Source organism: Acomys russatus, chromosome 19 (assembly GCF_903995435.1).
Source record: "Acomys russatus chromosome 19, mAcoRus1.1, whole genome shotgun sequence".
Classification (NCBI taxonomy): domain Eukaryota; kingdom Metazoa; phylum Chordata; class Mammalia; order Rodentia; family Muridae; genus Acomys; species Acomys russatus.
The window spans coordinates 16,864,275-16,925,222 of record NC_067155.1 but is presented as its reverse complement, the minus strand read 5'-3'; the positions used below and the strand labels follow the sequence as shown (position 1 = coordinate 16,925,222).

Sequence of the window (60,948 nt, the reverse complement as noted above, 5' to 3'; positions counted from 1 at the left end):
GTGGCGCACCCCTTTAATCCCAGCACTCGGGAGGCAGAGGCAGGTGGATCTCTTTCTTCTTTTTTTTTGGTTTTTCAAGACAAGGTTTCTCTGTGATAGCTTTGGCTGTCCTAGACTCACTTTGTAGACCAGGCTGGCCTCGAACTCACAGTGATCCACCTGCCTCTGCCTCCCAAGTGCTGGGATTAAAGGCGTGCACCACCATGCCCGGCAAGCAGGTGGATCTCTTGAGTTTGAGGCCAAACTGGTCCACGGAGTGAGATCCAGGACAGCCAGAGTGACACAGAGAAACCCTGTCTCAAAAAAACCAAAACGAAATTTCCTCTAGGCTGAGTAGGGAGGAACATGCCGGAAGCAAAGATAGGTAGATCTGTGAGGTTGACATCAACCTCATCTACTACATAGAGAGTTCTAGTCATCCAGAGTACGTAGTGAGACCCTGTGTTTGCTTTTTGAGACAGTCTAACTATGTGACCCTGGCTGGCCTAGAACTAACTGTGTCCATCAGGCTGGTCCCAAACTCAGAGACCTGTCTACCACTACCTCAATGGTTCTATATATATAAATAATTTATTTTTTTTGTGCATTGGCGTTTAGCTTGCATGTGTGTGTCAGAGATTGGAGTTACAGAAGGTTGTGAGCGGCCATGAGGGTGCTGAAACCTGAACCCAGGTCTTCTGGAAGAGCAGTCAGTGCTCTCAAGTGCTGAACCCTCTCTCCAGCCCCCCTCAGTGCTTCTTTACCTTCCTGATGCTGTGACCTCCGACTATCAAATGATTTTCATTGCTACGTCATAACTATCATCTTGCTAATGTTATGAGTGGTGGATCCCTGTGAAAGGGTCATTTGATACCCCTAAAAGGGGTCACGACCCACAGGTTAAGAACTGCTGTTCTTCCTTCAGAGTGCTGCATTTAGAAGCAAGTGCCACCACCCCAAGGCAGAGATTATGCTTTAAAAAACAAAAATCTGCCTGGTGTGGTGGCACACGCCTTTAATCCCAGCACTTGGGAGGCAGAGGCAGGCGGATCGCTGTGATTTCGAGGCCAGCCTGGTCTACCAAGAGTCCAGGGCAGCCAAGGCTACACAGTTGAAACCCTGTCTCGAAAGACCAAAACCCAAACCAAACCAAACCAATCCTCCATAAAAACAAGTCTCCCTTAAGCAAATGAATGCTTGATCCTGGAAGAACCTGTTTAAACTTTGGACAGTGCTCAAGCTTTTGGCTCCAGAGATGGGGTGATCCTGTGAACACTTCCCAGGCAGGAGGTCAAGTGTCACACAAGGGGATGAAGTTGAGGCACTCCAATGGTGATGGAGACAAGTTCAATGACTCTGCTCCTGTGGTCTGAGCAACAGCGCCTGGCCACAGAGGCCAGCCTGTACCCCACCGGCAGGCACCACATACACCCGCCCATCAGCGGCCCTGGCAGGTGAGAAGTCTGTCAGCTGCAGGTTGCTGTCCCGGACTTGGTTGTAGTCCCACAGCTGGTAATGCCAACTCTTGCCCTGCTTGGAGAGAAGATAGATGGCACCTGGGGAGCTGTCCTCTGGGAAGGATGGTGGTTGGTGGGGTGCCCCAGGTACTGGGTGGAAGAGGCCTGGCAACTCAGAGTCTTCAATGTAGCCAGGGCTTGGCACACTCTGCACACCTATCAGGACCCCTGGGGGACAGGAAGAGGATGTGAGTTGCTTAGGCTACAGCCAGGGGCTGCCCTGCTATCAAAAGGTTAGCTGGGCTCTGTGGGTATTCAGCAGGGCCGCCGGCCCTCTGGTACCTTAAGTCCTGCCTCTTGCAGCACATTGAAGGTCAAGACAGCATTGGAGCTAAGAAAACCCCAACATCCCTGGCTGCCCCAGAGAGACCCACACAGAGAGCAGCACTCAAGGCCAGACGCCCATGCAGAGACCTGGCACGCAGAGCCTCTGTCTGGCCTGATGCACACAAATGCACCCTTCTTCCGGGCAGGGGGGATGACTGTGCTGCTGACAGAGATGTGAACGGCATGAACCATGGTCCAGGGGAGTCACGTGCTGACCAGGCAGCTCTAAAAGAAGGCAGAGTCGCCTCCATTCCTGCCTGCACGTGCAATGCCCACTGATGTTGAAACGCTGGGGGCTCTGGGCTGCAGGTGGGGGACCCTGCTAGAGGACGGGCATCACTGCGGTGGGGCTCAAGTGCAGGTGCAGGGTTATAGTCCAGTCTCCATTTCCGGGTGGAGCTCTCTGCTTCCTGGTCAACCAAGAACTAGTGAGCTGTACCTCAGGTTCCTGCTATCTTTGGCTAATGTGGTGCGAATTCTGGAATTTCTGTTTCTTCAGAAAAACAAAGAAATCTAAGAATATGTTTTTGTCTTAATCCCAGGTGTGGGGATGTGGGGCTGCTTTGGACCGGCCACAGCAGCTGTGATTGGCCTCCTGCTCTAGCAGCAGCGTGGTTTGCCAGCCGCAGATAGCTTCTGTGACTGTATGCCATTAGGAATGCTGGGAATTTTCCAGAGGGTATATAAATGCTCGGGCACCCAGAGAGTGGAGTGGGTAGTGGCTGGTCATTCAGAGGGTTGGCTGCAGGTTGTCAGTCGTGCTCAGAGAAGAAACTAGAAGAAAGACCTCAGATTCTGGCCGCTCTCTCTCCTTATTTCTGTTCTATCTAGTGATAGGGGTGAAACCGGGTGATCAAAGATGGGAAAGAAAAGAACCCACAAAGTAGCAAAGACGAGCTACAGGCAGAGCCACGGGCTGTCATGCCTTCCCTTTCGTCAGGTCTCCCTTGAGCCCCTTAACCTGTTTCTGTGAGCTACAGCTTCTGTGAGAGAAGCTAACACCCCTCCCCCACCTCTTCATTTTCCAGGTAGGCAAGAAGCCCAGAGAAAGAAATTTAGGCAGAACTACGGAGTCTGAAGAGGCAGAGGCTGGGCTGTGCCCGGAGCCCTTCACTCCCTGTGCTGTGAGCCTGTGTGAGGGAAATCATAACTGGCAGATACTTGAGGGACCTGACGCCTGCCGGGCATTGTATGGGAAAGAGGTGGCCGAGCTGTGGCTCACACTCTGTGCCTGGCCAGCACCATCGGTGACGATACAATATGAACAGTTAACAATGGATGGAGTGCTCTAGGGAGCAGCATGCAGGGGCAAAGGTCGGGGACCCACCTGCGCTCACTGCCCAGTGTGCCTTATGGCCTTTCCTCTGACACGGCTCGTGGTTGAAATCCTCATCATAGCTGGAGCTGGTGTTAAGGTCCAAGCTGTGGCGTGGCCCTGGGTCCCGCCCTTCACCACCCTTGCCCCACTCCCCCCCAGGCCCTGGGATACGGGATGAGCAGGGGATGTCCGGTGATGAGGTGTTGCAGCACCCGATCTCTGTTGGGACCACCCAGGCCACCAAAGAGGACCTCAGCCTGGCAGCCCAAAGTTTCCTGGGCCAGTTTGGCCATGTCAGCCACTGGAGAAGGAAGAGAAAGAGGAAGGGAGAGTGAAAATAAATAAATCAATAAATATATGGATGAGAATCTTTTTTTTTTTTTTTTTTTTTTTTGAGACAGGGTTTCTCTGTGTAGCCTTGGCTGTCCTGGACTCACTTTGTAGGCCAGGCTGGCCTCGAACTCACAGCGATCCGCCTGCCTCTGCCTCCCGAGTGCTGGGATTAAAGGCGTGCGCCACCACGCCCGGCTCGAGAATCCTTTTAAAAGGGCTTATCATTTATCCAAATCAGAAATTGAGGCACAAGCTGGGCCTGACGGCGTAGACCTGTAATCCCAGCTATTTCAGAGGTTGAATTAGGACTATCAGATGTTCAATGTCTGCCTGGGCTACCCAGTGAATTCAAGACCAGGCCACGTAATTTAGTGAGCCCATGTCTCAAAAGAAATAAAATAAAATAAAATAAAAACATAGCTGGAAATAGAGCACAGTGGGAGAGCCCCTGCCTAGAATCTCCCAGTGAGGGGCTGGGGTGTGGCTCAGTGGTTAGAGCCCCTGCCTAGCAAGCATTATGGCTGTGAGTTTAAATCCCAATACTTCAAAAGAAAAACAAACAACCCCCCAATTAAAAACAAAAACCCCAAACCAAACAACCAAAAATGTGAGGCATAGTGCTGGGAGTGGTGGCGCACGCTTTTAAACCCAGCATTGGGAGGCAGAGGCAGGCAGATCTCTCTGACTTCGAGGCCAGTCTGGTCTACAAAGTGAGTCCAGGACAGCCAAGGCTACACAGAGAAACCCTGTCTCAAAAAACAAAACAAACAAAAGAGGCATTAAGATAGACGATCAGTTGATTAAACACTTAGCCACAGAGATGGTGAGAGTTGGGCTTACAACTTAGGCTGCCTGGCTTGACTTCTCCTGACAGCCGTAGGCCAGGAGAAGGATGATGCCCCCTCATGCACCTCAGCTGGCCTCTTTTGACCCTCCTAGGGAAGAGCCAGTGGAACTCAGTCTTTCCCAGCCAACTCACCAGAGAACATCTCTCCCTGCGCTGTGTAGCCTCTTTCCATGGCCACCTGCACCAGTCTTTCCAGAGAGACACTGCCGGGGGTGGACAGGAGAGCTCCTGCCATCCACAAGGCCACCAGTCCACACCTGGGGGAGAGAGAGCGCGCCTGCTCTGTAGCACATGCCCGTGTCTTTACCGAACTTGCCTGCCCACAGAGGAGGGGGAGGTGTGCTGCGGGGGACTTGTCTTCCTGCTCACACCAGGTCAGGAAAACAGGCTGGAAGGTGGGGACAAACTTGGGCACTTGGGGAACAGAAACCAAAGTGGAGGGAAAGAGACAGACAACGCTCATCTGTCTGTGCACTCACTGGAATAGTCTTCATGCATTTGCTCTTCTGAATGGTCCTTCTGTGTCACACACACACACACACACACACACACACACACACACACAGACACAAACACACACGCCTTCCACACACACACACCCGCCCTCCACACACACACACATACCCGCCCTCCACACACACACACACACACATACCCGCCCTCCACACACACACACACACACACAAACACACATACCCGCCCTACACACACACACACACAAACACACACACACACACACAATGTAGAGCCTCCCTCCCCACGACGCCTGGGGGAAAGCACCTGTCCCACATTGCCAGCTTGGCCTTAGAACACCGCAGCACCCCCCCACCCCCCCATGGCGGGAGAAATGGGCCCTTACTGAGGGCCTTCTTGGATGAGTGATGGCAGGTCAGCACAGAAGAGGACCCATTGCAAGTCACTTCGAAACCTGAAGCAGAGAAACAAAGATAAGTCACGGGGAACAGCTCTGAGACGCCCTGGCAGCCTCCTGGGCAGGTAGCAGCTCCCGTCTTCTCCCTTGCTGAGGCAGCACCCCCACCCCACCAAGCCTGTTTCCACATCTGGTGGGGGGAAATAATTGTTTTTCCTGTTTCCTGCTGCTCCTTTCGGGTCTTGAAAGACAAAGAGCAGACGCAGAGCCTATGCAACCAGGAGGCATGAAGCTTTACCCGAAGATGTTTCTAGAAGGTGGTATGGTTTACACCCAAATGCTAAGGTTTGTTTTTGCTTTTTGTAGACATTAGCTCCAAATGTAGCCTAGGCTAGCCTCCTTCCAATGGCAACTTTTCTGCCTCAGTTTCCCCAGTGTTGGGATTAAAGGTGTGCTACTCTGACCAGGGCCTGATTATTCTCGCCATCAGACACTGGGGGTATAGCATAGCTCAGTGGATGACGGTGCCTGCTGCTAAGCCTGACAGCCTGAGTTCAATTCCCGGGACCCACATGGTGGAAGGGGACACACACACACACAACACACTACCCGGGACCCACATGGTGGAAGGGGACACACACACACACACACAACACACTACCCGGGACCCACATGGTGGAAGGGGACACGGGGACACACACACACACACACACTACTCGGGACCCACATGGTGGAAGGGGACACACACACACACACATACTACCCGGGACCCACATGGTGGAAGGGGACACACACACACACACCACACTACCCGGGACCCACATGGTGGAAGGGGACACACACACACACACACACACACCATAAAAACTTTAACACAGCCTTGAATAAAACAAAGTGGCAATGTGCTTGCGGCCCGAGAGACACCTAGCTGAATCTCGGCAGGCCTGTTCAGCTCTATCCTGAGGTAGCCACGTGGTTCCAGTGATCTGGGTCCCTGAGGCCGTATGCTTGTTTTTCCTATTCCAAGGCCAGTGAGAGGGCAAGGCCAGGGTGGTGATGGGGAGGCTCACATGTAACATTCCAGGTTCTCAGGGTGAGAGAGCTCCTGACTACAGCAGGGTAGATAGAATGGAGTCCCCTGGTTAGCTTCAGGCATCCCTAGGTCCCAACCCGCTGCAGGGCGTAGCTGGCATACCCTGCCCTCTACCCTGAACTACCTAGCTGGGGGGGGGGGGGTGCTCCCCCTTTTGCAGAGGCCCTTCACTCTATGATCCATTTTGGTTCCTGGCTCCCTCTCCTCTCTGTGTCCCTCTCCCTACACCCCATGGTGGCCCTGCATTTATGTATAGTAACTTAGCTCATTTCAATCACCCCCTATTTGAGTTCAAATGGAGACCTCTCCTTCCTTTGCACCGTGGCTGAGTGGGAGCTTCAGCTTTTTTTCGTGTGGTCCTCGGAGGAGGAGACGTGCTGGATCCTCTGGAGCTGGCGTGATGGCTGTAAGTCACAGCGTCTGGGTGCTGGGACCTGAACCAGCAGATGTTCTCAACCACTGAGCTCTTCTTCCTATGTCTCTTAAGACTCTGGTCTTTCTCAATAGGACAGTAACAGTTCTTATCCCATCAAGATGCTGAGAGCAACAGATATTTAAAGACTCAGCCAGCCGTGGTGACTCACGCCTGCAATATCAGCACTTCGGAAGCAAAGGCAGGACCGCCATGAGTTCAGGCCAGCCTGGGCTAGTGTGACACTGCATCAAAAGTAAAACAGCAGGCCAGTATGGTGGTACACGCCTTTACTTCCAGTACTTTGGAGGTAAAGACAGGTGGATGTCTGTGAGTTCAAGGCTAGCCTAGTCTCCAAAGTGAGTTCCAGGCTAGCCAGAGCTACACAGACAGACCCCGTCTCATACCACCTCCACCTATCAGCGGGGGTGGGAGTGCATACATATCTATAATCTCCTGAAGTGGAGGAACACAGTGTGGTTAGCTACATAGCAAGTTTGAGGTTAGCCTGAGCTACATGAGATCCTGTCTCAAAAACAAAACAAACAAATCCTCAAAACCCAAAGCCAGAAAATCCAACCAAGCCGGGCGGCGGTAGCCTTTAATCTTCGTGCTCAGGAGACAGAGGCAGGTGGATCTCTTTGAGTTCCAGGCCAGCCTGGTTTATAGAGTGAGTTCCAGGACAGTCAAGGTCACACAGAGAAACCTTATCTCGAAAAACCAAACACATGCTGGGAGTGGTGGCATACACCTTTAATCCCAATACTCAGGAGGCAGAGGCAGAGGCACTCAGATCTCAGTGAGTTCAAAGCCAGCCTGGTCTACTAGGTGAGTCCAGGACAACTAAGGTTACACAGAAAAACCCTGTCTTAAAACCGACCCCCCCAACACAAAATAAAACCATTGAGCTGGGCGTGGTGGCGCACGCCTTTAATCCCAGCACTCGGGAGGCAGAGGCAGGTAGATTGTTGTGAGTTCGAGGCCAGCCTGATCTACAAAGAGAGTCCAAGATAGCCAAGGCTAACACAGAGAAATCCTGTCTCAAAACAAAACGAACAAACAGACCAAAAACAACCCACTGAGAAACAAGCAAAGTAAACCCTTTAGGGTCTGGCAGGCACTACCTATGTGGTGTGATGGGTATCTGCATTCAGTTTGCGTAATAGTGGCTGCGGGGACTTGGCGTACCTTATAAACGTATTTGCAGAGTTTTAAGAATCCGGTTTCCTTGCTTCCAAGTCAGAGTCTCAACATGAAGCTCAGGCTGGACTGGAACTCGACCCCAGCTCAGCTTCCTGAGCTCTGGGGTTACTAGCATGCACCACTATGCCAGCACTAGGGGTTTCCTTATCAATCTGGACAAGGGCCTGTGGTCTCTTCTCTATCCTCTTCCCTCACTGCTGTGTCCCTGGATTCATCACTCTCTCCCTGGGACGCTGGACTCAAGATCTCCACTCCTTGCTGGGTGTGGTGGCCTTTCATCCCAGCACTCGGGAGGCAGAGGCAGGAGGATCGCTGTGAGTTCGAGGCCAGCCTGGTCTACAGAGCAAGTCCAGGACAGCCAGGGCTACACAGAGAGACCCTGTCTTGGAAACCCAAAAAGTAAAATAAAATAAAAAGATCTCCACTCCTCAAAGCAGCTTTCCTCTCTGAGCGAAGCCTTCCCCTGGCTCACCAGAGAGCTCAGGACAGCCCAACTCCCTTCACGCAGCCCACCATACTGCGTGGGCTGCTGCTGGCCTAGCTGGCCCAGCTCTTCCTTCCTAGTTCTTTGACACGAACGAACACTGTCCTTCCTGCAGACCTGTGCTTATGCTGTTGCTCTCATGCCATTGGGGCGGGGGGGGGGGGGGGGCTGGAGACCCCACCTACCGGTCTCGTTGCAGCTTCAGGAGCCTCTTCACATCTTCTTTGCCTTTGGGGACTGGGCCAGCCTTCTCCAAGGCCTCCTTCAGGAGCCGGCTGCTCTCCAGGCCGTAGACGCGAGGGAGACCAGCCTCCAGGGCAGAGGGGGGAGGGGGAGATGGCGGGGGAGGGGGAGAGGAAGGGGGTGGGGGAGGGGGTAGGGTTGGGACAGAAGCCTGGGGACCACAGGCAGGGGGTGACAAAGCTAAGTCCAGGGGACTTGGGGGTAAAGGAGGCAGAGCGCTGGGGTCTTGGGTCTCTTGAATTATTGGGGGGATTGTGGGTTTTAGGGGCAAAGAGCACGGAGAAGTCATTTTGGGGTCTTCGGGAAGATCTGAAGCGAGAATGAGAAAGATCTCCCCAAATCTCAAGGATAGAGATTTTCAGTTGCTTTCTTCCTTTCTTTTCGCGGACAGGGTTTCTCTGTGTAGCCTTGGCTGTCCTCGAACTCACAGAGATCGGCCTGCCTCTGCCTCCCCGAGTGCTGGGATTAGAGGCGTTGTATTAAAATAACTGGATGTGATAGTCAGGCCTGCACATTGAGACCTGTGTTTTAAAAAAAAAAAAAAAAAAAGTAAAATTAGAACTGAATTGTAGACTATGCTGCCTGCCCAGTTGGTCTAGGGGAACCTGGTTTAGTATTTGAAACAGTAGAAAGAGAAACTGGGCTAAATCGAATAATGAAGGATTCCAAAGGGCGGTTTGTGCTAGGGCTGTGTCGGGGGAAATTTTGTAGGCGTCGTATCATCTGCTGGAGCTAAGCTAGTTCTGGTCACTTCTGAAGTTCAGATGTGTTGTGAGGAAGAGACTTACCCACCTCACATCCCAGGCCAGAATCTGTGACGCCGTGGTTGACCTTAAGAACTAGAAGTCACTGGCTGGAGGGATGGCTCAGTGGTTACGAGCGCTGTCTGTTCCAGAGGTCCTGAGTTCAACTCCCAGCAACCACAGGGTGGCTCACGCCCATCTATAATGTGATCTGACGCCCTCTTCCGGCATGCGGTGTGCATGCAGATAGAGCACTCATATGCATAAAGTAAATAAATAAATCTTTAAAAATAAAATAAAAATAAAGGCTTAAAAAAAATAATAATAACTAGAGGTTAAAAATGGGGACCGTGGCTGAGAAAACAGCCTAGTGGTGGGTGGGCAGCGTAGTGGAATCAGCCGGGAAGCATTGAGAGTCGCAGCAATTCCGCGTTCAAGGGCCGACTGACTAACTTGCTATATACCGCTAGACTAGAGAACAGAAGCCAGGAACTTACACCATGCCGGCCGCCATCTGTCCTTCTTCCGCCCACGTGGGGGGGGGGGGGGCGCCTGGCGGCCAGGACGCCGCTACCGAGTGATCACGTGACTCGGGGCCGCCGACGGAAAGGGGAGAGGTGTGGCTTCGGAAAGGCCTTCTCTGATTGGTCCGTTCGCGCTGGGCCCAGGGGGCGGGGTCTCCCGCTAAAGGCGGGATCTGCGTCCGCGCGCGGTGGTTAGCTCGCGGGAGGGCGCTGTCGGCGGGAGAGGCGACTCAGGTGGTGGGTTCCCGCGGGTGTGGACGGCCCTCGGCCCCGGGGAGGCGGGCGGAGCACTTGGCGTCGGGCCTTCGGGAGCGTCATGTCGGGAGGCCTCTCTCTGAAAGACCAGGATGTCCCAAATCGGTCCCTACTTTTCTTAACTGGCTCCCACATCCGGGTCCTTTTTATTTTCACCTCCCGGGACGCCTTTCGCGCGCGTGGACTAATGGCAAGCGCCGCTCGGTATGCTCCGCCTGCCGGGACTCGTGGAGCATTCTGGGATTTGTAGTTAACCTCTCTAGACCTCCTTTAGCACGCGGGGCTGGAGAAGCGGAGTCCGACGCTGGCTTTGTTGCCAAGCTGTGCCATCCTTCCCCCGTTCCGGTCCTACCCTACTTCCTCTTGGAAGACAGATCCCTGCACAGACCCCCATCGGCGCTTTGGAACAAAGAATTTGGGGAAACGTTACGCTAAAGTCTCCCTTTTCCCTCCTCTTGAAGTGTACCTGAACATCGCACACCATGGCAGTTCCCGAGACTCGTCCCAACCACACTATTTATATCAACAATCTCAATGAGAAGATCAAGAAAGATGGTGAGTTCTCGGGGTAGCCTGGACTCTACGAGATCTCACGTTGCGCCGACCCCTTTTTACCTGTAGCACCCACTTTTCTTCCTCAGCCTTCCCCATTCACTCTGTCCAAAGTTAATGTTGGCCTTTGTACTGCTTCCTTGGTTTGCAGCACACCCTTACTTAACCGTTTTACACTCTGCCCTTTAATCTGTGCGTTGTTGACGGTCTGTGCGTTTTAGCCCACGGATCCCTTCTTTCTAGGAGGAAGCTTTTCAGGATCTTTCTATCAGTTGGTTATCTTGAGACTGACCGCTGGCCTCTCTGGGTGGTGGTGGCTGTGGCGCACGGGAGGTCCCAGCCACTTGGGAAGGCAGAGGCAGGCGCATCTCTGAGTTCGAGGCCAGCCTGGTCTACAAAGCGAGTCCAGGACAGCCAAGGCTAACACAGAGAAACCCGAAAAGAAAAAGAAATTTGAAGTTGGATGGCATAACATGCCTGAGATCAAATAGCAGGAAAAATGGGACACGAGTGTGGAATTTTGCTTAAGCAAATTCTTAGCCTGGTCTGATTGACAGAAGACTGTAGATCTGTTACTCAGGAAGAGTGGAAGTTTGAAGCCGGTTTGGGCAACGTGGTCAGGACAAGTAAAAAAGAAACCAAAGGCAACTCGTTTCTCTTAGGGTGTAGTGGTGTAGGCCTGTGATCCCAGCACTCAGGAGCTGGAGGCAGGAGGGTCTTGAGCTCCAGACCAGCCTAAGCCACATAGCAAGACCCTGTCTCCAAAAGGATTGAAGAATGTAGCTGCTGTTAGTCTTGCCTAGCGTGGGGGAAGGCTCTGGGGTTTAAGCCTCAGCAGCTAAGGAAATGAGCCTGGCCTGGCTAAAGAGCACTGCCTGGTCATCCAGAGCATCTGGGTTGCTTCCCAGTTGCAGGGCGCATGACACCCTCTTCTGGCTTTGACAGGAGAAGACGGGCAGGGTGAGGAGAGGGACACAAGGGACCGTGTGGGCAGTGCGGTTGGAGAGGGCCTCCTGGAGGCGACAGGTGGATGCTGAGACTTAAGTGTCTAGAAGAGGACAGTCGTGGAAATGTCAGGAAAATGACATCCCATGAGGAGAGTGTGAGTGCTGAAGTGTGTCAGAGTAGGAGAGCATGCTTGTGATTCAGAGGGTGAAAAAGGAGGGTTGCTCAGAGTTTTCGCGCTGTAGAATCAGACCCTCCCTCAAAATGAACATACATCGCATGTCAGGCGTAAGAAAGGCCTGGAAGGCTAGCTTAGCTGGAGACCTGTTGGTGAAAAGGAGTGTCTGCTCTTTGAATAGTACATGTACAGGTGTGTAGTGTCCATATCTTGTGGGGACCTGTAGATGTGTCCATTTGAGTGGCTTTTGGCTGTTTCTTTATTTGGGTTCTTGAGCTAGTATTCTGGGTATTCTGTCAGTTGGCTGGTGGCTGCTTACTTGGGCTGTCTGTACTCTAAGGCTCGTGCATGTGCCAGGACACAGTGCCCAAGCCTTGCGTCGCAGTGTGCCTTGCGTCGTCGCAGTGTGCCTTGCGTCGTCGCAGTGTGCCTTGCATCGTCGCAGTGTGCCTTGTCTCCCCCGGATGCAGAGCTCAAGAAGTCCCTGTACGCCATCTTCTCCCAGTTTGGTCAGATCCTGGATATCCTGGTGTCTCGGAGCCTGAAGATGAGGGGCCAGGCCTTCGTCATCTTCAAGGAGGTCAGCAGCGCCACCAACGCCCTGCGCTCCATGCAGGGCTTCCCCTTCTATGACAAGCCCATGGTGAGCGTCCTGAATGAGGAGCTTGTGTGTTTGTGTGTACATGGTGTAAGTTTATGTTTGTGTGTACATGTGCAAGTTTACACGTTTGTGTGCTGTGGGGGACTGGGTGGGTGTGGACCTGCTGTGGCCTGTAGTGTCCCTATATTGGAGCTGTGGGGACACAAAGTGATCAAGAAGCTGAGCATGATGGCTTATGCCTACATGTAGGAGGCTAGGGCAGGAGGATTGCCAAGAGTTCCAACCCAACCTAGACTACAGAGTGGGAGCCTGCCTAAAACTATGAAAATAGGCCCAAACCAAAGTGAACAAAGGATTCTCGAAACGCTGCCTTTCTTCCATCCCTGCAGAAGGTTCTGTCACTGCTGCCTTGTATCACCCAGCTCTGTGGTGAGCCTTGTCCTAACCACCATCCCTTGGCTCCACGTGCTCCTCCATCCACCCCAGGCTTGGCACCACACCACGGGTCTTTTGAGAGGTCTCATCACATATTATAACACTCAGCTTCCTAGAAAAGCACAAAGGGTCGCCTTTTGTCCTTGTGACCTTACCTTCTCCTCCAGTCCTCCTTGGTGTGGCTGGCAGAAGTGGAACCTAGTGTCATTGTGCCTTGTCTCTTTGAGCTAGCACCGCAGGCCGAGCTTTCTCTTCCCTTAGCTTCCTGGCTGGTCCTTGCTGGGAGTTCCAGGTGACCGTGGGGTTTGCTTCCCAGCCCTTTGTGGTTCTGCTGCCAATGTATCTGAAGAGTTCCCTTTGCAGCACTCCAGGCCATCTTCTGAGCACGGGACTTTAAAAAACAAAGTTACTGGCCAGGCTGTGGTGGCACAGGCCTTTAATCCCAGTACTGGGGAGACAGAGGCAGGTGGATCGCTATGAGTTTGAGGCCAGCGTGGTCTACAGAGTGAGTCCAGGACAGCCAAGGCTACACAGAGAGACCCTGTCTTGGGAAACCAAAAAAAAAAAAAAAAAAAAAAAAAAAAAAATCAAAACAAAATTACTTATTGTCAAGCAAATGGATCTTTGAGTTCTAGGACAGTCTGTTCCACATAGGGCACCCTAGGCTAACTAGACTATATTGTGAGATCCTGCCCCAAAGTTGTTTAAATATGGGTCTGAGCAGATGTTGTGGGCTCTTATGGGAGAGCTTGTAAGCTCATAACCCAGCTTACAGTTACCTGCTGCTTCTGGGTACTATGACAGTCCTGCCAAGTGGAAAATATCCCCATTTTACAGATGAGGAAGATGTCGCCAAGCAGTCCCTACAAGCTCCTTGGGAGGGTCATTTGGAACTCTAGCAATTCCCCTCTGATTGTCACACCCTTGGCCTCTCTGCTTTGATTGGCAGCGCATCCAATATGCCAAGACGGACTCAGACATCATAGCCAAGATGAAGGGCACCTTTGTGGAGAGGGACCGCAAGCGAGAGAAGAGGAAGCCCAAGAGCCAGGAGACGCCAGCTGCCAAGAAGGCTGTGCAGGGCGGGGCGGCTGCCCCTGTGGTGGGGGCCGTCCAGCCTGTGCCGGTAAGCCAGCGTGCAGAGGAGTGCCCCTCACTGCCAGGCTGTCCTCAGCCACGCAGCTTCCTGTGAGGGTAGAGTGAGGGCGGGTGTCCCGCTGGGCCGGGAGAGCCATGTGGATGGAGGGTCTCTTGAATGCCTGTCCCTGTGTGCGCGTGTGGGTTTGCAGGTCAGCCTTCTGGCTTCCTTCCTTGGTTTGGGTTTTGTTTTGTCTGTCTTGTCTTCAGTGTGTTGTGTGCGTGCTTCCGTGTCTTTGTAGAAAGTCAAAATTTACCAGCCTGATGTTTGAAATAATGGGCAAATTTAAAGTTAAAAAAAAAAATCATCTATTTAGGCCAGCTATGGTGGGCATGCCCGTAGCCCCTGTGAGTTTGAGGCCAGCCTGCTCTACAAAGTGAGTCAGGACAGCCAAGGCTACACAGAGAGACCCTGTCTCAAAAATCCCCCCTCCCCCCCAAATCTACTTGGCCAATGGGAGCCTACCTTCAATCCTCAGTCCTACAGACAGGAGGAGTAAAGAGCAACCACTTGTTTCTTTGTGTTAATAAGCAAATATGTCACACTGGAAAGTCACACATAGAAGTCAGTCCAAAGGTGAAACCACCATTGCTGGGTAGGAGGTTTCCTGTGGTGCCATTAGATAGATGTCTGCATGCTCACCTCAGGCCAACCAGCATGGGCACGCTGCTGCTGCTGCTGCTGGTGTTCGTGCTAGCCAAGCAAGCCCAGGGCTAGGAGGAGAGTTGTTCAGCACTGACGACGGCCTCTAGAGTTCCGGCCTTCAAGATGACCTGCCGTAGACCTGTGGCTAGAAAGGTAGCTAATGAGGCATGACAGAGTCTACAAACTGTCCGGTGTGGATCTCTGCAGCAGCCGTGGGAGGGTAAGGGGGGAGGATCAAGGGTTTGATGTCACTAACTCAAGCTGAATCATGGGCCTGAGTGTGACAGCTGACCCGATAAAGGGTCTAAAAAGAATCTAAATTGTCTTTGATGTTGGTGAGTACATGCGGAGTGGAATGTCACTCTGTGCAGGACACCAGAAGCTCTGGGCATCAATAGCAAAGATGGCGACCTGTGCCCCTCCCTTCGTCTCCGGCTTGTTGGCCTGGTCTCAGGGTCCCCTGGCTATGTCGAGGTTGGCAGCTGGTGGTGGCGTCTGTGCGTCTGTTTGTCCCGTTGCTCATTTCCTCCTTTCTCAGCCTCTGCATCTTTGATTTATTTTTTGTTTTTAAATGACATTTTTCTCACTGTGTGTTTCTGAGTGTTCACGCCATGGGACATGAGTGGAGGCCAGAGACAACTTCCAATGGCCAATTCTCTCCTGTGTGGATCCTGGAGAGTGAGCTCAGGTTGAGAGCCTGCTGGGCCATCTTGCTAGGGCTCCTCCCTCCCTCCCTTTCTTTCCTTCTTTTTTTTTTATTTTTATTTTTTATTTTATTTTATTATTATTATTATTTTTTTTTTTTTGGTTTTTCGAGACAGGGTTTCTCTGTGTAGCCTTGGCCATCCTGGACTCACTCTGTAGACCAGGCTGGCCTCAAACTCACAGTGATCCGCCTGCCTCTGCCTCCCGAGTGCTGCTGGGATTAAAGGCGTGCGCCACCACGCCCGGCTTATATACATACAATTTAATACATACAACACAAACGCACTTTTTTATTAAGCTGTTTCTGGTTTAGCATTTCTCCTTGAACTTAAGTTGTCATTTTTCTGCCTTTAGGGCTTATTGGGTATTGTTTTCCTCTTTTCAGTGTGAGGCTTTCTCTCTGCTCCTCTTGTGTTGTGGCGCTGTGGCCTTGGCTTCTGTGACCTGTAGCCCATCACTCCTACTCTTTGTCCTCAGGGAATGCCACCGATGACTCAGGCACCCCGGATCATGCACCACATGCCAGGCCAGCCTCCTTATATGCCACCACCTGGCATGATCCCACCACCGGGCCTTGCTCCTGGCCAGATCCCTCCTGGGGCCATGCCGCCACAGCAGCTCATGCCCGGCCAGATGCCGCCTGCCCAGCCTGTAAGTGACCCCACCCCACCCCAAGGTCTCAAGCATAATCTGCCAACAGAAGTGGAGCGTTACGTGGGGCTCTTAAGTCACTGGGGGTGGCACTGGACTTGAGCTCTGTGTGTGCCAAGCCATCCTGGGACAGAGAGAAGTTGGCTCGAATGCTGTTCTGGGCGAGCGGGATGAGGCTGAGCTAAGGTTGCATCGAGGTGTAGTGTGTGCACTAGGGTACTAGCCAGGTGTCCTGTCCTAGCCCCAGCCACAGAAGTGACAAAAGCTGAGAGGTCTTGGCCTGCAGCCTCTGGGGGCACTGGCTGCGGGGTGATAGGTGGCAGTGTGTGCATTAGGAGACATGTGAGAAAGACTGAATGGAGTGGTGAGCAGAGCGCAGTGCCAGGCCTTCTCTGAAGGTCCCTCTGCTTACCGGCGCCATCTCCCCTCACAGCTCTCCGAGAATCCGCCCAATCACATCCTGTTCCTCACCAACCTGCCTGAGGAGACCAATGAGCTCATGCTCTCCATGCTTTTCAACCAGTAAGTGGCCGGTGGGCGGGGCCAGCGGCGGAAGGTGTGGGCAGGGAGGGCTCCCATGCTGTGGGCACTGCTGTGTGAGTAGTTTAAATCCTGGGCTGCGTTGAGAGGTGCAGAACAAGGGGAAAGTAAAGAGCAGCAAAATGCTGAGCCTCCGAGGGCCGCTGGGCCGCTAGAACTCTGGCGCCTGCCAGTGGGATGGGCCGTGCACCTCAGTGGAGGGACTGGCGAGTGGAATAGGTCTGGGTTTCCCTAGTTGCCGTGTTTCCAAGCACACCTCTTACAGAAATGTCTATCAGGCCTGGGGTGGGGGTGGGGTGTGCATGTCATCTCACTATGGGGAAAGCTGAAGCAGGAGGGGGAGTTCAGGGGCCTGTGCTATGTGGGACCCTCGAGGGCTGGAGGGGGTGGTACCCAATATCCATCTCAAAGCTTTCAGAGATAGTCAGCCATGGAGCATGGAAGGCCCCCACCCCCAGATTAAAGGCGTGCCTCTCCATGCCCGGCTGGAAGGTTTTATTTGAAGTCCCTGCCCACCTTTTTTTTTTTTTTTTTTTTTTATTTTATTTTTTTGTTTTTAATATATTTTGTTAATTTATTCATTTTACATCTCAATTGAAAAATAAACAACGCTTCACGAATTTGCGTGTCATCCTTGCTCAGGGGCCATGCTAATCTTCTCTGTATTGTTCCAAATTTAGTATATGTGCTGCCGAAGCGAGCACCTTAATTTTATTTTTGATTGTGCATGTGTCTGTGCATGGATATGTGCTAGAAGTGTCGGTATTCCCGAGCTGGAGTTTTAGTCAGTTTTGAGCTGTCTGACATTGGTGCTGGGAACCAAACTTGGGTCCTGTTAGGTCAGTCCTGAAAGTAGCTGCTGAACCCATTCCAGGCCCTCCCTCTGCTTTATCAGAGACCGTTTCTTAGGAGAGCACAGGCCTGATCTTGATGTGTACCTCAGGCTAGCCAGGAGCTGGGGATCCTTCTGCCTCCACCTCCCAGGTGTGACCTGCCATACTTGGTTTGAGTTGCTCTTTTATTTGTTTTATTTTGTTGTGTTTTTGTTTTTTGTTTCCCCATTTTTTGAAACAGGGTCTCTCTGTGTAGCCTTGGCTGTCGTGGACTTTGTAGACCAGGCTGGCCTGGAACTCACAGCAATCCTCCTGCCTCTGCCTCCCGAGTGCTGGGAATATAAAGGTGTGTGCCACCACGCTCAGTTTGAGTCATTCTTCAGAATTATGCTGAAGGAAATTTTGAGAAACCAAATAAAGCTGGAACCAGTGCAGCTGGTGTGCTGTCTCCACCAAACAGTGCATATTAGTGAGAGTGGTGGCAACTGAACAGGAGGAAGTGAGGCGGGGAGTTCAGCAGGCGCATGGCATCTCAGGCTGAGGATCAGAAGGCCAGCCTGAGCTATTTAGAGTGACCCTGTCTCAACAAAGCGAAGACAAGAGCCTGAGAGCGGCGAGGGGTTTCTGGGAGTGGGGATGGACTTGGGAAGAAGGAAGGGGTGCCAGGGTTGTGTGTGCTCCACATTGTGGTTGTGTGACTGTTAAGACTTTAAAATGGATGAGGTTCTGCATTTTTTATTTTGTCCAGGTAATCTTTTGGTATGGGGTCTGTGCTGCGCATTATGGCAGCTTAGCCTCTCTCGCCTCTGTCAGTTTGGTGCCAAAATTTTAGGGCAATGCTGAGGTGTGTCTCTGAGGTCTGCTGTTCCCTCCTCTCAGGTTCCCTGGCTTCAAGGAGGTGCGTCTGGTCCCTGGGCGGCACGACATCGCCTTTGTGGAGTTTGACAACGAAGTACAGGCTGGGGCAGCACGCGATGCCCTGCAAGGCTTTAAGATCACACAAAACAATGCCATGAAGATCTCTTTTGCCAAGAAGTAGTACCTTTCCCCACAGGGTGCCCCAGTTCCCGCTCGGGGTCTGCCCCTTCCCCCCCCCCTTGGCACAGTCCCCGAAGGTAAGTCCCCCTTGAGGGCCTCCTCAGAGCCACGAGTGAGTGTGTGGTTGCCACACAGCATTGTACCCAGAGTCTGTCCCCAGACATTGCACCTGGCGCTGTTAGGTTGTGATTAAAGTGGCTTTTTTGAGGTTTGTTTTTCACCACTATTGTCTGTCTTGTTTTTTTGTTTGTTTGTTTGTTTTTGTTTTTGTTTTTTTCCTTCCTTGGTTCCCTTTACATCAAGAGTTTGGATCTTATGGCCTCTGAGTTCACAGTCTTGGAAAACACAGAAGTGTAACAATATTAACCACACTTAAGGTCCGTTGACAGCTTTGTCAATTTTCTCCTCTCATATCATTGAGGGCGGGAACCAAGACGACCGAGTACAGTTGGGCAGGTGTGTCCTGCAGGAGGAGACTGTGCTTCAGGAGCGTGTCATACACCTGCTGCTGCATGGAAGAGGAATGGCTCAAGGAAGACTTTGACCCTGTGGCATTTGGACAAGGAGGACAAAGCTGTCACTTGCATCATTAAGGGGCTCTGATGTTACTGCACAGAGGCAAGAGGAAGGCTCTCTCCACATTGGCCTAATGGCCCTGTCACATGGGTTCTGTGGTCAGCCCATCTAGTGTGCAGTTTGGGACATCCCTAGCTGCCACCCAATGGGCAGGTAATGTCCCCACTGTGAGCTTTGTTTTCCCCCTGTGTGAAAAGGGGTCTTCTGTTAATACCATGATAATGTTTGTTCCCAGTGTCCCACACATACGCCGGCACATAGCACCCAGCAGATTCAGGGCGTGCTTGGTGAGTACCCAGTAGATGCTGAGGAAAACTTGCAAGTGAAAATCAAAGATGCTAGCTAGGCCATTGGTCCTAGTACCTATAAGCCTGAGACAGGAAGCTTGCCGTGAGTTCGTGGCTGCCTGAGCTGCTGTTGTGGGAGCCCCAGGGCTGGGAACAGTTGGGGCGATGAAGGAAAAGCTCCTGAGGTGCCCTAGGGTTCAGCTCTTGGGCTCTCTTTGTTTCGGGCACTGGGCATGTAGAGTTGTTCAATTTCATCTTCATCCCTGACCAGAACCTGGCCAGCTCAGAGTTCAGGGTTCCCTGAGTCACCTGCTCTGACCTTGACAAGTGACGGAACAAGGCAGAAAAAGAAAAGGCTGAGCCAGTGGGGCCTGGACCAGGCACCTGGAGGCACGTCAGCTGTCAGCGCGTTTCTGGGTGCAGCGCAAAGATCTGCGCTGGATGCTTCTGTGGGATGCCTTAGTGTGGTGACAGGCTTAGTCCTCACTCTGAAAGTCATAGTTTTGTTTTCTTTTTCTCTCAGACTGGATTTGTCTGTAGCCTTGGCTGTCTGGAACTCACTTTGTAGACCAGGCTGGCCTCCAACTCAGAAATTCACTGCCTCTGCCTCCTAAGTGCTAGGATTAAAGGCACATGTTACCACCGCTGGCTTGTGCATGCTTTTTTTTTTTTCTTTTAAGATTTAATTAAGTATACAGTGTTTTGCTTGTATGTGCACCTGCCCACCAGAAGAGGGCACCTGAGCCATCATGTGGTTGCTGGAAATTGAACTCAGGGCCTCTTAACCTCTGAGCCATCTCTCCAGCCTTTGTTCATACTTTTTAAATCCCGTTGTGTGTTTGAACTGGTGTCCTGCTTCAGAAACCCCACCCCCAAGCAGAGCAAGTCTGACTGAATCCAGAGTTCAGAATCCCAACATCCGTTTTTTCCATCTTTTCCCTTTTTTTGAGATGGAGCTGGGGTGGGATCTAGGCCATCTACCTAGCCCCGCTTCCTACTGTAGCCCGTGACCTCTGTTGCCTGGAGACACTGATGAGTATCTCCCATCCCATCCCACCTCTTTCGTCTCAACTCAGCTAAGCCCTCATCACATCTAATGGCTGTAACTTTGGCACTTTGAGGTGTGGCAGTAAAGCTAGCAACTTTTTTTTTAATCTGTTATTTCTGTAGATCCTTTTTCCTCTTTTTTTTTTTTTTTTTTTTTTTTTTTTTTAGATTTTATTTATTTATTATTATGTATACAGAGCTCTGCCTGCATGTACCCCTGCAGGCCAGAGGAGGATATCAGATCACATTATAGATGGTTATGAGCCACCATGTGGTTGCTGGGAATTGAACTCATGACCTCTGGAAGAGCAATCCGTGCTCTTAACCACTGAGCCATCTCTCCAGCCCAGATCCTTTTTCCTCTTACTAAAACTTTTTTTTTACCTCATCCTGTGCAGAAAGCACTAAACTTGTTGGCTAAATGTGTTGTCCCGCCTCCACCCCCTCCTCCAGGGTGGTGATGGGGGAAAGATGACTCAGCAGTTACGGCCACTTGCTGCTCCTTCAGGGGCTCCAGGTTTGTTCCTAGCTTCCACTTCGTTCATAAGCATCAGTGACACCAGCCCAAGAGGGATCTGACCCTCTTCTCCACAGGCACCTGCACTCACATGCACACAGACCTACCCCTACATACACATAAATAATAAACTTACATGTTTTTTCTGGTGTGGTTGGTCTATGCGTTCCAGATTGACTTCAGATTCCGAGTCCTGCCCCAGACCCCCAGATGTTGAGACTAGAGGTAAACGTCAGCACACTAGGTTCTTGGGCATGCGTGCCTTGGGTCCACTGAGAAGTACGGTAGGGGTGACTCCAGCCGGGGTCTGCTTCCATGAATGATGGGCGGCTACATACACAGTGTGGGTGTCCCGGGCAAATGCCATGCACATCACCGGCAGGCTGACCTGGAACTGAGTGAGATTTCGTTTCAGTCTTCAAAATGGCGTGTCATTTATAATTACGAATTTACTTGCTGGGCGTGGTGGCGCATGCCTATAGTCTCAGCACTCGGGAGGCAGAGGCAGGCGGATCGCTGTGAGTTTGAGGCCAGCCTGGTCTACAAAGTGAGTCCAGGACAGTTAAGGCTACACAGAGAAACCCTGTCTCAAAAAACCAAAACAATAACAAGAAAAGAAACAAAGAATAAAGCCCCCCTTCCCAACAGTTAAGTCCAACCCTCACATGAAGTGCCAACATTTCTGACCCACAAGAAACCTAGTGGAAATTGATTGTTTTGTGCTGTATATCCTCACGCATATCCGGTAAGGATTTTGACACTGAGTACATTGGAAGCACTGAGTGGGCTCAGGTCTACTTATGCTACAGTGTTTGAATAAATTGGGCTTCGGGAAGTGGAGTCTTTTCTACAGTATGCCAATATGGTAAATGCTTTCTAAATACCTACCTGTTTATTTTGTCTGGGTCTTAATTCCCAGCTTTACATGTGCTTATGCACATGTTCTGCCACTGAGCTACATAATTTGTACCCGCAAATCACTTTTAATACTGAACGTACACTTCCTTATATTGGAAGGGTTTTTTTGTTTGTTTGTTTGTTTGGTTTTGGTTTTTTGAGACAGGGGTTCTCTGTGTAGCCTTGGCTGTCCTGGACTCACTTTGTAGACCAGGCTGGCCTCAAACTCACAGAGATCCACCTGCCTCTGCCTCCCGAGTGCTGGGATTAAAGGCGTGCACCACCATGTCCGGCTTGTTTTGCTTTTTAATTTTAGATTTATCTGTATGAGTGTTTTGCCTTCATGGATGGATAGGTACCACATGCAGGCCTGGCATTCATCGAGGTTGGAAATGTGCCAGATCCCCTAGAACTGGAGTTTTAGATGGTTGTGAGCCACCATGTTGCTGTTAGGAACTTTCTCTGGGTCCTGTACAAGAGCAGCAAGTGTTCTTAACCACTCAGCCATCTCTGCGGCCCCTGAATTTTTTGAGACACCTTGCGATTTTGAAGTCATTACGTGATGGAGGGTGACTCAGAACTTCTGCCCTCTTCTGTGTCACCGTTGCTGGGATTACAAGTGGTACACCACAGCCAGCTGGGAGGCATGGAGCTCTGAGTTCAAGGTCACCCTGGTCTGCAAAGTGAGTCCATGACAGCCAGGGCTGTCAGACAGAGAAACCCCGTCCTGACAAACAGACCAAGCTACTAAGATGTGAACCTAGTACAGTGTTTACAGTGCAGTATCTATTGCACAAATAAACCCTTTCACGTGCCTCCCCACCCCACAGGGTTTCTCTGTGTAGTCTTCGCTGTTCTGGAACCCTCAGAGATCCCCCTGCCTGTGCCTCCCCGAGTGCGGGGATTAAAGGTGTGTGCCACCAAAACCGGCTCACTTTTGCAAGTTTTAAATTGGGAAATTCAAACACGGAGACAACGTGTCATCTCATGTTCTCTGCTACCGGCTTCAACTACCAAATTGTGACCAAAACTTTTCAAGTAAGGGGCTGGAGAGATGGCTCAGGGGTTAAGAGCACTGGCTGCTCTTCCAGAGGTCCTGAGTTCAATTCCCAGCATCCGCATGGCAGCTCACAACTGTCTATAACTCTAGTTCCAGGGACCTAACACCCTCATCTAGACATATGCAGTCAAAACACCAGTGCATGTGAAATTAAAAAAAAGAGCCGGGCGTGGTGGCGCACGCCTTTAATCCCAGCACTCGGGAGGCAGAGGCAGGCGGATCGCTGTGAGTTCGAGGCCAGCCTGGTCTACAAAGCGAGTCCATGATGGCCAAGGCTACACAGAGAAACCCTGTCTCGAAAAAACCAAAAAAAAAAAAAAAAAAAAAAAAAAAAAAAAAAAAGAAATTAAAAAAAAAAAAAACTTTTCAAGTAAATCTTCACTTCCTAAGTTCTTCACACTGGTCAATGCTGGCCATTGAATCTAGGGCTTTGCATCCGAGGCTCCATCCAGGGCCCCTTCTATATTTAAGTTCTAAATTGTCATGTTACTTACTACTGGATTGGGGATTGAAGTCAACAGTAACAGGCATTCAGCCACCATCTTAGATGTTCTATTGCCTGAAGAGACACCACGACTAAAGCAATTTAAAAGGAAAGCATTTACTTGGGGTCTTTAAGTGGATGGGCCGTTATAGCAGAGAGCTTGGCAGTAGGCAGGCATGGCACTGGAGCAGTAGCTGCGAGCTTTAATCTGCAAGATGCGGAGGTGGGGTACTGGCAGGGTGTGTCTGGGCTTGGCTTTTGAAACCTCAGAGCTCATCCTCGGTGACACACCTCTTCCAACAAGGCCACACCTCCCTTCCTAAACCGTTCCACCAACTGGGAACCAAACACTCAAATATATTAGCCTATAATGATCATTCTCATGTAAACTGCCACAGCTGTTGAGCTATGGTTTCAGCCTGAGTCTGTTGATTGCATCCTTGTGAGGTCACGTGCTCCCTGGTCCTCTGCTCCCTGCATATCTGTTTATGGGGTGTTCCTTTTGAGAACTGTGTCAGGTCAGGTAAGAGTGATCCCCTGAAAACCGGGAGACACATCTTGTCCTCCCTTTCCTGTCTTAGTTACCTTAGACACATGATCCTTAGCTTTCTATGCATCAATTTCTTTGTTAACTGGGCTTGTTAGAGCCCCTCCTAAGGTAATCCTTACCCTGTAGGGTGGCACATGCCTTATCCAGCACTGGAAAGGCAGAGGTGGGTGGATCTCTTGTGAGTTTGGGGCCAGCCTGATCTATGTAGGGAGTTTTAGGCCGGCCAGGACTACATAGTGAAACCCTGTCTCAAAAAAGGAAAAAGAAGGGCTGGAGAGATGGCTCAGTACTTAAGTGCACTGACTGACTGCTCCTCCAGAGGTCCTGAGTTCAATTCCCAACAACCACATGGTGGCTCACACCCATCTGCAATGTGATCTGACACCCTCTTCTGGCCTGCAGGTGTACATGCAGTCAGAACTCTATACATAATAAATAAATAAAGGAAAAAGAGTGGGCTCAAATGATGGTCCAGCAGTTAAGAGCAGAACACTGGCTGCTCTTCCAGAAGACCCGGGTTTGATTCCTAACACCCACACAGTGTCTCCCAACTGTGTAGCTCTATTTCCCTGCAATAGATACTGCAATGACCTTTTCTGGCCTTCAGGTAGATAGACATACATGCAACAACACAATTATACACATTAAACAATGACGACAAAAGAAAAACAAAAACAAAAAACAACAAAAAAAAAAAAAAAACAACCAGAGCCGGGTGTGGTGGCGCACGCCTTTAATCCCAGCACTCGGGAGGCAGAGGCAGGTGGATCGCTGTAAGTTCGAGGCCAGCCTGGTCTACAAAGTGAGTCCAGGATGGCCAAGGCTACACAGAGAAACCCTGTCTCGAAAAAACCAAAAAAAAAAAGACAAACAAACAAACAAAAAAACAAAACAAAACAAACAAACCAAAAAAACAATCAACCAACCAAACCCACCAATAACAACACTTGCTGATCTTTGCTTGCTTTCATCGCTTTCTTTACAGATGAGGGAGTTGAAGCTCTGAGACTAGAATAGTTCAGCCTATGCCTTCCAGTGAGGATGCACAGCGGGACAGTGCCGCGCCGCGCCTGAGGCTGGACATTCAGTGTTTGTTCAGTACCTGGGAACTGTGCCTGTGGCTGCTAATCAAAGAACTGCCTTGTTCTCGGCGCCCTCGGCACAGGAAATTCCAAGGTGGTTTTCTATACCGCCTTCTCTAGTCGCTGGAGGGCCCGGGTACCTAAAATGGCTCGATGATGGAATCAGATAGTCCCAGCCTGCCTATCTGGGTCGCTGATGGGAGGGGGGGGGTGGGGGGGGGGCGGGGCAGGGGGTAGCTGCTACTTGGAGTGACCTGGATTGCTTTGGGATCAAGTAGGCATTTTCTTTGGCCCAGAGCCCTTACCCTGTCTGTGAAATGGTTCTGCCTGGGTAACAACCTTGGGGAGCAGGTGGGGGTGAAATCTGGTCTAGGGTGGAGACAGGATTGAGAACACAGGTTTCCTTGAGTCTCAGCACAGAGGGAGGGCAGGAGGAGCCTGGAGACCCCGTCCTTCTCTTGGCCATTCTCGGTCCATGATGGCGTGGTCCCCAGTGCTCCTTGGCATCCTGGTCTTGTCTGTTTTCCCGGGGCCTAGCGGAGCTGATCGTGCCATGCCCAAGCTGGCTGACCGGAAGCTGTGTGCGGATGAGGAATGCAGCCGTAAGCGTCGGGGTGGACAAGGGCAGGGGGCCCAGGGCTTACGCTGCTGGTCTGTTTTGAAGTTGCTGCCTTTCCCGTCTCCTTCCGCAGATCCTATCTCCATGGCTGTGGCCCTTCAGGATTACGTGGCCCCTGACTGCCGCTTCTTGACCGTATACAGGGGCCAAGTGGTGTATGTCTTCTCCAAGCTGAAGGGCCGTGGGCGGCTCTTCTGGGGAGGCAGTGTGAGTCTTCAGAGAGTGAGGGAGGGATGGAAAGATTTTGTTTTCCCTCAGAGGGGAAGGGGGAAAACAAGGCTGGCGGGGCGGGGTTGGGGGGGGAGGAGGAAGACATTTTATTTATTTATTTATTTTAATGTTTTTATTTTTGGAAGACATTTTATTACTACTGCGTTTTCACTTTAACAATTTCAGAGCAGCTTGGTGCCAAGCTCTTTTCCTGACCTCAGATACCACAGTGAATGATAATTCTAGGAGGCGTAGGCAGGCAACCAGCAAGCAAGCCATCAACACCTCAGCAAACATGGCGTTGTGAGGATTAGCTATGGTGGCTGCATTCTATCCACAAGCAAATGGCATTTAAGCTGAGGTTCAAGGCAGAGAGAAGACTGTGCCTTGGCATTCCGCAGGCATGAGAGCCATTTTTCCAGGTGGACTTTTAACTTCCTCAGGTCCAGGGAGAATACTATGGAGACGCGGCTGCCCGCCTGGGCTATTTCCCCAGTAGCATTGTTCGGGAGGACTTGACTCTGAAACCTGGCAAAATTGATATGAAGACAGATGTGAGTGTCTTGAAGTGGAGGTTGGAGCGGGAGGGTGATGGCTCCTTCTTTCTTTTTTCTCTTCTTCTTCCTCTTCCTCCTCCTCCTCTTTCTTTTTCTTCTTCTTTTGGGTTTTCAAGACAGGGTTTCTCTGTGTAGCCTTAGCTGTCCTGCACTCACTCTGTAGACCAGGCTGGCCTCGAACTCACAGCGATCCACCTGCCTCTGCTTTCCCAGTGCTGGGATTAAAGGGGTGCGCCACCACTGCCTGGCTCATTGTCTTACCTGTACATGAAGAGTAATTGTTTTTGTTGTTATTAGTAATATATATATATGTGTGTGTGTGTGTGTGTGTGTGTGTGTGTGTGTGTGTGTGTGTTCTTGAGACAGAGTATGTACCCAGGCTGGCTTCAAAATCATTAGCCTGCAGCTTGAGCCTCCTGAGGGCTTCTGAGTTTACAGGCATGTGCCACCAGGACCTGCTCAATGTCAAGTGATTTTTATTTTTTGGTTTTTCGAGACAGGGTTGGTCTGTGTAACAGAGCCCTGGCTGTCCTGGACTTGTTTTGTAGACCAGGCTGGCCTTGAACTCACAGAGATACGCCTGCCTCTGCCTCCCAGGATACTGGGATTGAAGGCGTGCACCACCATGCCGGGCTTCCAAGTGATTTCTAATTGGAAAACGGCAGAGGTTACAGGGCTTGAATCTAATTTGTTTATTTTTGGGTAGGCAAACCTGTTCTTTGGAGCTACAGCTTTTGCTAGAACCACTAGATGCATTGCAATGTGATCACCGGTTTCCTATTTTTCCCTTTTCTTTTTTTTTTTCAGAAATGGGATTTCTACTGCCAGTGAACTCAGCCTACGGCTATCCCTGCGGTTTACCCTTCAGGCTCTATGCAAAACGCAAATACAACAGCCAACTACAAAGTGTTTTGTGTCTGTTTTTTTGGGATTGGATGGAAATTTACATAGAAAACGTTTCTCAGGTCCCTGAATCTAGCCAGTTAATGCCCTGAACGTGGTAACGTCAGTGGTTGCTAGGTAGCTTCAATTTGCAAGTCCTTTGCTCCAAGGTAAGGTCTAGGCGCGCTCCAGACTCCAGCAATGAGCCAGTTGGATCTTGAGAAGGGCATAGATCACACAACAGACTTTTCTCTCCTCTTTAAAAATTCAAGACAAGGTCTCTGTGTGGCTCTAGTTGTCCTGGAACTCACTATGTAGACCAGGCTGGAGTGGAATTCATAAAAGAAAACGGCATCTGCCTCCGCTGGGGCTGAAGGCTTGCGCCACCATTTCCGCCCAGAGGAAGTTTTCTTGCAGATGGGGAGCAATGAGCTTTCTTCCTTCTGGCCCGTGGGGTTAGAAATTGCACCCAGCAGTCCGCTCCTCCAACTCTGTCCATCCTGCCCTTGCCCCTTCTTGGCACTCGTGTCCCCGCCCCCAGGCTTACGTCTAACCAATCCGGAGTCTCGTCTCTGCTCCGGGGGACTCCTGACCAAATCCGTTCCTCCACCGGGCGCAGCCTCTCTGCCTCCGCCCTTTCCCACTTGTTCCGCCAATCGTTCGTCTTGGCCACGCCCCTTTCGGCTCGGCCCCTCTCGTGCCGCCAATCCGCTCCGCTCGTCCCGCCCACCGCTTGCCGAATCCACCAATCCCCGTGTTGGGCAAGCGTGGCCTGGTATCCGCAGCTCTGGAGGCTCGCGCGGGAGTGGGGGGCGGGAGGGGGGGTGAAGGCGGAAGTGGCGGCGCCGGGTCCGGGAGTGGAAAGGAGCTGAGGCTGCAGCCCGAGTGGAGCGGCTGCCGGCCGAGGAGCAGGCGCGGCCGCGGCGCCATATTGCGGCCCCAGCGGTCGCCGCCGAGCCATGGCCGAGACCTACGGTGAGGCTGGTGGGCCGAAGCGGGGGGCGGCGGCGGGGGGCGGGGGGGCTGGGCCCGTAGTGGATGCGGATGTAGCAGTGGGGCGGGGCTTTTCTGTTCAGGGGGGCGGGGTCTGCCGCGATACGGGGCAGGGCTAAGTGGGTCTGGGGCTGAGCTTAATGGATTTGGGTGGAGCTTGAGGGACTTTTGTTATGGGATAAAAAGATCTAGGGCGGGATTTGAAGGAGCTGGTCACGGTGAATTAGGGTACGGGGTAGGCCCTGAGGAGGGAAGCTAGCCTTCATGGGCGGAGCGTGAGTGAATAGGGCGGGGCCGACGGTCACTATATTGCTAGGGTCCGGACTGGAGAGAGGACCAGGGACACCTGCTGTGGACCCCGCACACCCTGTGGGGCTGGACTGGTTTGAGAGGTCTGGAGAGGTGGTGTCCTTGAGTTCTAGATTTGAAACTTAGTGTCAAGGGATGCGGCTCTAGTTTAAGGACAGAGGCCAAGGGTTCTGGGCAGAGGATGGGCAGAGCAGGTTCAGAGTTGGGCAGTCAGTATGGATGTAGAGTGGCAGGTGGGTAGAGGGAGGTTGGAGGGTGGTAGGAGCTCGGACAAGAATCAGTGGCAGCTCCATTCACTCAGCACGTATGGAAAAGCCAAAGACTTTGGTGTAAGTACTCGGAGGAGGGAACCGGTTTAGGAAATAGGCCCAAATGTCAGAGGCCTCGACAGACTGGATGAATGGAGAGGGTGGTAGGATGGGGAAGTGGAGGCCAGATTTAATCCTTGTTGAAGTGGCTTTTGAAATGCATCAGCTAAGGTCTTGCATTGTGGAGACCGTTAGTCTGCGTTTGAATTTTAGCTCGTCCCTAGCTGTTGTGGCCAGTTAACCTCTCTGGCCACATTCTCCTAGTCAGGAAGGTAGGGATATTTAGTATACTAATCTCTTTAGAGCTTTATTTGGGATTAAATGAGCTGTTGACATACATAACATAACAATTTTTAGGACTGTGGTAGATGGATATATATATATATATATTATATATATATATATATATATAATATATATATATATATTAGTCTTGTATGCTGTAATCTTCACATTTGTGAGAGTGAGGCAGGAGGGCCGCTTCAACTTTGAGGCCAGCTTGGACTACAAAGTAATACTCTTTTTTTTTAAAAAATTATTTATTTATTATTATGTGTACAGTGCTTTGCCTGCATGTACACCTGCCCTCCAGAAGAGGGCATCAAATCACATTATAGATGGTTGTAAGCCCCCATGTGGTTGCTGGGAATTGAACTTAGGACCTCTGGAGGAACAGTCAGTGTGCTTACCCTCTGAGCCATCTCTCCAGCCCCAAGAATAATACTCTTTTTAAAAAAAGATTTATTTATTTATTATTTATACAGTATTCTGCCTGCATGTACACCTGCACACCAGAAGAGGGCACCAGATCTTATTGTGGGTGCTGGGAATTGAACTCAGGTCCTTTGGAAGAACAGACAGTGCTCTTAACCTCTGAGGCATCTCTCCAACTCTCAGATTAATACTCTAAAATAAAGAAAAGTGGAGTGTGCTGGCCTCTCCTGCTAACCCAGCAGCGGGGAGACTGAGGCAGGGAGGATTGAAATTCAAGGCCCAACAGTGCTACACAATGAGTCCCTGACTGGGGAAAAAGAAAAACAAAAGAATGCAGTGTATGGAGACACATACCCGTAATCCCCGTCACTCCTTTAGACGCTGAGGCAGGAGGATTGCTTAGAGTTTGAGCACAGCTAGGTCATGGAATACATAGTGCAACTCTGTTTCAAACACAAAACAAATGACAAGAGAGTCATCCTGAGCCAGGCAGGCCTTTAATCCCAGCACTCGGGAGGCGGAGGCAGGCGGATCACTGTGAGTTCGAGAGTTCGAGGCCAGCTTGGTCTACAAAGTGAGTCCAGGACAGCGAAGGCTACACAGAGAAACCCAGTCTTGAAAAACAAAACAAAGGAAAAAAAAGAAAAAAGAGTCATCTTGGGCTGTGTGGTAGGTCAATATGGAAAAACATTTGCCTGGCATGTAGGATGTCCTAAGTTCTACCCACAGTACTGTAGATGTTTAAAAACAAACAGACAAACAAAATCCACACTGTTTCATGGTTGGTTGTGTATGGCTCTGTTTCTGCTTTTGTTTGCTTCCATCTTTCCTTCTGATTTCCTGGTTTTCTCCTCTTACTCCCTTTGTTTGTCTCTCCCTGTGGGCACCCTTGATCCTGGCGCCATCTGCTTAGACTTCCTCTTCAAATTCCTGGTGATTGGCAGTGCTGGAACTGGCAAGTCATGTCTCCTCCATCAGTTCATTGAGAATAAGTGTGAGTTACTGGCAGGACCCCAGAAATGTGGCCGTGGCCATGGTGTGGGAAACGTGGCTATGGCCGTGGTGTGGGTCAGTGGGCAGTAAATGGGGTAGGTAGCAGGCCACCATTGGCGTTTAGCTAGTGCTGTAGTTTGGCTCTAGCCTTGGTGGACGGTCTTTGCTAAGTTCTCTGCCAACCCAGCAGAGGAGGAGGAGGAAGCCTGCAGGATCGGGGAACCCCAGGAACCCCTGCACTGCCTCCTGTTCCCCTCCTACTCCCAGTCAAACAGGACTCCAACCACACCATCGGCGTGGAGTTTGGATCCAGGGTGGTCAACGTTGGGGGGAAGACTGTGAAGCTACAGATTTGGGACACTGCTGGCCAGGAGCGGTTTCGGTAGGTGTCTGGGGTTCTCATGGAGGGGAGGGGGCAATAGAGGAAGGTGTGTAGAGCCCCTCAGGGATGAAATAAGGGCGAGGAGATGCTGAGCAGGACAGGCAGGTGGGGAGAGACAAGACCACTGCTCATAGGGCGTGTCTGAGGAGAGAGGACGTCCTGGTGAGAAAGGGCTGAATGTGGTGGTTCGAGTCTGTACTCCCAGACACACAGGAGGCTGCAGCAGGAGCACTGTGAGGTACATGTAGGCCAGTCTGCGCTCATGTGGAAATAAGGATTGGAGTTGCAGCTTAGAGGGAGAGCGCTAGTCTAACTAGTGTAAGCTCCTAGGTTTCAGTCCCAATTCAGAAGACACAGAGAGAGAAAGATAGAAAAAAAAAAAAAAAAGAGAGAGAGAGAAGGGAAGCTTGGCATGTGGTAGTGCTCAGTGGTAGAGCCCCTGCCTAGAATCCCCCAGTGAGGGGCTGGGGGCGTGGCTCAGTGGTAGAGCTCCTGCCTAGAATCCCCCAGTGAGGGGCTGGGGGCGTGGCTCAGTGGTAGAGCCCCGGCCTAGAATCCCCCAGTGAGGGGCTGGGGTGTGGCTCAGTGGTAGAGCCCCTGCCTAGAATCCCCCAGTGAGGGGCTGGGGTGTGGCTCAGTGGTAGAGTCCCTGCCTAGAATCCCCCAGTGAGGGGCTGGGGTGTGGCTCAGTGGTAGAGCCCCTGTCTAGAATCCCCCAGTGAGGGGCTGGGGGTGTGGCTCAGTGGTAGAGCCCCTGCCTAGAATCCCCCAGTGAGGGGCTGGGGTGTGGCTGAGTGGTAGAGCCCCTGCCTAGAATCCCCCAGTGAGCGGCTGGGGCGTGGCTCAGTGGTAGAGCTCCTGCCTAGAATCCCCCAGTGAGGGGCTGGGGTGTGGCTCAGTGGTAGAGCCCCTGCCCAGAATCCCCCAGTGAGGTGCTGGGGTGTGGCTCAGTGCAGAACTCTCACCTAGCTTGTGCAAGACTTTTGATGCCATCCTCAGGACCAGAAAGAAGAAAGGGCAGAGGGAAAGGCTTAAGGGTGTGAAAAGGGGTAGAGTTTTATTTTTTGATTAATTACTTAATTGTCTGTGTGTGTGTGTGCCTGAGTACATGTATGTGCACCTGTAAGTGCAGGAGGCCCCAGAGATCAGAAGAGGCTATCAAATACCCTAGGACTGGAATTACAGGTCTTGTGTACTGCCATTTGGGCGCTGGGAATGGAACCCATGTCCTCTACAAAAGCAGGAAGTGCTATTAACCAACCGCTGAGCCCTCTAGCCCTCTCTCCAGCCCCGAGTAGCATTTGAAGGGGGATATTAAAACAATCAGGCAGGGAAACCTCACGGAGCTGCCACCTCAGGGGGAAGGAGAGGCAGAGCGATAAAGATGACACGCACAATCAAGGAGGGAATAGGTGTGGAAGGAACACGCCGGAAGCAGAGCGGTGGGCAGAGGTGGGCAGGGGGAGGTGAGGAGAAGGAGAGGTGAGTGAGTATACTGGAGAATGGGAAATGTGCAGGCTGGGCCACCTAGTAGGTCTGCAGAAACAGAAGCCCTGAGAGTGAGGAACAGAGCGGGAGGGAGGGAGAGACGGGGGTGGGGGCTGGAGGTATATTCAACTCACGGAGGAGCGGCTGCTCATGGAGTTATGTGTGCACTGACTGGGTGAGCTATGTAGAACCCAGAGGCTGAGAGAGGGCGAAGGAGACAGGCGTGAGGCAGGGCCTGGGTTTGCAGTTAGTGCGTGCTTTCCAGAGGGATCCAAGTTGGTGACTGAGGGAGTTGGCCACCCAGGAAAGGGGCCTGTGTCAGACAGCAGGGAGGGACAGGTAGAAGGTGCGGAGCACTTGGCCCGGACGGCAGATGGGAGATACTGAGGAAATGCTGATGACCAAAGAGGGAAGGCAAAAGTGAGCGCGGGGGAGACAGGAAGAGAGACTGACAGACAAGAAAGAAAAGTAAGCTGGGTGTGGTGGTGGTGTAGTCCTGTAATCGCAGCTCCTTGAAAGGCTAAGGCGGGAGCACTGGAAGTTTGTGACATGGTCTTGCAAGAAGGCTCAGCGGGCAAGAGTGCTGCCAGCCTGAGGACCTGAGTCTGAGCTCGTGAACTCACACGGTGAAAGGAAAGACCCAGTTCCTCCAAGAGTCCTCTGACCTCCACACATGTACTGTGGGGCTCATGCACACCGCCCCACCCCCCACCCAACAGAAAAGAAATAAATAAGAGAGTCCAGGCTTTGGAGTCAGCCTGGGTACATTAGCATGGCCTTAAATTAGACTAGAACGGTTGGAGTGTAGCTCTGTCTAGAGCACTTCCTAGTGTGTGCCAGGCCCTGGCCCCAATCCAAAGCCCCTCTAGGTGGCTGAGGCAGGGGAGTTGCCTTAATCCTGAGGCCAAGTGGGCTACTTGGTTTCAGGCGAGTTTGGACTCTAGAGTGAGACTCTCTGCAAAAGCTAACCCAAATAACCACAATTGAGCTAGACTGTGAGGCAGAAACGCTGTGTCTCAGGAAGACCAAGGTTTAGGGCATGGGCCAACAGTACAGGGGGGCCTCCGGACCACTAGCCTCTCTCTATAGAGGGGGGCAGTCCCGGGGCAGATCCCAGCCTTGGGGGTGACTGGGTCCCCCTGGCCCCACAGGTCGGTGACGCGGAGTTATTACCGAGGGGCAGCTGGAGCCCTGCTGGTGTACGACATCACCAGGTGGGTGCAGGGTCTGGGTGACATGGGAGAGAGCTGGGCACGATGGCCCTACTCCCGTGCTGCCTCCCTCTTCCGTCTGTTCTTCACAGCCGGGAGACATACAACTCGCTAGCTGCGTGGCTGACCGACGCCCGAACGCTCGCCAGCCCCAACATCGTGGTCATCCTGTGCGGCAACAAGAGGGACCTGGGCCCCGAGCGGGAGGTCACTTTCTTAGAGGCCTCCCGCTTTGCTCAGGAGAATGGTGAGCAGCCACGACGTGGGCCCCCGTGAGAGGTGGAGGGGTGGCCAGCCCCCTGTGCACCATGCGTGGGCCCTCTTGATGGGTGGAGGGGTGGCCAGCCCCCTGTGTGCCATGCGTGGGCCCCCGTGAGGGGTGGAGGGGTGGCCAGCCTCCTGTGCGCCATGCGTCTCCTCAGCTTTTGATGGATGCTTCTATCTTAAACATGGAGACTTCAGCAGGCCGAGTCCTGTGATTACTGTGGTCTTGGGGAGGAACAGTCTGCTGGCCAAGGGCCCTGCCAGTCCACCACCACACGCTCTTAGCTCTTCCTGGTACAGAGTGGCTGCTGATAAACTTCCCCCACAGTGGGGAGGCAGCAGAGAGCAGTGGTTAAGGTAGATACCGCAAACTCAGGTGGCTATAAAGATAGATACCTTTGTGAATAAAGGAGTCGAACCAGGGCGGCTGGGACCCAAGCAGACAGGCACTGATGCTTAGGAGACAAGGAAAACTGACCTGCCCTGTCACAAGTTTCTGCAAGCCTGGCTGGGGACATGCTCTGTAGTAGCTCACTTACTCAGAATCCACCATGGAGGGCTGAGGAGCCTCATCCTGGCATGGCTGAGGCCCCGTTTTCAGTTCTCAGCACCAGGATGCCAGGTGAAGGTAGAGACAGGGCCAGGAGCATGAAGGAAAGGTTAGGTTTAATCCATTTGAAAACATGGGCCCGGTGTGGTGGCGCATGCCTTTAGTCCCAGCACTCGCGAAGCAGAGGCAGGCAGATCTCTGGGAGTTCGAGGCCAGCCTGGCCTACAGAGTTTACAGGACAGCCAAACCTACACAGAGAAACCTTGTCTCTAAAAACCAAAACAAAAACCAAAAAACCAAAAAACAAAACAAAAAACCAAAGAAAAGAAAAGAAAAACAAAATAAAACATGGGCTGTTTAGACTATCCACATCTGCTGACTTGGGATCTGGCTATGTCCCATCTTTCTTTCTTATTTTTAATTTTTAGCAAGTTGTTATTTTGAGACAGAGTGTCATGTAGCCTAGGTTTGCCTGAAGTTCCCTGTCTCTGAGGAGGACCTTGAATTCCTGACTTTGCTGTATAGTACTCGGATTACAGGCATGAGCTACCATGCGCAAGTTATATGGTGTTAGGGCTCACCTGAGTACATCTGCGGCTTAAAAAAAAAAAGTTTATTATACATCCATTTATTTTTTGAGGCCAGCTGTGTTGCCCAGGCTGACCCAATGTTCCTGACCATCTGGGTTGCCTTTCTTTCTCCTCCAGGCTTGCAGAGGGTACACAAGCATGCCTAACTCACGGCCTCCTCTTTCTTTTTTCTTTTATTTTTATTTATTTATTTATTTATTTTTTTGAGAAAGGATTTCTCTGTGTGTATCCCCTCATGTCCTAAACTCACTCTGTAGACCGGGCTGGCCTCAAACTCACAGAGATCCGCCTGCCTCTGCCTCCCGAGTGCTGGTGTTAAAGGCCTGCGCCACCACTGCCTGGCTGGCTCCTGTTTTTCAGACCCCCAAGTTTAGGGGACGTTTGCTGCCAGGCAGACGTGGGTTTGAGTCCCGAGTATAGCTTACCCTGTCACATAGCGCTAGCTGGCTTGGGGCTGCGCTCAGTGAGTCTTGGGGACAGGATGCTGATAGTGACATCTGCTAGGACAGGGAGGCACTGGAAGCTGATGGAGCCCGGAGGGGCCTCCTGACTCAGGCTGGGACATCAGGGCGGGCCTTCTGGGGACCGACGGGATGGGAGCTGAGTTGGGAAGGAAGAGGGTGGGTATGGAGCCATCACTCCCACCCGGCAGGGCAATCCTGCACAGTGCCCAAGGTGAGGATGGGGTCGGGGAACTGATGGCGGCTCTGCCCCTCCAGAGCTGATGTTCCTGGAGACCAGCGCTCTCACAGGAGAGAACGTGGAAGAAGCTTTCCTGAAGTGTGCGCGCACCATCCTCAACAAGATCGACTCAGGTGAGGCCCACCTGCTCCGTGTGAGAGATGGGGGTGTGGTGAAAGGCAGGGAGGCCCCGGGGGCTCTGAGGAACACGCCTGACATCTCCCCTCCCACAGGTGAACTAGACCCGGAGAGGATGGGCTCAGGCATTCAGTACGGTGATGTATCCCTCCGCCAGCTGCGGCAACCTCGCAGTGCCCAGGCCGTGGCCCCTCAGCCTTGCGGCTGCTGAGACCTGCAGAGCCAGGTGGGATGCTGGGGGCCCAAGAGGCAAGAGGGCTTCCAGTGCAGGGGCGGGGCGGGGCGCACAACAGCCGTCAAGACTTGGAAAAAACGTGACAAGAGAAACAGTGACAAAGACATAAAAGCCCATGAAGCAAAAGGAGCCATCCTCCCAGCCCCAGGACACCCTTGGGCCCTCTGCACCCCAGGCCTTTACCAGCCTCAGCCTGCACCTCAGCCTACACTCGTGGGGCTCACTGCTGTGGGAACCTCTGTTATGCGCTAAGACCCGGTGAAGCCCCTGGGGAGACAACAGTGGGCAAAGCAGACCAGAACCAACCAAACAAAAATTCCTGTTTGTATGGTACCTACACTGTCTTCCTAGAAGACAGAACAGAGATGAGACACTTAGATAAATGATACAGTAGTTAGGGAGGGAAAGAGCTGTGGAGAGAAACAGTTTGCTAAGGTGGACAAGGTGAGGAATGCCCTTTTAAACAGCATTATCTAAGAAGGGAACATTTGAGCAAAAACTCAGAGGACAGGTGAAAACAGGAAGTGCAGAGGCCCCGGTGTAGGGTCAAGCGTGGTGTGTGTGTGTGTGTGTGCGTGCGCGTACGTGTGCGAGCGCACTAGGATGCAGCACGAGATGGGGACCTGGCCAGTGAGAAGTGAAGGCCCTGGGGAAGTCTCTCGTCTATTCCCCGCATGCTGTAGCGCTGCGGGAGACTACTGAGCAGAGAGGGAGCCGGGCAGCCTTGGTGCATCACAGCGCTGGAGCCCAGCCTGGGATACAGAAGACCCTGCAGGTGGTAGGGAGGAGTAGACAGACACCCTGGAGGCCAGTCAGGGGCCACTGAGAAGTGGCTGCTTTCTCTCGCCCCTCTTCTCTCTCTCCAGTCTCTTTCCCTTTAGTGGCAGTCAGAGGCTCTGTGCAAAGCTCAGATCTGTCCATGGCTCCTAGGGCCCGTGGCACTCTGTAGAAGCTGCTGGGCCTGGTGGCTGACCCTCTGCAGGGTCTGGGCGGCCCTGTCACCCTGCCCCCAGGGACTCTCACACCTTTCCCTACTCCTTTAGTCAAAGGAGTCAAGGAGTCCAGAGAGTTCTGTTTCTTTGGGTCTTCTTTTCAGGCCATATTTTCTTGCCCTTTGCCCTGGTAAACCGCCTCCCAGAAGCTTTGTTGGCTTTTCCATGCATGGTCCAGATTCCTTGACAGACCTGCAGGACCCTGCAGGGTTAGGTCCCTTCCTCACCTCTGTGGCTGTGGGTGTCCTTGCTGCCTTTCCCCCCTCTGTACTTCAGGAAGCCTCACCCCTGGCAAGTCTCGCGTGGCTGTGGGGTAAAGTCCTTCGGCTTGGATCTGTTTTGCAGGCAGAGACAGCATGTTCCGGACGGAATGCCTATGGGGTTTGAAAGAGAAAAGTCCAGGGCGAGCCCCTTAGACAGTGTTCTTCCTTCCTGGCCTCTGCACTTGCTGCTCTCAGCCTGTTTCCTTCTCTGTAGAATGGGGGAGGGGGGTCAGTCACCCAGTCCCTAGTGGGTGTGGAGGAGGATGAATGACTGAACTGGAGCGTGTTGAGCGCGGGGCATGACATTAGCGGGCAGCTCGATCCCCAGGGCAGTCCATTGCCTGTCCGTCTTAAAGACTGAGCTGCCTCTGTGGCGCTGTAGTAGGGTGCCTGCCTCACATGCAGGTGGCCTTCCGGGGTACAGTCCCGGCACCACACAATTCTAAAAGGAATATCTCAGTAGGTGGGTGCCTCCAAACTTAGTGTAGAGTCTTTTTCAGAGTTTGCCCTCAGTGGGTCACATGTAACCAGTGCTTGTACAGACTCCATTGACCACTATGTCAAATATTATCCAACAAAGTCATCTGTAGAGAAAACGCAATTGTTAAAACACACACACACACACACACACACACACACACACACACACACACACACAGAGCTGGGCGTGGTGGCGCACGCCTTTAGTCCCAGCACTCAGGAGGCAGAGCAGGCAGATAGATCACTGTGAGTTCCAGGCCAGCTTGGTCCACAAAGTGAGTCCAGGACATCCAAGGCTACACAGAGAGACCCTGTCTCGAAAAACCAAAACCAAAAACCATCCAAACAACCCTTTGGTTTTTTTCTTTTTTGAGGGGGTGGTTCTTGCTATGTAGCTCAGGCTAGTTTGGAACTTGCCTAGGACAGCCTTGGATTTGCATCAATCCTCTCGCCTTTTAAGTGCTCAGATTATAAACTTCTGCCACCACGCCCGGTTATCAACACATCTTTTATTATGTTTGAGACAGGGTCTCTCTCCATGGCCCTGGCTGTCTGGACCTCATAGACATCCACCTGCCTATGCCTCCCGGGATAGACACTGGGATTAAAGGTGTGGGACCAGGGCCAGCCTGATACTTTCTTTTCTAAAGAAGTTGATGAGTAACCCTCCTCTCCCCTTCCTCTGCTTTTTTTTTTTCCTTTAAACTCAGAGACACATATCCCAGGCTGGCCTTGGGCTTACTGTGTAGCCAGGGGTGACCTTGAACTTTTGATCCTTTGGCTTTGACCTCCGAAGTGCTACCCCACTGCATTTATGGGGTGCTGAGGATGGAACCAGGGCCCATGCAGGCTAGGCAAGCACTGCCAACTGAGCTACTTTTTTTTTTGAGACTCAGGCTTGTAACTCGAGGCCTCTAATTTACTTCCTAAGTGCTGGGATTATAGATGTGAACCACCACACCCCGTGGTTTCACTTCAGACAAAAAGTTAGTCTGAGCCCTACCACCACTGCCCTCTCTTGAAATAGGGCACATTAGAAGAAGCCGGGAACGGGCTGGAGAGATGGCACAGTGGTTAAAAGCACTGCCTGCTCTTCCAAAGGACCCAGGTTCAATTCCCAGCACCCACAACTGTCTGTAACTCCAAGATCTGACACTTTCACACCAATGCATATAGATTAAAATTAAATAAATATTAAAAAAAAAAAAGAATAAGCTGGGAAGCTTTACAACATACGAATGCCCAGGATTTGCCTTAGGTAATTTCTAGAACACCTAGAACTGTCTGTAGGCAGTCAAAGCAGTGGCCACTAATCTGGTCTATCTTTCCTGTTTGAAAAACACCAGAGCCGGGCGTGGTGGCGCACGCCTTTAATCCCAGCACTCGGGAGGCAGAGGCAGGCGGATCGCTGTGAGTTCGAGGCCAGCCTGGTCTACAAAGTGAGTCCAGGATGGCCAAGGCTACACACAGAGAAACCCTGTCTCGAAAAACCAAAAAAAAAAAAAAAAAAAAAAAAAAAAAAGAAAAACACCAGAATGAGGCCTAGCCTGGACCATTAGGGATAAAAAGGGACACAGAAATTGACATTTTTTCCCCCAATGCTTTGTGTTTTCAAGACAGGCTCTCATTATGTAGCTCAGGTTGGTCTTACACGCAACCCCCTCCCGCCTGTTCCTCTTGAGTTCAGGATTACATGTGTGACCCCCACTGATGTGGACAAATAAGGAGATGTTCAGAGAATGAGTCCCCAACATTACCTGTAGAGGGGCAACAAAGTCAGACGGGGCACAGATGGGAAGAAAAAAGGGCATACAAGCAGTCACAGCTCACGAAGGTACTCAGTAATGTGATGAGCTTCTAGCTAGACAGAACCCGGACCCCCCCCAGGTCATGATACCCTTCTCTTTCAGCTCACCTGTTCTCCTGGACCAGCCCTGCCCGAAGGCTGGCGCCCGGAACCAGGCCCCAAGAGGCCAGGCCCCAATCTGCCCCAGTCCCAGAAACGCTGCCCTATCACCTAGTCCCCCTCCCTGGCCGGCTGGGGCCTGGCTTTGGGGCAAGACTGAGCCACAGGGGAAGGGGGGAACCCACCCCTGCTGCTGCTTCCTCTGTCTCAGCTAACTCGTTTCCCCTGAGCCCCTAACCGCACCTGAAGAACTCCTAAAGCTTGAGACCAGGGCCACTTGGCCCCATCTTCCTGCCTGGCCCGCTGTTGTTGCAAGTCTGTTATTTATTACCTGGAGGCCTGCTCCATCCTGTCCTGGTCCTCCATAAAGCATTGTTTACACCTGTGTTGTGGCCTCCGTCATTCTGAGGAAACAGAAGAGGTCCCTGATGGGAGTTGCGAATGGGCCTTCGTGTTGGGAGCCATGTTCCTGGGTGGGACTTGGTCTGTGGATATATTGGGGTACATCCTGGCTCACACGTTCATTGAGGCCAGAGTTTGTCATTGTACACATGTCTTTTCTTTGGTTTTTCCTACAACCCTTCTCCCCCCCCCCCTTTTTTTTTTTTTTTTTTGACACAGGGCCTTGCTATAGCCTAGACTAACCTAGAATTCGAGGTCTCCCTTCCTCAGCCTCCCACGTGCTGGGAGTACCAGTGTACCCACGCCTGCCCAGTTTGTGTACACACTTCATAGCAGTGCATGATTGATTGAAGTGCTGTGTGCAGCAATGACACCCCTGTGTGTGACATGTATGAGTGTCTCCAGGACTTGTGTGTGAGACAGTGTTAGGAACATGTGACGACGGTGCGGCACGTGAGTGGACTGTGGACTCCGGCCTGGTGCTGGTGTCGGAGAGGCTGATGCTGTGTGCAACACCAAGACCAAGGAATTAAGAATGTACGGGGACCTTGGTTCCCTGCGTGGTTTAACTACTACTCTGTCTGGTGTCTGCAACCTAGGGCAATGGCTCAGTTTTTGCTCCTGAGAATTGTGTGTGCTTCCATGTGGATTTGTGTCCTTAAGGTCTTTTTTTTTTTTTCTTTCCATTTTTAAATTGTTTTCTTTTTTCTCTCTCTCTCTCTCTCTTCTCTCTTCTCTCTTCTCTCTTCTCTCTCTCTCTCTCTCTCTCTCTCTCTCCTCTCCCCTCTCCCTCTCCCTCTCCCTCTCCCTCTCCCTCTCCCTCCCCCATTCCTTGAGGTCTTTATATGGCCTTCTGCAGACAGGTGCAGCCGCCTCAGGGCAGCTTCAGTTGCTCTCCCAACCCCTCTGGATTACCCACCTGGTAGGCCCAGGCTGGGGAAAAGGATGGGGCATAGCCCTTCCAGGAATGCTGTTACAAATGTCACCGGTAGCTCCGTGGTGGAGCGCTTGCACCGCTTTCATTGGGAAGCTCTGGATTCGGTCCCCAGGACTGCATAAACAAAAAATCCGCCTGGGCTAGGTGGAGCCTGGTTTTGCAAAAGTCTTCTCTGTGAGTCTGCCCCAAGTTGCTTTTATCTGATTCCCACAGTTGCCCTGAGGGGGGAGCACAGCGGAGAGGGTCATGCAAATAGTACATATTTGCTCATTTGTTCTCCCCGGCTTTGCTTCTCTGAGGACATCCTGTACTCACCGTTATTTTTTTTTTTAAGTACTTATGTAAATTACTGACGTAGGAATTTACATACACTTTCCAACTAACTGCGCAGTCATTTCTCAGTATCCTCGTGGGTTGTGCAGAGGGCGGCCCATGTAAATGATATATTTGCATAGCAAATGCCAACAGCCCCGCGGCTGGCCGTTCACTGGCACTTTCGGCTCTTCCGTGTGGGCCTTCCTATGTGAAACACCTCGTTTGCAGCCCCAAGGAGTTGTCTTTAAAAACTCACCGAACTCCTTTTCCTGAACCTTCGCTTTTTTTTTTTTTTTTTTTTTTGCTTTCGCGTGGAAGGGGCGGGGCAAATATGCAAATGAACCTCGGGTCCCGAACCTGCTCCTGTTACTAGCCGGGTGCTCCAAGCCTCCTGTCAACGTGCGGTTCGCGCACGCGCAGTCCGTCCGTCCGGGCCGCGGTCACGTGCCCACCGGGCGAGGCGGGGGGCGGGGCGTCGCGGGCGGTGGGGGGCGGGGTATGGCGCGCTGTGAGGCGCAGGGCGGCTGGCACAAACGGCGGCGCCGAGGCCGGAGGAAAAAGCTCGGTGAGGAGGTCGCGAGGAGGGAAACACCCGGGGATGAGGAAGAGCCCGAGGTCGGCCCGGCCTGGCGAGGGCGACGGGGTGGGAGGCTGGAGGCGGCGGGAGCGCGCGCAGGCGGCCGCGACCCCGCGCTGGGAGGGTGGGGGTGGGGAGGGCGGCGCGCGCCCGGCGCCGCGGGGCGGACCATCCAGGGCGGCGGGCGGGAGCGCGCGGCAGCCGCGGAGGGGAGGGGCCGGGCCGACGCCGCCCCGCCTCAGTTGCCCCGGGGCGTCCGGCGGCCCCCGGGGTCGCGGCGGAGGGGGTTGGGAGGGAGGGAGGGAGGGAGGTCCGACCCTCCTCCCGGGCTCCCTTCCGTCAGTCCGTCTGTCTGGCAGGACCTCCCTTCCGTCTGGGTGTGTGTCCCGGCCCCAGTAGGCTTCCTCCCGTGGGGCGCAGGTCGACCCCACCGACCCTCCCGCCCCGCCGTCTTGTTTTCCTCCCAGTTCTCTTTGTCCCTGGACTCCCGGGTTTCCTCGCCTGCCCGGGCTCGTGGCCTCCCACCCGGCGACCCGCTTCCCGCGAGTGTTGGCGCGGTGGCATTGCCCGCCGCCGGCTCCGCACAACCCGGACTTTCCCCTAGATTCCTCATTCTGGTTTTCTGTGTCATCCTCCCGTCTCGTCTCTCGGAGTCCCCACACAACCCCCGCAGGCAGGGCACCTCTTATTTCCCACCTCTCACCGTCGCTTTGCTCCCTGTTGCCTTCCTCTTTGGGCCATCCGTGCCGCGTCCGCTGCACTTTGCCTCTGTTATTCTGTCAGCCGTACCCTCTCAAAATTAACAAGTTCTGTGCTCTATCTTGCCTCGGCGTGAGTGTGTGTGTGTGTGTGTGTGTGTGTGTGTGTGTGTGTGTACACCTGCTTGTCTCTTACCTCCTCTGAAGTGCTTCTTTTTCTCTCTTCCAGCCACCCCCGTCAATCCCTTCTCAAGCTCCTAGGGACCACTGTGGATTTGGGGACCAGCGAGCACCCCTGGGGCACTAGAGGAGCCCCTGCCACCTGCCCTGCCTCACCCTGCCCCACTCCAGGCCCAGCGGCCTCCGGCTGCATCAAGTGGAGGAGGAGGAGGAGGCGGAGGAGGGTGGCACCATGGGCCCGGGCCGTGCCCTCCATGCCCGGGGGATGAAGACACTGCTGCCATGGACAGCCCGTGCCAGCCGAAGGCCCTGAATCAGGCTCTCCCTCAGTTGCCAGGGTCTGTGTCAGAGTCTTTGGAGCCTAGCCGAGCCAGAATGGGGGTGGAGGGTTACCTGCCCTGCCCTCTGCTGCCCTCCTACCACCATCCAGGAGCATCTGGTGAGGCCTCGGCTGGCAATGGGACCTCCAGAACCACAGCCACCGCTACCACTACCACTGCCAGCCCCCTGCGGGAGGGCTTTGGTGGGCAGGATGGTGGTGAGCTGTGGGCACTGCAGAGTGAAGGTGCCGCTGCGCTGGTCACCAAGGAGTGCCAGCGACTGGCGGCCCAGGGTGCCCGGCCTGAGGCCCCGAAACGGAAGTGGGCCAAGGATGGTGGGGATGCCCCTTCACCCAGCAAGCGGCCGTGGGCCAGGCAAGAGAACCAGGAGGCCAGGGGGGAAAGTGGTATGGGCCGCGATGGCGGTGGCAGCGGCACGACCAGTAGCAGTGGCGAGGCAAGTGCTAGGCTGAGGGACGAAGCCCGGCCCTCTGCACCTGAGCGCCTGGCCCTGGACTACATTGTGCCTTGCATGCGGTACTACGGTATCTGCGTCAAGGACAGCTTCTTGGGGGCAACACTGGGTAGCCGTGTGCTGGCCGAGGTGGAAGCCCTGAAGTGGGGCGGGCGTCTGCGTGATGGGCAACTGGTGAGCCAGCGGGCGATTCCACCGCGCAGCATTCGCGGGGACCAGATTGCCTGGGTAGAAGGCCACGAGCCAGGCTGCCGCAGCATCGGTGCCCTCATGGCTCATGTGGACTCGGTAATCCGCCACTGTGCGGGGCGTCTGGGCAACTACGTCATCAATGGGCGCACCAAGGTAAGGCACTTTTTTGGTGAGTGCCTAATGCTTTGGCATGTGGGTTTGGAGACAACCTTCTGGGGTTATGTAGAGGGGTGTAGGCAGAAGCCGGGCTGTGGTGGCGCCTGCCTTTAATTCCCAGCACTTGGGAGGCTGAGGCAGGTGGATCTCTGTGAATTTGAGGCCAGCCTGGTCTACAGAGTGAGTCCAGGATGGCCAAGGCTACACAGAAAAACCCTGTCTCCGAAAACCAAAAAAAAAAGGTCTAGACAGCCCCACCAGAGGGGCTATCTCTGGGGATTCAAGTCTCTTCCCACTGGGCTTTGATTTTTGACTTTTGAAATATAAGTTCAGCCTCAAGTGGCAGTGGTCCTCGACCTTTGGAGACCAAGAGCCACCGACTGGCCTAACCTGTCTTAGACAAGGGTAGTTAAGGCCCACAGGCTTTTGCCTGTTTCTGTCTGCTAGCATGCAGACAGTAGCACCGGAGGGTGAGGGTAGGGTGGCAGTGTTGAGGTAGCCTCGGCCAAGGATGGGGTGCTGCGTGTCCTGTGGAGCACCTGGCCTGGCCTCCTTTCTGCCCTGTGAGCCTACTCTTGGCATCTGCATCAAGAGCAGCTTCCTGGAGGTGACAGTGTGCTGGCCCAGGTAGAGCACTGGTCCGCAGCTTTCCCCTTCCTCCCTGCCCTAGTCCCTGCTCTTCATCCTCTGACCGGTCGTCACCTCCCTGCCTGCTTTTCTCTGATCTCTTTCCTTGACCCTCTGCCTTTATATTTCCCTTCTCCAGTCCTCGTTGTTGCAGAACAGTAAGTAGTCCTTGATGTTTGTGGAGTCAAAGCTTTTCAGATAATTCTGCCAGAGGCCACAGACCTTCTCAGGGAAAGTGTACATTCGGTTGGAGTTCGTGGGCAGTCGTCAGGGCCTCACAGGCCTCCAGCTGTCGACTCAAGAACCAGGGGTCAGGAGCCTGACTGGCCAGTGACCTCCATGGCGTTTCTGGTCTGTTGACATAACCAGTATCTTCACGGAAGAGTGTGTAAATCTGAGGCTCGGGTCCTTTGCATACAGTCTGTTGAGAGTACCTGCTGCTAGCCAGCCATGGTTCCTGGCTGGTGATCTTGTAGGCTGTGTTCTGCCCTGTGAGCGGGAGGCTGTGCTTCTAATGGTCCCCTCCCTTGTCTCTGGGGTCCTTTCTTAAGTTCTGCCTCTCAGGCCAGCTTTCTTTTCAGACTGGAGCTGGCTCGGGGGCCAGGGTTCCCCCCGCCCCAGGGCCCAGGCCTGTTTCCTCCCCACCCCAGCTGGAACTTGTCCTACTTCCCTCTCCCTCCCGTTACTTGATAGCTGAGGAGCCAGCCCTGGCCCCTCCCTGCTGTGGCCTCTGTGGGCAGGATCAGTGTTGCTTCCCTGGCTCAGGAGCCGTAACCTGGTATCCACCCTCAGGAGGGAAGTCAGTGTGGAGGACCAGGAGAGCTGAGTGCCCCGGGAGCCAGCCGGACAGAGCTCTGCAGCCCCAGAGGCTGGGAAAGCCTGGCCCCCTGAGCATTGTGGGAAGGGCTTGAAAGGATAGGTTGTTTTATCTCCAGTGTCTCCTCCTCCCATCTGCATGTGGTCGGTGACATGACCTGAGCTGGGATTGGGGACAGGGAAGAGTCAGCTTCTTCTAGGTGGCCCTTTCCTGTGGGGAGGTAAGAACAGGTCAGGCTGGTGGGAGGAGGGGCTAGCCCAATCTCTACACAGCAGCTCTGTGCTCTCCCACATGTGTGCTCCCTGCTTGTGTGGTAGAGTGGAGGGTGCTGAGGTGCTGATGTGGGGCGGTGGCCTAGGTCACCCCTGAGTGGAGCTCCTCTGCCTTTCTGCTTCCCTTCTGTCCCCATCTCTTCTTGTGGACTTGTAGCTGGAGGCATTGACTCTCTGGCATCAAGGATGAGCAGAGGAGACCCCCAGGAGGGTCCAGCTGCTTTAGTTTGCCCCTTGGAAGCACGGCCTGCTGTCTGGCCGAGTCACTGGCTTCTACTGTGGTGTATGTGGCAGTGATAGGGTCCTTGGCACATTATTGCCAGAAGCGGTAACTCCAGCATCCTGGAGTGATCCTGTCTCCTGCCTTTGAGGAGAGAAGGATGGAGAGTAAGTTCCTTTGACACTTTACTGCTGTCCCTGTGGTTGACGCTTTTCCTCAGGGGTGCAGTTGAAAGCAGCACTTTGATATGGCAGGTAGCAACCTGGGTACCCTGGCTTGGCCCAGGGCTTCTTGGACAGTCAGCTAGATGCTTGAGTCCTGAGTGCTAGTGTAGTGAGGTGACCACCACACAGACACTCTGAGAGCCCCAAACACAGTCTTTATTGCTGCCGGCAGCTGCATGAGGAACTTGCCCAGATCATGCAGCCCTGAGCCGTACGGCTCTTTGTCTTTTGTGCACAACATGCGTTTCCTGGTTGGCACACGTTAGTTAGCGAGAAGCAGAGCTGCAGAAGCCAAAATAAAAGAGCAAGGTTAGCACATTTAGGGACTTACCTGCAACTCTGGACTGCAGCTTTGTTCTGTTTTGCAGGTGTCGAGGCCTGTGTGCTAGGTTATGTGGTCAGAATGGTGCCTCTAACATGGCGTCAGTTGTGCTAAGCTCTGTGACCTGTCACGGCAGTGTAGGCAGGATTGCAGGCGTTGAGATGGGGAGGAGGTGGGTGTGTTGAGGCTTAGAGCAGAGGGAGGCTCAGGGCCTGCAGGTTGGCAGTTCTGGCGCCTGTGGTGGGAAAGTGTCCTGCTTTGGGTATGTAGTGCTGTGTGGTGATTGATTAGAGGGAGTACAGCACTGCCTGCCGTCCCTGTCAGCGTGCAGAACCTGCGTGAGCCCTGGTTGGATTCCTAGCTCAGGAGGCCTTGCCCATCACTAATCAGTGACTCATTGATTCCAAGCCACCAGAGCCATGGCCACATTGTGTCCTCCCAGTGAGTGGTTGCTTAGAGTGCCATCCCAGGTGTGGGAGCCACGCAGAGAAGACGTGCCCTCCTGAGCTTAGAGGACAGGGTTTTCCCTGGGGCCTTCTCTCCTACTGTTCCCCTGGACTGAAGCTCACTACTGCCGTGCACCCCCAGATGGTCTGCTTCCTGAGGTGGGGCTGTGCTGGATCTGGTGTATAGATGGGATGCAGAGAGAGCTCTGACGTCCATGGTGGGATGAACTGTGGGATTAGTTGAGAAGAGCCTTGGGAAGAGGGTGTAGGACTGAGTCAACCTGATGCGCGTGCCGTGCTGGGTAAGCCTTCTGTTTTGGCAGCAGACACTGCTGTGTGTGGTTATTTTTCTATACTTGTCTTGCTGGGCTAGGCTAGACTCAAAAGTAGAGTTGAGCGTTTGCTAAGGAGCTCTAGCTTGCAGAGTAGTTACTTAGGTGACAGGGTCAAGATGGTGGCTGACTAGGCAAAAGCCAAAGGGCTCTCATGGGGAACTTGACTTACCTCCCCAGTGCCACAGCTCACTCGGCCACATTGAGACCTGACCCTGTGGACTGGGACTCCAGAAGTGGCCAGGCCCTTCTGTGAGCTCCCTGGTAACAGATATCCTCCGGCCCTGGCTGCCTGGTTGAGAGGCTGGGAAATCTGGAACTCTAGCCAGACCTGTGCCCACAGAGACCAAGCCCGGCGGCGGCGGGAGCCTGCCTCTGAGATGTCAGAACACTGTGTTCTCAGAGGACTTACTGCTGGGAATGGAAGGTGTTTATCAGTTCTGTATTACAGTGGGGTAGTTGAGGCCTCCTCAAGCACTGAGGTTGCCAGCAGTGTGCAGCACACTTGGAGCTGGAATTGTAGGTCAGGCTCCTGAGGAGTGTGTATGGGACAGACTGTGCAGCTGGAGCCTTCTGAAGTCAAGTGCAGTCAGGTCGCCATGACTTCACATTAGGATTACCCCGTATCCCAAAATGCAGTAAGAGAGTCTGTGTTGTCATGGAGTAGTTGAAGCTGGCCTTGAACCTGTGTTTCTCTTCCCTCTGCCTGCTAAGTGCTGGGATCAGAGGTGTGCACTGTGCACCGAGTCACCTGGCTAGGGTTAGATCGCTCTAAAAACCACAAACCATCATTTATACATTGAGTCACGCTGGTTCTGGGGTGGGGGTGGAGGTGGGAGCTGAGGTTTCTGGTGAACTTGAGCATGGAGTGTGGCTCCCGGAACCTAAGATGATAAAGGACAGACCAGGGGCAGGAATGGTGAGCCTGCTTTGTCAAGGTGTCCCTGGTCTCAGTAAACCACCTTACTCCGTTTCTCCCAGGCCATGGTGGCGTGCTACCCAGGCAATGGGCTCGGGTACGTCAGGCATGTTGACAATCCCCACGGCGACGGGCGCTGCGTCACCTGCATCTATTACCTGAACCAGAACTGGGATGTTAAGGTAGGGTGTGGCGGCTGGGACGGTGTGCTCACACTGCAGCTGGGATTCGGTCCTCGCTCCCCTTGGCTCACAGGGCAGTGAGGTCTGCAGGCTCCTCTTTAGCTGACTGTGGGCCCTCCCCCTTTTCCGGGAATGGTGCCTTCTGCTTAGCCCCACCCAGACTTGTACACTCTCCCCCTTTTCCTGCCTTTAGTAGCTTCCTGCCCATCTCCATGGCAATGTAGACTCTGGGCTGTCATTCATTTTGAGTGCCTGAGTGGTGGGAGGGAGTGATGTGTGCTGGCGCTGCGCCCCCTGGTGGCCGCGTGTGTGCGGTATAAGGCAGTGGCTGCAGGCTTCACCAGTAGCCTCATCTGGCCTGCCCCCAGGTGCATGGCGGCCTGCTGCAGATCTTCCCTGAGGGTCGGCCAGTGGTAGCCAACATCGAGCCACTCTTTGACCGGTTGCTCATTTTCTGGTCTGACCGACGGAACCCACATGAGGTGAAGCCAGCCTATGCCACCAGGTATGACCTGTACCTTTAGGGATGTGCCCAGCTGCTTCCCCTGTGCCAAAAATTTCTCAGACTCTCCTCAACCCCCAGAGTTGGCAGGGGAGCAGTGAGGTGCTGAGAGGGCCTGAGTGGGAACCAGAATCAGGTGACGTGCAAGGGTGGATGTGTCGCTGGAAGTGGCGACTAGAATTGCAGTAAACTGATTTTTGACTGCCCAATTTCCCAGGTACGCCATCACTGTCTGGTATTTTGATGCCAAGGAGCGGGCCGCAGCCAGAGACAAGTATCAGCTAGGTACCTGCTTTCTTTTTTTGTCATTCCAGGTCCCTGTGTGCTGCCAGGTCCTTAGCCTTTTTTTCTCCCCAGTACTGAGTGGTACCCAGGGCCTTTGCCACAGTAGGCAAGCACTGCCACCAGCCCACACCCACAGCCCTCCCATCAGCCCCCTACCCCCAGTTCTTGCCTACTTTGCCTCCAACCTGAGCCCCATTCTTTCCTTAATGCTCTCCTCATCTTCCCAGGTTTCTTTGTCCCTTCCTAGTGACTCGCAATTTCTTGTCTTCTTCTCACCCTCAGCATCGGGACAGAAAGGTGTCCAAGTACCTGTGTCACAGCCAACTACACCCACCTAATGGCCAGCCCCAGAGCTGCATGGACCAGCAGCTCCCTGCCTGGAGGGGAGCCCGGGCCCACCAGCAGCTCCCTGCCTCAGTGCCGGCTCCTTCCCTGCCACTGCTGCTGCTTCTGGCTTGCCTCTGTACTGTGTGGTGTGGAAGGCCCTAAGTGTCGTCTGAAGAGCAACAAGGAGAGACCTCTGCTCCCCATGAGTGGGGCTGGGGTGCGATCTAGGCGGTGGTCAGTATGGCTGTGGCCTGTGGCCTGCCATGTCTGGTCCACTGCATGATGAGGGGAGGCAGGATTTGGGGTTGAGGTGAGTCACAGCCTCTTGCTGGCCGAGGTCTGTGGGGGGCACATCACCCCTCCCCACTCCTCCAGCCTGGAGTGTGAAGTGACTCCCATCCCTGCGGCTGCGGCACTTTATGGAGTGGGCTGCCGCTGCTCGGGCAGAGTAGATGCAGTGAGGAACATGGGTATGGAGGCCTGCCAGCCAAGAAATAAAAGTTTACCTCAGAGCTGCACACGCTTGTATTTGTCTCTGCAAAGGGATTTATACTACAGTTAGGGCAGGTAAGGAGATCAGGGCACGGAGATGACACTAGTGGAGCCCCACCTCAGCGGGTCACCAGGCGGAGCTGGAAGGTCGGGGGCACGTTGCCCAGACCAGTGCACTGTGGAGTAAGGTTGATGTTGGCAGGACTTCCCACGGGGAGCAGGGAGAACTTGTGCAGGATAGCAGTGAGGAAGAGGAAGATCTCCGAGCGGGCCAGGCCAGCACCCAGGCACATGCGCTTTCCTGTGGATGAAGGTGTGGGTGTGGGATGAGCGAGTACCTCCTGCTGGTCCCCCAGTGCTTGCCACTGGGATCCCCTCCCTCCTGGTCCAGACCTGGGGCGAAGGGCATGAAGGCATCACTGTTCTGGAATTCGCCATGGGCATCCAGGAAGTTGGTGGGGTTGAAGTGGTCAGGGTCCTTGAATTGGGTGGGATCCCGGTGTGCAGACACAAGCAGGGGAATGATAAATGTGCCCTGGGAGTGGACACAGTCGCCATTAGCCACAGGCTGAGCGCCCACCCACCTGGGTACACACGGTCACCGTTAGCCACAGGCTGAGCGCCCACCCACCTGGGTACACACGGTCACCGTTAGCCACAGACTGAGCGCCCACCCACCTGGGTACACACGGTCGCCGTTAGCCACAGACTCTGAGCGCCCACCACCTGGGCACACACGGTCACTGTTAGCCACAGACTCTGAGCGCCCACCCACCTGGGCACACACGGCCGCCGTTAGCCACAGACTCTGAGCGCCCACCCACCTGGGTACACACGGTCGCCGTTAGCCACAGACTCTGAGCGCCCACCCACCTGGGCACACACGGCCGCCGTTAGCCACAGACTCTGAGCGCCCACCCACCTGGGTACACACGGCCGCCGTTAGCCACAGACTCTGAGCGCCCACCCACCTGGGCACACACGGCCGCCGTTAGCCACAGACTCTGAGCGCCCACCCACCTGGGCACACACGGTCACCGTTAGCCACAGACTGAGCGCCCACCCACCTGGGTACACACGGTCGCCGTTAGCCACAGACTCTGAGCGCCCACCACCTGGGCACACACGGTCACTGTTAGCCACAGACTCTGAGCGCCCACCCACCTGGGCACACACGGCCGCCGTTAGCCACAGACTCTGAGCACCCACCCACCTGGGTACACACGGTCACTGTTAGCCACAGACTGAGCGCCCACCCACCTGGGCACACACGGTCACTGTTAGCCACAGACTGAGCGCCCACCCACCTGGGTACACACGGTCACTGTTAGCCACAGACTCTGAGCGCCCACCCACCTGGGCACACACGGCCGCCGTTAGCCACAGACTCTGAGCGCCCACCCACCTGGGTACACACGGTCGCCATTAGCCACAGACTGAGCGCCCATCCACCTGGGCACACACGGTCGCCGTTAGCCACAGACTCTGAGCGCCCACCCACCTGGGTACACACGGTCGCCGTTAGCCACAGACTCTGAGCGCCCACCCACCTGGGCACACACGGTCACTGTTAGCCACAGACTCTGAGCGCCCACCCACCTGGGCACACACGGTCACTGTTAGCCACAGACTCTGAGCGCCCACCCACCTGGGTACACACGGTCACTGTTAGCCACAGACTCTGAGCGCCCACCCACCTGGGCACACACGGCCGCCGTTAGCCACAGACTCTGAGCGCCCACCCACCTGGGTACACACGGTCGCCGTTAGCCACAGACTGAGCGCCCATCCACCTGGGTACACACGGTCGCCGTTAGCCACAGACTCTGAGCGCCCACCCACCCGGGCACACACGGTCACTGTTAGCCACAGACTCTGAGCGCCCACCCACCTGGGCACACACGGTCACTGTTAGCCACAGACTGTGAGTGCCCACCCAGACCCTTTGTGTTGTGATTGGCACTCAACTCAGGGTCTTGCAGGTGCTCTCACATAGTTGCACACCAGCCTCTAAGGTGACACTAAGAGCCTGGGAGAGGAGCCCACTGGACTCTGTCAGGCCTCCCTGAACCTTTATCTCCGAATGGACACTCTGTCCCTTCCCCCGGTGCAGAATTCCCAGGCTCCCTGTGCACCTTGGTCAGGAAATGGTTCCTGAGGTGTACGTCTCGGGTGAGGGCCCGCGGCAGCCCCAGTGGTAGCACGCTGACAAAGCGCTGGATCTCATGCAGCACTGCACTGGTGTAGGGCAGGCGGGCACGGTCCTCCAGTCTCGGGGCATGAGCCCGCCCGACAGTGGCGTCCAGCTCCTCCTGTACCTTGGCTGGGGTCATCAGAAACTGTGAGTGTGCCTTACTGGGGTCCCACCCCAGCCACCCTCTCCTCAGGCTTATGGCGGGCGTGGGGGTGATAGGGTGGGTGGGGCCGGTGGACCCAGTTCCCAGACCTGCCACCTCAGGGTACTTGAGCATAATGAGGAGCCCATAACGCAGAGTGGTGCTTGTGGTCTCGGTGCCACCAAAGAAAAGATTGTGTGCCGTCATCACCAGTGTGTCCTCCTGGAAATGGCTTTCCGGGTCCTGCTGTTCCTGGGGACAGAGGCAGGCGCTCTGATGCCTGCTGCTTGGCAGCATGGGCAGGATTCAGGGCAGCAGGGACTCGCACCTTATCCATTTGGTCGAGGAAACGGTCAGTGAAGTCCCTGGGTTCCCCTGTCTGTCGTGACTGCCGGTGCCACTGGATTTGCTCCAAGATGAAGAGTCTGAGCTCTTGGAAGTTTTTGAAGATTCGGTGGTGGGGGCCGGGGACCCAGTTCATGAAGGATGGAAACATATTGTACATCTGGAGAGACGGAGGGCTTTCTTTTTTTAAAGATGGCCTTACTATGTAGCTTTGGCTAGCATGGATCTCTGTATGTAGACCAGGCTGGCCTCAAATTAGCCTCCTGTCTCTGCCTCCAGAGTAGTGGGGTCAAAGGCATGTTCTGCCACACCCTGCTGAAAGTCTTCCCCCACCCCCACCCCCCCCACAGGGTTTCTCTGTGTAGCCTTGGCTGTCCTGGACTCGCTTTGTCAACCAGGCTGGCCTCGAACTCACAGCGATCCACCTGCCTCTGCCTTGCCTCTCGAGTGCTGGGATTAAAGGCGTGCGCCACCACTCCCCTTTTGGTGCTGAAAGTCTTAATAGGACTTTGGGCAAGGCCTTGGTTTCCTCGTGGAGAAAGTGGAGCACTTCATCATTAAGTATACAACCACTGTGGGTAGGGCTCTACCCTTGGGGTTTGGCACAAGGCTTTGCCTAAAAGGGAGAAATTAGAGCCCATCATCTCACCTCACCCCATCGGGAACTCATGAGACGGAAGTTGTCACTGAAGAGGTCCAGGAGCCTCAAGAACTCTGGGTCCCCATAGTTATAGCGCTTTCCGAAGACCACAGAACAAATGACATTGGATACAGCATTGTCCAGTAGCTGTCGGGGGTCAAATGGAGCTCCTGGGGGTGAGAGTAGTTCTGGGTAATAATAAAACCGTGGTCCCCTAAAAGGGACAGGGGAGGCAACTAAGGTCTGCATCGGAGACCCTCACCCCCAATCCTCTGTTTCTGTTTTTGTTTTTTGAGACACAGTGTTTCTCTGGACTTGCTTTGTAGACCAGGCTGGTCTCGAACTCACAGAGATCCACCAGCCTCTACCTCCACCCAGTGCTGGAATGAACAGGCCTGCGCCACCGGGCCCACCTCCCTCAAACTTCTGGTTTTTGACGCCCTCACACAGAAGCTGTGGCCCCTCTTCCACCTAGCTCCCTTGGATCAGAATTATACCCGAAGCATTTTGGCAGTCCATGGGTCGGCCCCCCCTCAATCAGGTATTATGCTTTCCCTGCCAGGCCCCACCCATGGTGGCTTGAAATTCATCCAGCATACACGCCGCCTCCTCCAGGATGCGATCCTCGATGGTCCTCGTACCCACGCCAAGCTCCCTCAGCATTCCAAGTGCAAAGTTGCGCAGCGTGCGCCAGCGCGGCCCGTTAGAAAACACTATGCCTACAGTGGGAACCAAAACTCAGAGTTGGCTCCTCCCAGGACGACTTCTTAATAGCTTTGCTCTTATCCCAGACCACGTGGCCGCCACCTCAGCTGAGTCCACATAGCCGGAGCCCCACCTTTGCCGGCCTGATTCCTGAGCAGTGCTTGCTCTCTAGAACTTAGGAAGTTAGCCCTCTGTTGGTTGCCTTGCGAACCTGCAATCAACCCCACGCCTAACGGTTCACCCTCATCTCTACTAGGCCCCTCCCACTTTGCTCCCCCCACCCTCCCACCCCCACCCCCGCGCTTCACGGGCCCTTAGACCCAATTGGCTGGTCTAGGACTCACTTCCACCCAACCTGGGCCTCACCATTTCCGTGGGTGAAGCGTTCGAAGACAGCCATGGCCCCGCGGCCGGAGAATGCATCTGCTTGCAGTACCAATGCGTCCCTCAGCGCCTCGTAGCCGCACAGCACCACTGCAGGACGCGGGCCCAGCCACACGGTGAACACTGGGCCCCAGCGGCTGGAGAGCTATAGGCAGTGGTCCAGGCTTCTGATTTTCCGCAGGCCCCAAATTTTCCCTTTCAGCCTCTCATTCCACAGGTCCAGGAGTTCTTAAACCCCTTCTCCCTTTTCAGACCCTGGCGTTTAGGCCTCAGCTTTCAGACACCGGGGGTCTAGGCCTCTTCCCTCAGATACTGGGGTCCAGGCCCCACCCTCCTCCTTCAGACATAGGAGTCAAGCCCCCCCCCCCCCCATCTTCTTTGGCTGTCCACTTTCAGTGAACCAGGATTTCTAACCCTGGGAGTTCTGCTCTCCCAAACCCACAGTAGACGCTACCTGCATGAGTGTACGGTCCAAGCGTCCAGACTGTAGCTGCAGCAAGTTTCCCAGCAATGGGAGCGGCGCGGGCCCAGGGGGTAACCCTTTCCGCGTGGGAGCTCGGGGGAGCGCCCGGCCCCACCACACAAACAGCAGCAGCAGCAGCAGCAGCAGCAGCAGCGCGGCCACACAGGGGACCATCGTGCCTAAGATCTATGCATGGGGCCCTTGGCAGCGGTTTAATTTGCAGGCAATTTTAAGGTGGGGAGCGGGGGGGGGGGTGGGGAGAATAGCAGGGCGGAGACCAGTGTGGGAGGCGCAAGAGTCTGGGGCGCTACTCTGTTCCTTGAACGCCTAAGCCAACATCCCCACCCTGCCCCTAGGAATACGTGTGTGTGTGTGTGTGTGTGTGTGTGTGTGTGTGTGTGTGTGTGTGTGTGTGTTTCCTCCAGCCTGCCATTTTCATGTAGATACTCAGCCAGGTACCATCCTCCCAACACCCCCCTCACCCCCTCACCCTCTCCACCCCGATACCTGTAGGGCTATGTGTTCTCTTCAGTTCCCCAGCCATTTCTGAAAGATAGCCTCAAATGCCAGACAGAGGCACTCCTGCTTCCTAGACACACTCCGGGTTTTCTGAAAGCACCACTAACGTCATTGGCCTGGCGCGCCTGTGCTCTAGGCCGGCGGCTCCTGAACTCATACCTGGGACTTTTTTTTTTTTTTTTAAATCACATCTGTTGCTTTTCTTCATGTCTTATAAAGAACTTATTTTATTTGATTGTATGGGTGTGTTGCCTACCTGTAGGTCTAGGCCTCTGGTGTGTTCCGCCCGCCATCAGAAACCCCTGGAAATGGCGGTAGCAACGATTGTGAGCTGCAATGCGGATGTTGGGAATTGAACCGGGGTTCTCTGGAAGAGCACCCGGTGGTCTTAGACACCAAGCCACTCTCCACTCCTCCTTAAAAAGATGGGCTCTTCCGGGCGTGGAGACACACACCTTTAATCCCAGCACTCAGGAGGCAGAGGCAGGGGGATCGCTGTGAGTTCGAGGCCAGCCTGGTCTACAAAGTGAGTCCAGGACAGCCAAGGCTACACAGAGAAACCCTGTCTCGAAAAGACAACAACAACAACAACAAAAAACAAACAAAAAAAGATGGGCTCTTGTCAGGTGATGGTGCACACCTTTCATCCCAACACTCAGGAGGCAGAGGCAGGGGGAAATCTATGAGTTCGAGGCCAGCCTAGTCTACAGAGTAAGTTCCAGGAGAGCAAGGGCTGCACAGAGAAACCCTGTCTTGAAAGGGAAGGAAAAAAAAAAAAAAAAGTACCCTGCCCATCATGCCTGGCTCTTTCCATTGCTCTGGGAAGCCCGTGTGCTGTTCCTGTCTGTGTCATGTCGTCCTGTCTCTGTGTCCCCCACCCATACCCCCCTCCCCCCCCACCTCCGGAGCTTGCTGCCATTCCCTAGGCTCCTGCTGCCTACCAACCTTGTAGCTTCTGATCACCTTCTCACCTCTGCTTATACCTAGCCCTAGCCTTGGGCTCAATTCTGTCACCAGGCCATGGTTGTCATGCCCTGCCAAGGTCCCAAGTCTGTCAGCACATTACCTGGTCTCCAGAGCCCTCCGAGAGACACCCCCCCCCCCCACTCTGAGACCAAATCAACATAGCAGCTCTAGGGGCCACAAAAGCTGGAGGGGGAGACCCACTCAGGTCCGCAGCAGCCCCTGGGTGGGGCCGTCGGTTCTTAAGGACAGGCTGTCCAGGAATGTGGCCTACCTTCCTGCCCCTCCCCGGCCTGTTGGATCCTGTTTTCCTGCCTGGCAGAGAGCCCAGACCTGGGGGTAAGGTAGGGGGCTGCGGCTGGTTGGTTTCTGGGAGTGTCTCCCCGGAGCCTTTGTTTCATTCAGTCTCCCTCTAATCTCTGTGTCTCTCCCTTGCTTATCTCTATTAGCCTCTGCCTCTGTCTTAATTCTCTCTTCTTCTCTTTCACCCCGCCCCCCCCCAAATTTCTCTTTCCCTTTCTGTATCTCTCCAGTTTTATTTATTTTATTTTATTTTTTGTTTTTTTAAAAAAAAGTATTTATTTTTATTGATGTTTTGTCTACATGTCTATGTGATGGTGTTGGATCCTGGAGTTACAGACAGTTATGAGCTGCCATGTGGGTGCTGGAATTGAACCCGGGTCCTCTGGAGGATCAGGCAGTGCCCTTAACCTCTGAGCCATCTCTCCAGCCCAACACTTGTTCTTATAGAGGGCTCAGGTTTCATTCCCAGCCTTCACATGGCAGCTTACAACTGTCCACAGCTACTGTTCAGTGGGATACAGTGCCCTCTTCTGACCGAACTCCCAGACACCAAGCACACACATGGTTCACAGGGATACACGCAAGCAAACACTCACACACAAATAAAGCAAATGTCTAAAAATAAAACTGAGCCAGGCAGTGGTGGCGCGCGCGCCTTTAATCCCAGCACTCGGGAGGCGGAGGCAGCCGGATCTGTGTGAGTTCGAGGCCAGCCTGGTCTACAAAGTGAGTCCAGGACAGCCAAGGCTACACAGCCATCTATGAGATCTGGCGCCCTCTTCTGGACTGCAGGTGTATATGCAGGCAGAGCACTGTGTATGTAATAATAATTAAAAATAAACACATCTTTTAAAAAAAAGAACCAGTGCTTTTTGGCTTTCCTGGACTGTCATTGTAGACCAGGCTGGCCTTGAGCTCACAGTGATCCTTCTGCCTCTGCCTCCTGAGTGCTGGGATTAAAGGCGTGCACCACCAAGCCCTGCTTGAAGAGTGCTCGTAACTACTGAACCATAGTGACACAGGCCTCTAAGGCAGAGGCAGGTGGATCATCTGCCCAGCCCCCACCCACCTCCTCTCTTTTTAGGACACCGTCTCAGGTGTCTCACAGGGTGGTCTGCAACTCCTTATGGAGTCTAGGATGACTTTGAACTCCTGGACCTCCCCCCTCCACCTCCCGAGTGCTGGGCTTACATGCATGTGCCACTCCAGTTGGGTAATGGAGTATGTGCGTGCTAGGCAGGGGCTCCACTCGCAGCCCTCCAGTCTCCGCATCACTCTCCCCTGTCAGGTCTTTGCCTCCGCAGCATCCTCTTTCCTACCCATCAACCTTTCTGTGCGCAGGGACGAGGTGACAGACAGGGCTGGTTGCTGCACCTTGACTCAGAAGGAGGGCCTAACCGCACTGGACACGGGTCACACTGGTGGGTTCTTGGAGGAGAGAGAAACATGTGTTTTGTTTAGATCACAAGTGGGGGGTGTGAGAAAAAGACTTGTGAGAGAGCAGGTGGTGTTTTTTCCCTTAGAAATGGAACCACACCATGTGTGGGGGAGATTGGTTATCAAGCAGCTGAAAAACATCCTTGAACAAATTCTGAGAGGTGGTATAAATGTGAGCCAAAAACAGGAGGCAGGGCCTTCAGAGACTTGGGATAGTTTTGGCTCTGGAGGGAACCACTGGAGGGAAAGCTTCGGGGGCTCAGGGCTGCAGCTGAGGTTCCGGGTTCTGGCTGCTCCAGGTTCCAGCAGAAGAAATCCTGCTGGTCACGTCAGGAGGATCGTTCCTCAGAACTGATATCCTTTCGGTTTCATTATTGTGTTCCTTAATCTCCCTTTTCCTGTTGTTTAGGTTAGTCGGGTTATAAGTGAGGTACTCTCGGTTAATAAGTTCGTAATAAAATATAATTGTTAAGAAAACTGAGCCTGGGGGGCTGGAGAGACGGCTCAGTGGTTAAGAGCACTGTCTGCTTTTCCAGAGGTCTTGAGTTCAGTTCCCAGCAACCACACGGTGCTCACCAACCGTCTATAGTGAGATCTGGTGCCCTCTTCTGGTGAGCAGGTGTACATGCAGGCAGAACATTGTATATGTAATAAAAAAACCAAGGCTCTGGGTTTCTTGACCATCCCTGGTCCCTCTTTTCATTCTGTCGGCCTGCACCTACAAATTGCAGCTTTCCAAGCCCAGGATTTGTTTATTATTTTATTTTATTTTTTTAAATATATTTTATTAATTTATTCATATTACATCTAAATTCTTAAACCCATCCCTTGTATCCTCCCATTCCTCCCTCCCTCCCATTTTCCCCTTACTCCCTTCCCCTATGACTGTGACTGAGGGGGGGATTTATTTATTTTTAAATTCCAGAAATCATTCTACTTTCTCTCTCTTTTTTTTTTAAATATTCTTATTTTTATTTAAAGATTTATTTACTTATTATCATGTATACAGTGCTCTGCCTGCATGTACTCCTGCAGGCCAGAAGAGGGCGCCATATCACATTACAGATGGTTGTGAGCCACCATGTGGTTGCTGGGGATTGAACTCAGGACCTTTGGAAGAGCAGGCGGCACTCTTAACCTCTGAGCCATCGCTCCGGCCCCTACTTTCTCTTTTTATTGGCATATGCTATACACTTTAACATTTGCATATAAATGTACCACATGTAATGCAGTTTTGGTCATATTTTTCCACCCATTTGCCCTCTCTTATCTGACCTGCACCCCTACTAATCCCCATCTGCTTTATATATAACTAGTCCTTCTACTTTCATGTGGTATTTTTTTCATGTGTTTTTTGTTGTTGTTGTTGTTTTGGTTTGTTTTGGCTTTTTTTGGTCCACCGAGGAACTTAATTAGCATGGCTTAGAGATACGCGGAGACCTTACCCGTGCCTACACCACTGCAGACATCGTTGTATCCTCCTCTCCCTGCAGCCATTAACTGCCTGGACATCCTCAGCGAGCGGCAGCAGGGCCTTGTGAGCTCCCGCTGCTTCCAACATGGATACACACAGGGTGTGCGTGAGTGGAAACCAGAGCCTGCTCTAGGGCATCTTCCTCAATTGCTTTCCACCAGTTTGTTGTTGTGGTTGGTTGTTGTTATTGCTGGTTTTTTTTTTTTTTTTTTTTTTTTTAAAGGCATAGTCTCTCACCGAACCTTCCAGACTCAGCTAGGGTGGTTGGCCAGCAAGCTCCAGGGCTTCTCTGTATCTGCCTTCTCAGTACTGGGATGATAGGCAGGTACCACAGTGCCTAGCTTTTATTAATTTTTTCTCTGCCCCACCCTGACTCCTCCAGCCCTCCATCCCCCGAGACAGGGCTTCTCTGTGTAGCCTTGGCTGTCCTGGATTTGCTTTGTAGACCAGGCTGGCCTCGAACTCACAGCGATCTGCCAGCCTCTGCCTCCAAAGTGCTGGGATTGAAGGCGTGCGCCACCACTGCTCAGCCCATAGTGCCTAGCTTTTACGTTGGGTGTTGGGTTTTTCTCATGCTTGCACGAGCAGGTTTGTAGACTGACCCATCTTCCTAAACCCAGTCTTGACCTATTTTGGGGGTAGCAGGGGAGGGAGGTGGTTCGAGACACCGTTTCTCCGTGTAGCCCTGGCTGTTCTGGAATTTTCTCTGAAGACCAGGCTGCCCTTGAACTCAGAGATCCACCTATCTCTGCCTCCTCAGTGCTAGGATTAAAGGCATGTGCTACCATGCCACAGTCTTGACCACCTTTGTTTTGTTTTGTTTTTTGAGACAGCCTATGGAGACATTTTTCTCAATAGAGGTTCCCTTCCTCTCATATGTCTTTTTTTTTTTTTTGTTTGTTTTTTTTTTTTTTTTTTTCGAGACAGGGTCTCTCTGTGTAGCCTTGGCTATCCTGGACTCACTTTGTAGACCAGGCTGGCCTCGAACTCACAGCGATCCGCCTGCCTCTGCCTCCCGAGTGCTGGGATTAAAGGCGTGCGCCACCACGCCCGGCTTCATATGTCTTTAGTCTGTGTCAAGTTCACATAAAACTAGGACAGGGCAGGAGAGATGGCTCAGAGGTTAAGAGCACTGAGCACTGACCATTCTTCCGGAGGTCCTGAGTTCAATATCCAACAACCACATGGTGGCTCACAACCATCAGTAATGTGATCTCACGCCCTCTTCTGGCCTGCAGGGGTACATGCAGGCAGAGCACTGTATACATAATAATAAATAAATAAATCTTTAAAAAAAAAAGGGCTGGAGAGATGGCTCAGAGGTTGGGAACACTGCCTGTTCTTCCAAAGGTCTTGAGTTCAATTCCCAGCAACCACATGGTGACTCACAACCATCCATAATGAGATCTGGTGCCCTCGTCTGGTATGCAAGAGTACATGCAGGCAAAACACCGTGTACTTAATAAATAAATAAATAAAACAAAA

The 60,948-nt window shown here is 53.2% G+C and overlaps 6 protein-coding genes and 1 non-coding gene across 9 annotated transcripts; 4 read left to right on the top strand and 3 right to left on the bottom strand.

Annotated features, from left to right (window-relative positions):
• Positions 1-1,292: 1,292 nt before the first annotated feature.
• Positions 1,293-9,144, bottom strand: Actmap (actin maturation protease). The gene is made up of 6 exons (XM_051162653.1): positions 8,570-9,144; positions 5,181-5,249; positions 4,454-4,578; positions 3,313-3,442; positions 3,151-3,221; positions 1,293-1,664 (listed from the first exon to the last, which is right to left on the bottom strand). The coding sequence occupies exons 1-6, from the start codon at positions 8,914-8,916 to the stop codon at positions 1,327-1,329; spliced, it is 1,080 nt and encodes a 359-aa protein (XP_051018610.1). The 5' UTR covers positions 8,917-9,144; the 3' UTR covers positions 1,293-1,326.
• Positions 9,145-10,595: 1,451 nt separating this feature from the next.
• Positions 10,596-18,622, top strand: Snrpa (small nuclear ribonucleoprotein polypeptide A). The gene is made up of 6 exons (XM_051161924.1): positions 10,596-10,704; positions 12,295-12,467; positions 13,810-13,986; positions 15,826-15,999; positions 16,433-16,521; positions 18,252-18,622. Exons 1-6 carry the CDS (start codon positions 10,632-10,634, stop codon positions 18,409-18,411), a joined length of 846 nt encoding a protein of 281 aa, XP_051017881.1. The 5' UTR covers positions 10,596-10,631; the 3' UTR covers positions 18,412-18,622.
• On the bottom strand, positions 17,137-17,243 carry LOC127204061 (U6 spliceosomal RNA). Its single transcript, XR_007832417.1, has one exon. It is a non-coding gene; the product is annotated as a U6 spliceosomal RNA (small nuclear RNA).
• A 6,736-nt stretch (positions 18,623-25,358) lies between the features above and the next one.
• Positions 25,359-27,202, top strand: Mia (MIA SH3 domain containing). The gene is made up of 4 exons (XM_051161950.1): positions 25,359-25,512; positions 25,603-25,736; positions 26,183-26,293; positions 27,104-27,202. The coding sequence occupies exons 1-4, from the start codon at positions 25,386-25,388 to the stop codon at positions 27,125-27,127; spliced, it is 396 nt and encodes a 131-aa protein (XP_051017907.1). The 5' UTR covers positions 25,359-25,385; the 3' UTR covers positions 27,128-27,202.
• An 806-nt stretch (positions 27,203-28,008) lies between these two features.
• Positions 28,009-40,091, top strand: Rab4b (RAB4B, member RAS oncogene family). Of its 2 annotated transcripts, XM_051162651.1 has the most exons (8): positions 28,009-28,153; positions 30,416-30,496; positions 30,763-30,877; positions 33,517-33,579; positions 33,669-33,823; positions 35,700-35,795; positions 35,895-36,025; positions 39,680-40,090. In XM_051162651.1, the coding sequence occupies exons 1-7, from the start codon at positions 28,138-28,140 to the stop codon at positions 36,008-36,010; spliced, it is 642 nt and encodes a 213-aa protein (XP_051018608.1). In that variant the 5' UTR covers positions 28,009-28,137; the 3' UTR covers positions 36,011-36,025; positions 39,680-40,090. The 2 variants fall into 2 exon arrangements, with proteins under 2 accessions (XP_051018608.1, XP_051018609.1); XM_051162652.1 differs by lacking the exon at positions 33,517-33,579 and having other exon boundaries at positions 39,680-40,091.
• A 1,720-nt stretch (positions 40,092-41,811) lies between these two features.
• Egln2 (egl-9 family hypoxia inducible factor 2) lies at positions 41,812-49,781 on the top strand. Of its 2 annotated transcripts, none has more exons than XM_051162649.1 (7): positions 41,812-41,894; positions 42,834-43,924; positions 48,169-48,288; positions 48,657-48,793; positions 49,008-49,075; positions 49,358-49,452; positions 49,489-49,781. In XM_051162649.1, the coding sequence occupies exons 2-6, from the start codon at positions 43,067-43,069 to the stop codon at positions 49,411-49,413; spliced, it is 1,239 nt and encodes a 412-aa protein (XP_051018606.1). In that variant the 5' UTR covers positions 41,812-41,894; positions 42,834-43,066; the 3' UTR covers positions 49,414-49,452; positions 49,489-49,781. The 2 variants fall into 2 exon arrangements, with proteins under 2 accessions (XP_051018606.1, XP_051018607.1); XM_051162650.1 differs by lacking the exon at positions 41,812-41,894 and adding an exon at positions 42,200-42,283.
• Positions 49,782-49,937: 156 nt separating this feature from the next.
• LOC127203120 (cytochrome P450 2F3-like) lies at positions 49,938-54,941 on the bottom strand. The gene is made up of 9 exons (XM_051161922.1): positions 54,759-54,941; positions 54,287-54,449; positions 53,785-53,934; positions 53,225-53,385; positions 52,559-52,735; positions 52,341-52,482; positions 52,030-52,217; positions 50,288-50,429; positions 49,938-50,195 (listed from the first exon to the last, which is right to left on the bottom strand). The coding sequence occupies exons 1-9, from the start codon at positions 54,939-54,941 to the stop codon at positions 50,014-50,016; spliced, it is 1,488 nt and encodes a 495-aa protein (XP_051017879.1). The 3' UTR covers positions 49,938-50,013.
• Between the last annotated feature and the right edge of the window lie 6,007 nt (positions 54,942-60,948).

Coding starts and splice junctions, on each gene's coding strand:
- Snrpa (XM_051161924.1), top strand. CDS start 10,632: ATGGCAGTTCCCGAGACTCGTCCCAACCACACTATTTATATCAACAAT. Junction 16,000..16,432: donor AGATGCCGCCTGCCCAGCCT/GTAAGTGACCCC, acceptor CTCCCCTCACAG/CTCTCCGAGAATCCGCCCAA. Junction 16,522..18,251: donor CTCTCCATGCTTTTCAACCA/GTAAGTGGCCGG, acceptor CCCTCCTCTCAG/GTTCCCTGGCTTCAAGGAGG.
- LOC127203120 (XM_051161922.1), bottom strand. CDS start 54,941: ATGGTCCCCTGTGTGGCCGCGCTGCTGCTGCTGCTGCTGCTGCTGCTG. Junction 53,935..54,286: donor ACGCTTCACCCACGGAAATG/GTGAGGCCCAGG, acceptor TTCCCACTGTAG/GCATAGTGTTTTCTAACGGG. Junction 50,430..52,029: donor GGAACCATTTCCTGACCAAG/GTGCACAGGGAG, acceptor GTCCACTCCCAG/GGCACATTTATCATTCCCCT.
- Actmap (XM_051162653.1), bottom strand. CDS start 8,916: ATGACTTCTCCGTGCTCTTTGCCCCTAAAACCCACAATCCCCCCAATA. Junction 3,222..3,312: donor GGACATCCCCTGCTCATCCC/GTATCCCAGGGC, acceptor CACCAGCTCCAG/CTATGATGAGGATTTCAACC. Junction 1,665..3,150: donor ACACTGGGCAGTGAGCGCAG/GTGGGTCCCCGA, acceptor CCTGTCCCCCAG/GGGTCCTGATAGGTGTGCAG.
- Mia (XM_051161950.1), top strand. CDS start 25,386: ATGATGGCGTGGTCCCCAGTGCTCCTTGGCATCCTGGTCTTGTCTGTT. Junction 25,513..25,602: donor TGCGGATGAGGAATGCAGCC/GTAAGCGTCGGG, acceptor CTCCTTCCGCAG/ATCCTATCTCCATGGCTGTG. Junction 26,294..27,103: donor AAATTGATATGAAGACAGAT/GTGAGTGTCTTG, acceptor TTTTTTTTTCAG/AAATGGGATTTCTACTGCCA.
- Rab4b (XM_051162651.1), top strand. Junction 30,497..30,762: donor TCAGTTCATTGAGAATAAGT/GTGAGTTACTGG, acceptor TCCTACTCCCAG/TCAAACAGGACTCCAACCAC. Junction 30,878..33,516: donor GCTGGCCAGGAGCGGTTTCG/GTAGGTGTCTGG, acceptor CTGGCCCCACAG/GTCGGTGACGCGGAGTTATT.
- Egln2 (XM_051162649.1), top strand. CDS start 43,067: ATGGACAGCCCGTGCCAGCCGAAGGCCCTGAATCAGGCTCTCCCTCAG. Junction 43,925..48,168: donor TCATCAATGGGCGCACCAAG/GTAAGGCACTTT, acceptor CGTTTCTCCCAG/GCCATGGTGGCGTGCTACCC. Junction 49,076..49,357: donor CAGAGACAAGTATCAGCTAG/GTACCTGCTTTC, acceptor TCTCACCCTCAG/CATCGGGACAGAAAGGTGTC.